Source organism: Colius striatus, chromosome 1 (genome assembly GCF_028858725.1).
Source record: "Colius striatus isolate bColStr4 chromosome 1, bColStr4.1.hap1, whole genome shotgun sequence".
Classification (NCBI taxonomy): domain Eukaryota; kingdom Metazoa; phylum Chordata; class Aves; order Coliiformes; family Coliidae; genus Colius; species Colius striatus.
The window spans coordinates 116,191,019-116,251,966 of NC_084759.1; the positions used below are offsets into that span (position 1 = coordinate 116,191,019).

A 60,948-nucleotide genomic window follows, 5' to 3' on the forward strand; every position below is an offset into this window, starting at 1 on the left:
CAACTATGGCCAGGTGGAAGCAAGGCTCTTGAATCTGGTCCCAGCAAAAGACCCCAGCCTCACCAGCCTCTGCCAACAACATGGATGATGCACACAACCTAGGCCACAAAGATGTGGCACAGCAAAGAAAACATCTCTGAGTGCAGCTGGAAATTTTCACGGCCAAGTCTGGGGAAAGAAATAGCAGTTCCAAGGCAAATGCTGGCCTACACATCGACAGGCAGGATGTAAAGCAATTCAGTGTGGCTATTCTAGATAAAGGCCCACAAACAGGGTGATCAAGAAGGTAAGCTGCAGGCTGTGTCCAACCTACAGCATGAATGAACAAAAAGGCACGAGGGCTGTGGGACTGCATGAGGTCTGGGACTTGCACGTGGAGGAAAGAAGCAGGCAGTTGACATTTCAGCAATGGACTATGACCAGAGGAATTTAAAGAAGAGGATGAGATGATACAATAGGTTCATTCTAGGCACATCAGCAAGGTTTGGCTATTTCTAAGCTCTGGCCACCTTTCCTTTTTCTTCTAGACTTTCTAAGTTCCAATTTGCCTTCTCCACAGCCAACACTTTAGTAGTAGCAAACACAAAAGGAAATGTGTTGTTGGTGCTCAAAAAGGAGTTTAAACTAATGGGATTTGCACACGTGGGAAAACAGGCAGGGGAGAAGACTGCTGCAATGGCAAGACTGGGAACAGATTTGGGAACAGCAACACAGAGTATGACAGAGAGAGTGGTAATGAAAAGCAAATGCTATAACAAGGTGGGAAATCTGAGCTCCACAGAGGTGAAGTGCTCAAAGTCATCAGGAGAGGCAGGATCTGACACTTTGAGCATGGGCATAGTTTTCCAAGGAGGAGACTGGACAGTAGACTGGGAAAAGCAAGTACCAGAGATAGACATGGTGGACTGAATACAAAAGGATAAAGATTCTTGGGAGCTACCCAAGAAAAAAGGCACCAAGGAGCCATCACCATCACCCTTGAACGGAAAAGTGGGTCATAAAATGAAGTCTGGCAGCAAAATGAAGTTGCAAAGTGTATCCCACCAAAAGTAACTGGGACACCAGTAGAAAAAGACCCAAACCAGCAGCAAAGCAAGATAGGTGAGGACATCGGAGCATGCATGAACACAGAAGAGAGAAGGAGCAAAAAAGGTCTACCAACAAATTTCAGTCCTGAAAAGACAGGTGTGACAAGTGCAAAGGAACAAGGCAGCAAGGAGCTGGACAAACACAGGATAAACCAAGAGGGCTGCAGTAAGACCATATAGGCTCACAGGAAAGTATGGGGATGAGGCTCCACAGTATCAATGCAAGACATAGGGAGATAGGGAAGGAGGGACAGAGAGAGATGAGAAAGCAGACAGAGCAAGCTGAAAGCAAAGCTAATGGATTTAACATAAGCACAAGGAGTCTCCATCAGTACAGCAACACTAATTAAGAGGATGTGGCACCAAGATATGATGGCAGCAAATAATTAAAGGTTGGTAAGAGGCAGTAATTTAAGACTAATAAGAGGCAGTAATTTATCAGAAGCCAGCAAGAGTAAAGAGTCCAGGAGCAATAAATTCAACAATGGAGTAAAAATAAACAGGCAGAGCAAGAACTAGAGCCACCAGCATGACAGCAAGGGCAATGCCGCAGCAATGTATAAACTCTGTACACAAATGGAAAGCAGCTGATGGAGGCCCAGATGGAGATGCTAGGCCTCCTCCTTTTTATGCAAATCTTCCCCAAATACCCATCTGCAACAGAAGGCCTCTGGGAAGCTATCATGCTAACAACCAGGGAAGACCCATCATTTTGAAGCAGGGCCTCTACTGCACTTGTCCCTGAATCTAGCTTCTCAACTAAGAACTCTTTGGGACAGATGCAAGGTTGATGGGAGGGGGCATTTTCAGGAGACTGCAGCCACCAGTGGATCCCTGAAGGAAGGTACCATTGCTGGGCTTGAGGAGCACAGTTATCACAAAGAGGGAGCAAAAAGGGCTTAATGGTTGCAGTCCCAGCAGTGACAAGCAGGCACCTCCCTGGAGAGAAAAGAACCATCCTCTGAAAGGAGAGACAGAAGCCCAGGCATCAACTGGAGAGCAAGAGGAGTCGTCTGCCTTCCTTACAGTCCTTGCTGGATCTTTCCAGCACCTTCCTAGAAAGCACATAAATCTTAGCCTTGCTTTTGGTGCTCCAGCCCAGATGAACAGGAGACAACTGTCATTGTCCCTGCAGCAAAGGTATTCACTCATGCTCAAGGACTAAAGCCAGATGTGTGCACCCACCCCATTGCTCTCTGCATCCAAGCTTGAAAATCCAGAGCTCGGGATGCTGGTCAGGTGCCCAGCAACAACACGGCAGTGGTCAGGTTTGCTCCAACGCTCCCTCCCATCAGCTGTCCCCAGGCTCAGCCAAGGCCACCGCAGCCCAGCCTGTGCTTACGGCTGGGGACGCCTGGCATAGAAAGAAAGGGCTTCTATGAAATCAAGAGAAGCACCTTGAGACACTGATGCAGAGAGCGTGGGAAAGCAGCTAACGACATTCATGTTCATCAGGAGACAGATAAAACCACCACAATAATAAAATTTCATTATGACAGCTAAGGAAGAAGAAACAAAAATTCTTTGTTTACTGTGTCTGTAATAAAGTACAAAGGTATCTGTCTTTGCACTACTGGTTGCACAGGCAGGTTTCAGCCTTGGGTGAGGGCTAGGAGTCGCTTAGGCACTGTATGTCATTTCCCAGGTGGCAGATCAGTGCTTTGCAGAATTATCTCAGCCCTCTGTGCCACAAAGTGCACAGAAAACACCTTTCCTGGGGTCTTTCTCATTACAGGAAGAGAGAGAAGGGGCTGAAAGATTTACTAGTTCACAGAGACTTACAGATTGATGAATTTATCGAGAGAAATATGGAGGACATTAGGGACCTCACCTATGGCTGAAGACTGTGCTTGATCCTTACTAGACATGGGAGAGTCTGCGTTGGCGTTCATTCTCAGGACCGAAAAACATCAGAAACCTGACTTTTATCCCCATAGAGCTTTGGTTTTGACTACAGGTTTTTACCAGTGCATTCAATTTGCAAATCCAAGGGAACTGTATGGGAAAAGTTTCTATTTTTAACAAAAGAAAGTAAAAACTTCTCAAGTAATGAAATACTCCTGGATAAAAAGATTAATCTTCTTGAAAGAGTTTTACCTCCTTATGTACTCCCACACAATACATTTTACATACTTACATTTTGCATGCACATATACATACAGTTCTCCTACAGAGAACAAAAATAAATTGATCCATATTATAAACTCACTCTACATATGCATGTTTTTTATTCAGAGACATGTGTGAGAAAGTTTGAGAAAATGGAAAACCATACCAGCCTGTGACTAGGGCCAAGGGCAAGGACAGAGATGAATAAAAGCTGGTGTATTTTAGGTAGTGAAGCAGCCTCTGCTATCTGCTCACTTTTAAAGACACTCTTTCCCCTTCCCTTATTATTTTTGTTAATAAACGTCTGTCTATCTTGATCACCAGAACAGCTAACTCAATGGCACAGTTACCTCCCGGTGAGTTGTCCATCCCATCCTTGTCCCAGTAGGAAGATCTATCTTGTATAACTTGACCAGAGTACTCATAGTGATATCTTAAGCGCCGTTAAAAGCTCATACTAGTAAGACAGATGCTTGTTTCTTGGTTTGAAACATCTCCCTTCTTTTGTAAGATATCCATTAATGATTAAGCATGCTTCATTAACAGCTTTTGAAAATGTCTTTGTACAATTTCACCTCACTTAAAAAAGGCTGTGATAGTTTTACCTCAAATGTTCACAAAAGGCAATGAGACACTATTCTAACTTATAGCGTCCTCATTGCAGTCATAGCATCCTTGATTTACTCTAGCATATTTTTCCCTAGTCTGGGTCTGCTTTTTCTCTTCCTGTTCCAGCAATCATGGCTAAGAAAGATGAACTTCTTCAGGGAGAAAGTCCGCAGCTCATTTTTGAGGTATTGTCCAACGGTTGATCTAAACAGTCTGGCAATCCTAGCAGTGAGCAAAAGCAGTATTGCAGACAGGGTCATGAACCAAACAATTTACAAAAGGATCACAAATGAAATACACCTCAGTCACTGCTCACTGTGTCATTCAACAAATTTAGCAAGAGCAGACAACTAGAAGGATAAGTGGCAGCCTGCACTGCTTTTGGATGAAGCTCCTGCAGTTTTTCAAGTATCTTCCAACAAGCTTCTTTCCTTTTCTCTCCCTCTGGTTTCTTACCTAGCTGATGAGATTAGTGATTGTTACTGGCCTTTGAAGCCACCTGGAAATCTACTGATAAATAATAACAGTATGCTATTATATTGATGGTTTTCCCCAAATTGCTCCTAAAACACTTCCCCTCAAAATGCATGCAGGCTGTCACTGGTGACACATTTCTTATTGCTACACAGGATTCCCAGCTGCAGTGCAAACGACAAGGTCATAGGTAGCACCATAAGCATCTCTCCAGACCTTTCATTGCTGTGACCTCACACTTCCAATTTTTCCTACAGAAACCCCAAATTTATTGTCATCACTTACTGAGCTCTCCCAATATCTGAACAGAGCTACAAGCTTTCACTGAACCTATGTGAAAGCATCTCTGCACTCCATCCACGTGAAGACATTTCATTCATCTCTTTGCAGTCTGACTTGTAGCCCTGACAAATTTACAGAAGCAATGGGCTCAGTGCATAGATGAGCTGTTCTCAGTGGAGTGAAAGTCCTTGGACAAGGATCCGTGGTCTGCCTAAGGATAAGAACAAGATACCTGCTCAGCTCCACAGGGCTTATTGGTTAGCCTTTAACAACTGTGTTTATGTAGTCCCAGTCCTCTTTCATGGCAAGCCTGAGTTTGAAACTTACAGAGCAGCTCTGGGCCTTCCCAGAAAGGGCTCAAGAGCCACATGAGCAATGGTTGAAGGCCATCCCAAGGAACCGTGGGCTGAAATGAAGCAAGTTTTAGCTCTCTCCCAGGATGAGTTGATAGAAAGAGCTCAGCACTGTTAAAAGGATCTTTTATTTGGTGCCTGAAAACCAGCCAACACTGACACAGTATTTGGTACCATGACCTACTGTGGTACCAAAAGGTCACCAATACCTGAACAGAGCTACCAGCTTTCACTAAACATATGTGAAAGCATCTCCTCTACATCCATGTGAAGACATTTCATTCAGACTCTTTGTAGTCTGACTTGAAGTCAAGTTTACAGAAGCAATGAACAATTTCTTTCAATTTTGTGCTCCCCTTCCTAAATCTAAAGGCTATCTTAGCCTTCTTTCCCTCAGGCTCTCCAACTAGCAAAGGAGAAGGGAGACATTTCACCAGAAAATAAGCCACATGCAAAGTGAAGGCTGGTTAGTGTAGAAATCACTTTCTAAAACAGCCTAAATTGCATTTTCAGAGCCAAGAGTTAAGGTTTATCTTGTAAAACAAAGACTTGAGTCAGCCTCTTAATCATGAGAGCTGCAAACAAATACACACTAAACAAACACAACCCAAGACACAGCAAGACCAAGATAGGCGCCCGAGAGAGAAACCAATGTCTAAATCCAACTATTTGAAAAGAGACAACCTCTGGTGTAGCATCTCTGCACTAGTGAAGTTCCCAGTTTCATTGGTCATGTGCTGATTTTTTTTTGCTAATGGTGATCAGATCTAAGAAATATTAAATACTGGTCTGTTAACCAGAAACACTCAGGAAATTTTGCCAGGAAACAGAGATGCCTTTATGGGCTTTGTGTATAGATGAGCATTCTCATCGAACAGTAAGGCCACACGTCAGGAACAATTTGATTTAGAGGTTAGCTCTGCCTCATTTAGAGGCAGAGATATCAGCAGTCCACCCCTTAAGCAAACTGAACCTTTCTCTTAATTAAAACTCTAAAACTAAACACAAACCAAACTCTTTCTCAATTTAGAGTTCCATCTTGCAAAATAAATTCAAAGATGCTAAGAGAGGCTTCCTCTCAAAATAGCTAAATGCTGCCAGGAAAGACCTCACTGCACATCTGGAGGAAATTGGGAAAGGAGCTGGGATGCTGTTTGAAAGGTGTCCTGATGTCTGAAGGTGCATCTTACCTTTCTAAATCCAGGCAGAAGCCAGTGCCTGCTCCAAAAATACTGGCCCTTGTCCTAATCTTGAAAAGTGAAAGGTAGCACTATTGGAAGCTGAATGACACTTAACCAACCTGATGAGAAATCAGTTGTATGTCTCTCCCAAAATATTAGTATCCCACACCAAGACCACTACCAGACATTCAAGAAAAGTAATAGAATCTGGTGTGAATGTGCTGAAAGACCAGGTCAATTTTTGGTAGATACTTAATTGCAGTAACCTACTCTTTATCTTCCCGTATTCATTGCACTTCAATCATTCTCAACTCTTCCCTTATGCAGGAGAACCTATCTATTTCTAAAAGAAAGGCAACCAGATAAGCAAACTGTCAGGCAAGAAGAACAAGCAGTTCACGTCATATCTTTGCAGTTGATTCTACCACACCCAGCCTCTCTAAGAATGCCCTTCCTGGCTATGTTTTCTTCTTCTGATAAAAAATACAAAATGAGCAACAAATGTGGCAAACACACTTTTTCCATCCCCGGAAGCAGAATGAATTTCTTCATGGAATCATGGGATGCCACCTTCCACAACTTCAGCCAGGTGGATAGCCCACAAAAATTGAAAAGCAACCTTTTCCTGAGGTTTGGCTTACTTAGAAAAACAAATCAAAAACATCCGGGGGGGGGGGGGAAACTAAAACCAACTGAAAACATCTCCATGTGTCTTAATATCTCTACTCAGACCCTAGCCAGAGTCTCTTCCAACTAGAGAATTAAATAGTGCACCTGTATCCACGTCAGTAAAAGCCATCCGGCACTTTCCCAGAACTGTAAAAGTTTTCAGATAAACACTACTAGCCTGCTAAATATTTTGTGTCATTTGCCCTTCAGTAAAACAGATTGTTCCTAATAACTAGTTATATCATGTGGGATGCACCAGAAGTTTCCAATATCACAGGAGAGAAAAATGAGGCAGTTATACTCAGAGTAGGGATACTTTTTTGTGAAATTGCCTACTGAGCTCTTGAGACAATGAAATTAAGCTCCAGGCAGATAGCTTCAAGCATTTCAGTCTCCCCTTAGGAATTTTCTAACTTGGCAGGCCTGGAGTGCCCCTTCCAGAAGAGCACAAGTGATGCTGAAAGCACCACACCACTTGCTAAATGCCTCTCACCAGCAGCCTCTACTTCATGTTCACACATTGTCTGAACGCATGCTTATGCTCTGCCACCCTTACAAGCTCAAAAAGTACTTTATCCCTTTGTGAGATGACTCAGTCAACACCACCCCAGAAAGGAGTGCCAGGTAGTCTGATAGGGCTGATCTGAAGCTCCAGAATCTCATCAGCAATTCCTCTTCCTGTGTAATCATCTCATAAAGAAGATGGAAATGAAGCAGAAATAGTACTATTATGCTCATTAAAAAAAATAAATAAAAATACAAGGTCATTTGCAGTGAGAGGTGCAGATGACAACATATTCAACACAAACCTGGCCCAACAAGCTGTTCACATAAAGAGGTGCCATTTCATCTTTGCATATCCTAATTAGAAATTCAATTCCATTTGCTGTCTCCATTACCATTTCCCACCCTTACCTGCTAAACAACATGCAGCTTCCTCCCTCTATCACCTTATCTCAGCACAAAAAGCCATCTCTGAGACTTCCAGGGATGAGTTTTTGAACAGAGCAGGAGCAAAGCAAACAATCCACGAACACTCCCCTGAAGCACTCAGGTGACTCAAAGACAGTTTTCCTATGTTTTCTTCTCATGAAGGGTGCAACTAGTATCAGTGGAGCCAGACTGAAACCATGAACTACTAAAAGCCTAATAGTAATGATTTGATTAAAGGGTATAATCTAGTCTGGTCTCAGGTCTGCAAGTGTCCCTTAGCAAGGCTCCAGGGAAGAGCCAAGAGCCGGGCAAGCCTGCAGTATATTACTCCACCCTTCCACACAGAGAGGACTGCCTCGCATGGTTAATCTCTTCAGTAACTCTTCAAAAAAAACCTATTTCACTGTTCAGGTGATGGAGCTGTGGCACAGGCTGCCCAGAGGGGTTGTGGAGTCTCCTTCCTTGGAGGTCTTCAAGACCCGCCTGGACATGTTCCTATGTGACCTGATCTAGGTGAACCTGCTTCTGCAGGGATGTTGGACTAGATGATCTCTAAAGGTCCCTTCCAACCCTACCATTCTGATTCTATGCACCCACGCCTTTCCTGTACCAACAGATGTCCTGTTTCTACCACGTTCTTCCACTGTCTCAAGGAATTGGATCCTGTTGTCTGTTGTGTACTTGGCACTTCCATTAATAGCCGCCAGCACTCATGCTGGAAGAGACAATGAGCAGCTCATCCCGATCCAGTTTCTCTGGCCTGACGTGACACTGCAGGCCTGTCATTCCTGCTGTCAGACATGGCTTTTGCAGCTGAAGAGCCCTTATTTGCTCTGTTGTTCCCTGGAAGGAAGATCCTCCACACCCCTGGGATTATTCCAATCTTAAAGTGCTTTCGTCTGAAGGAGCACCCTAATCACACACAGCATTAAGGCAGGAGAGGACAAGAGGTTGATAGAGTAGCATAGGAAGCACTCTAGTTTTTCAGTTCCTTTCCCAATTCTAATGCTTCATCTGCTTTTCTTGACTGGTGCCATCTCGCCAGCTCAGGGCTCAGCAAGGATGGTCCCTAATAACAGTTATTCCTCCTAAAAGGTCACAGCCAGCTCAGAAACCATGTTTTTATTTGTGAAAAAAGAAGAGTCTTTTTTCCATCTGTATAGCCTCACTTGCTCATGAAGACTTGCACCTGTGCTATGACCACTGCTTGTGTCCGAGCTGTAAGGATTTAGGACCAAGGAAGTCAGGGAGAAAACAAGACATTGTCAGAACTGCTATCATTCTTCCAAGTATACAGGGCTAGGTGTTCAGGTAACAACTTGCAATTTGGACAACTCTTTGGGACGCATCTACTAAACACACAAACAACGCAACTGCATGGTGTATGACCCAGAACACCCAAGCATCAGCTTCAAAGCCTGCATCAAAGAGAAAGCATAAACAGCAGGATGAAAGACTTAATTTCACACTTAACAAATGGACCTGCACCAGTCTCACAGTATTGCCATGCTAAAAACAGTTTTATTTCAAGCTTGATGCCATCATTATTTGTATAAGATAGTAACCAGCAGAATTTAATCAGCTTGTTTATTCAAACACAAGTTACATGAGACCCTTCAAGAAATACATTGCAACTAGGCCTCCACACATCAGTTTTTCACTTAGCTTGTCTACAAGACATACTTTGTCAAAACAGCGCAGATTAATTAAAACAGTTATGGCAGAGAATTGCATGTGACAGAAAAACAGTTTAACAGCAAAGACCATACAGAGAATATATTACTGGATAATAGCTCGGCACAGATCATTCAGGAAATTATAGGAGGAAGTTTCTTCCAACAGAACACAAGTATTCAGCCTCATTGGTAAGTATTTTGCATTAATACCCATAATTATTAAAAAATAGAAAAACATTAACTTAAATTTTACTTGGCTAGCCACTATACCTATAAGGTAAAACCATAAATGGACTAACTCTGCTTAGGAAGTGAAAAACGCTAAGTCTCTAGAATTAACTAGAGCCCAATTCAGCAAACTAATGCTGCATGTGCTAAAGTCCTACTGACACTAGTGGGGCTTACACATGTTGAAGTATTATAATGAACAGAAATTTTTCAGCATGCATCAACAGTTAAGTACATGCTAAATACTTTCACTGAATGGGGATCATATTCTTTGAAGTACAAAGTTATGTACACACTATAGAAGTCACAATCTTTCTCCCTCAATCTCTTGTCGCACCAAAAGAAAAACCTCCACGGAGTACAAGGAAAAACTGCTGCAGTCCCCTGAAGAAGCACAGCTTTTCATATTTTATTAACAACTCAAACATCATACACAAATAAGTACTAGGGACAACCTATCCTAATTGTACTCTTGGTCTTCAGTCTTTCAAAAGAACCACATTTACCCGACTGGCAACAGTATGGTATTATAACTTGAAATAAAATTTGCAAGTTCAACATCAAGGAACTTGTTTCTTCAGTTCATTCCACAAGCAATCAATAGATTCTCAGAACTATACAGCTGTACAATGTGAATGACTATACACAATCCTGCCCAAGATACTGGAAGAAAGCTACCAAATTACATAAATAAATGTTCAACTTGAAAAACATTTTTCTTTCCTTTTGCACTAATATTTATTAAAAACACAACAAAAAATTGCTGCAGTGTTGACATGTATCCGCCCTCTCTATATAAAAAGATTTCCTGTAGAATTGTCCTTGTCCAGAAGTTATCTGTATGGCTGTTTAAATAAAACCACTCTTGCTGTAGCTATGAAATCCAGATATCCTGGCAAATATTCCACGTACTTGGGAATGAAACATTCCCATCTGGTCAGAGGAATTTGATTGTTAGGTTTGGTTTTTACTTTTACTCTTATATAACCCACTATATGATAGTGAACAAAACACTTTTGTTTCATGGAAACAACTAACATCTGCCCACACCAGGCAAATGGTCTATTTACAGATACATTAGGACTGCCTGACTGACAGTGAGTGTGAGTTGCTGAACTCCAAGAAACATGGAGCTTAAAATGGCGACATTCTCTGCTGAATCGCCTTCCCTTTTAGGATACGTCTTATCTGAAGAAAAGAAAAAGACAAAACCATTAGTATTCATCATCCTAAAGTGAGTCATTACACTAAAAACTAAAACAACAAACTAGAGCCAGTCTTGCATTCCTGCTTTGTCTTAGCCTATGTTGAGTTCAGGTACACCAGGACTGATCCAATTTTGCGGTAGTTAAGCCAATGAAAGGCAAGAGAATTACTCAGTTTCTTAATAGCTTCTTTGGTCAAGACCTCTCTCGTCACATATTTGTATAGCTACCAGGAAAAGAGGATTTTCTTTATTATTCAGGCCTAAGAACTGCCATTACTAATTACTACAAGAAAAACAAAAGATCTCAGACCATATTGAGATGAACAAGAGAAAGGACATGACCTCCAGCATCTTGGAAGGCTAGAAAGAAAGCAGCCTATCTTGACAGGAAAGAACTTTTGAGATGGAAAAAATAAAAGCTACAAGTAAAATCTATAATTTCCTGTCTTTGTATGTGCTGCCTGATCCTGACATTAAAACCAGAGATCCCCGAATAAAACAGCATTTGCCAAATCTTTTCCTTAAAAGCTACAATTCAAAAATCCCCAAACAAAAACTTTCAAAGAGGAATAAGGCTTTTGCATAGGTGGGGAGAGACAGGAGCAGAGGAGAGGGTTGTTTGGTTTGTTTTTTTCACCTGTTCTCCTACAAGGCCATCAGGAACCAGGTGAACGGGTTGCTCATTCTCCAAGTTCCTGGCACTTGGATCAGCTCCCTTTCTCATCAGCAGGCGCACAGCATCCAACTGACTCACCCGATACTGCAGGCTGGCAGCCACATGGAGGGCCGTGTTGCCATTGTAAGCCTGGGGAATGCAAAAGTCATTCTACTGAGACAAGGCAGGGGCCCAAGTCACCAAGACACTCATGGTGCCACACACCTGCACATCCCAGATTCTACCTGCATTCTGCAAAAGTCACCGTACCTTTGCGTTAATGAAAGACAGACAGTTGGGCAGCTCCAAGAAGAGACGAATGAGCTCCAGGTTTGCTTCTTCTGCTGCCAAGTGTAAGGCTGAGCGACCACTTTTACGATCCTATCAAAAAAGAGACACTGTTAAGTCTTCCTCACAGGTGCCTCACCTATCCAAGGTGCACATGCTGACAAAATTTAAGAGCAGAATGTTGAGCAAACATATTCGCATTGAAAGCCAACCTGAATATATTTTAAGATAAGTATCTAATGAACAGTGGACCAGATCTCATTTGGCAGTAAGATTACAGAGCTAAAATACCAAATGTTACATCAAGCAATGGTCTGGCACAGTTGAGACCTAAACTGGACAGGTAAGCAGTTTAGCTAACATTTGCTGTTCAAGAACAAGGTATCATCAGCATCCTATCGCTATGGATATCCCAGAGTGCTTTAAACATATTCTCACTTTTAAGACATAACCAAGTGCAGACAGGATAGCATCATTCAAATCAGAAATTAGACTGTCACCTCCCTCTTTCCACAGGGTTCATTTGCATTGGTAATACTTTGCTCTGAATAAGTGCAACATTCTTATTCCACTTGGGTAAATTAAGATGTAGGGAAGCTTTCAAATTAGTCTACTTCCCTTTGTAATAAAGCTGAAATGTAGTGTGGGAGAAAGGGACATGCTCTGCACTCTGGCACTTCAGACAAGGCCATTTTATTTACCTTTGCTTCAACAGAGGCTCCCATTTGTATCAGAATCTTGATGGTTTCTACCAGGCTCTTGTTTCTCAGCAGAAGCTCCTGGACCTCAGGGGAGTGAGGTGGCTGACTGTTTTGCAGTTCATGCAGCACAGCATTATGGGCCAGAACTGCACAGTGCAATGCTGTCAAACCTTATGACAAAAAAAAAATCATTAATGATCAAAGGCAATACAGAAGTATTGACCATCTGCTTGTTGCAAAGTATGGATAAAGAAGCTTCCAGCTCTGTCAAGCCCAGCAACAGTTCCGTATTTGTAAATGATGGTGACTGCTCGTGAGTGGCTCGAGTTTGAGATTATCTATCACCACAGCAGTAGAAGTAGCAAACTACTGCGAGCTCTCAGCCAGTAGATTATGAAAAAATCAGTTTCTAATACATTTGTTTTACAAAATGTACATTAGAAAGAGCTGTTGTATAGAAGAGGTTCAACTAAAATGGTGCTCTAATGTCAGAGAATCTGGCTTCTTTACCCACCAATGTATCACTGACACTCAAGTATTTTAAGCTATAGTCAATTAATATCTACACTCTCTGTGCCAAACATAGCAACCGCTTGTAAGAGGAAGGAGGTCCCAACAGGCACAGACTAACCACGTTTTTATCTGATAGATACACCAATTGTAATGTAATTTCAACTGTAATTTAAGCTTCAACCTGGCAAAGACATGCTACATTTTATTGCTTCTCACCCAGAATAACATTCACATCATCAGCTATAAAACATCGTAACATCCAGTAACTCTGTAAATAATAAACTCTTAACTGCTCACCATCATAGTTTGTTGCCTCAAGGTCCACATACTGATTGCTCCCCATGGCTCCCTTTTGGATTGCCTACAAAAGTGAGAACAGGTATGCATTTAAGGTCTTATCCAAACCACATATCGCTTCCTCAAGCTTGTGTACAGTCTTAACGCAACAAAGTTGCAATAAACAACAGCATTAAGAAGAGATTCATTGTTTTCATAGACTACAGGATTCCACCAAATTACTCTCAAACATTGGTGAGAACCTTGATGTGAAATTCAGTCTCTAAGGCATTACTGTAGAGCCTCTGAGATGTATTCGCAAGCCTCCACAAAGATAAAGGGAAGACTGGTGTTTTCAGAGTTTCCCAAGACAACTAATATGAAGTGTAAGCATTAATGGTCAGAGGCAGAGCTACACCTGCCTGGTTCTTACCTGAAGGACCTGGGCATGCCCCTTCTCAGCACAAACATGCAACGGTGTTCTACCCCAGCAGTCTGTGGTGTTGACTTGAGCCCCCAAGCTAACCAAGTCCTGCACAATAAGGTGCTGATTGGCAGCCACAGCAACCTGGAAAGCACTCTGCCAACATCAAGAAGAAAATTTAAGCTACTAGTCATCTGATCTCTTAACAGGAAAGAGCAACTAAAACAAACAAGCGAAAAAAAAAACCCTAGCTACCTGGTATTATTTAAGCAGTGATTATGAATACCAGGAAGCCAGGACAAATGAAGCGGAGCATGTAGTTTTCCCAGCTCAAGGTGATCTCAAGAAGTATTAATAGCTCAAGGTTAATATTAGTATGCAGGCTAAATATCAGGGTTAATAATAAATAAGCACTTCACCACATCTTCAAGCTCCAGACATACAGAAGCACTCAGGTGCACAAAGCAGGTGCAGAGACTTTCATGACCCTCACCTGGCCATTGTGCTCTTTAATATCCAGCATGTGCAGGGCGGCCATCTTCCTTGCAAGAACATAGGAGAGTGCTCTTCGGCCCTGGGCAACAGCAATGTGGAGGAAGCTGTGGGAAGGAGGGGAAACAGAGTTACACCACCATACAAATTAAGGCTCCAGACACTACAGATCTAAACATCAGGGAGGGGTATCACACTGCCAGCTCCAGACCACCTCTGCATGATAGGTATCTTCTTTCCAGGGCAATTTAAAGCATCTAAATTAGAATCTTTTTCTTTTCATTTACTAGATAAAAGTCTAACACTAAGTACCTGAAATTACAACAGTACAAACACCTGTCTACTCAGTTTGCTGCAACTCTGGGCATCACAGCCCATCATCAAGACCACACGTTTCTCTTGATGAGTGAAACTACAGCACTAATGACACAAGCACTGCTAACAAACTGCTTCCATTACAACCCCATGGTCCACCAAAACCCAGACACGATCATTCCCCAACCTTCCACATCAGAAATACAAGAAACAGCACTCACGTGTCTCCATCCGAGTCTTTTGCAAGGAACTGGTCTTGAGAGATGTTAGCCAGCTTGTTTTCCTCCTGCTCCACTTGCCATTGAAAAAATGACTTGCCTAGCTGTGTTGTGCTTCTGGCAATGTTTTGGTCAGGTAGAGAGACATTCAACGTAGCCACAGAGACACTGCGCTCCAGACTACCATAGATGTTACCAGAAAGCAAGCTGAAATTGGGAGTGTGGGAGATGACATCAGCCTGTGGAGGGGCACTGCCCAGCGGCTGGAGGGGAGTGGAGATGCCCTCCGAGCCTTCCGAGTCGTTCAAGAGCGAGGAGAAGCTCTGCGATGGACAGTACTGGAGTTCATGGCTCTCAAAGGTGTTCTGCTGATAGGCAGGAGACTGGTCATTGGCAGCAAAGGGTCTGTACTCCAGGGAGGCATCCGAAGGATAGCTCTGTGACAAATCTTGGTTCTGGGATGGAGGGAACTGGTAATGCGGCGGCGGGTCGAGCATATGGTGGGAGGTGTGATCCTGGAATGCCTGGTACTTCTGGGATGGGGAGAAAGTCTGCGTGCCTGGGCTGTCCTGGTACTGCTCACCAGGTGAGCTGTGACTGGAGACAGGGTGCAACCAGCTAACCTGCACTGTGTTCAGAGACACAGGGCTTGACTCGTTCTTGATGTTTATAATATTCTGAAGCAGATCAGAACTGCTGTCATGCTTTGAGTCGTTTTTATGAGTCTCCTCCATGTTATCCATAGAGGTTGGTGTCTGGGGTGGTGTCTGTCCAGAAAAAAGAAAACAAATAAGGAAAGTCAAAACAAGGCCCAGAAGGTTACAAGCGTAGCTGTATCTCATAGCTCCTGATCACACAGTCAACCGAAAAATAAAGGCACGGGAAAAAAAAAGTCAAGCAAGCCTACCAGGAGGTGTGGGTGAACATTAGCTTGGCGCTTGAAAGAAGGTCCATCGGAAAGATGCTCAGGAGCCTTTCTTTTGCCACTGTGACCTAGGATGCTCTTCAGATCTGCTGGAAAGAAAATAAAATTAGATTCAATTTGGAGGTTACTCTTGCAATTCACTTGGAAAATTTTACAGCAGGGTATTTTTGAAAAGGGGGCTTTACCTGTGTATTGGTCGTAGTTCACCAATCCTCCTTGTGCCTTTTGAGAAAAATTCAGATTGCTTCATTATTGTAATGTTATTTCAAGGAAAAAAAACCCCAAACCAAGAAGAAAGTGGCAGCAACTTGCTTCTATAAACACAGAATATACCTTAGAATAATTCTAGTACATGATTTTCTAACCCTAATTTAATTGCTTTTAATTAAGGTTAGAAAATTGAAAGATATTTATAGAGCTTAAATGAAAACTGACATTTCTTCTTAAGGCTTTTTCACCTACTTGTTAATGATATCATGAAACTCCAGAAAATCTAGTGAAAGACACTGACACTGAGTTCTGAGGATTTTCTTTTTAAACATAAATAAGCTGTCCAATTTTATACTTTCAATACGACAAAATCTGCCATGTGAAAATGTTCCCGTGCCAACTTCAATCTGGGAAGCTCAAAAACCCCCAACTCAGATCTTTTCTAAAACAACTAGAAAACCCCTTCCACCTTCCCACAATTCCCTGTATTTTTTTCCATTTTCCTCTTTTCAGACTGGAGGGGGTCTGCCTTTACCCTTGTGCACTCTGCGCAGAGGAACATAACAGCTTAAGAAGCAATTCTCTTCCGAGAAGATTCCCCGGCTCTTCCAATGAATGACCTCATTCGAGTCAAAAGGGAGTTTCTGTGGTTTCACAACACAAATGCATCTTTATCCAAACTCCCCTTTAGAATATAAAGCTCAGTAAGAATGTTTTTAAGTGTCTCCTTCTCTTGCAGTAAGCCCTCTCACTTAGTTCTGTTCTTCCATTACGTATCGAAAAGGAAAAACACTGACTCCAGCCACATCAGATAAAAGCAGTGGGTTCCTTTCCAGCTTTATTGCGTGCCTTTTTTTTTTTTTTGCCAGCTTCAGTAACCATTAAAAGCAATTATGTCAGTGCTGAAAAATGCTGGTTACCTTGCTCTCCTCCGTGGCAGAGCCCGAAGACATCTGTTTGCTGCTCCTGAAGTGCATCAGGAGCTCCTTCACCGAGTTCTTCACACGGACCCCCTGGAAAGGTCCTCTGTGCTGCTTTCCCCCCGCCATGTGCTGTTCAACTGTTGAGACACGAAAACAGGAGACGAATTTAAGCCGCTAGCTCCGTTTTCACGTTAAAACAAAAAGAAAAAAATAACAGAAGCGGCAGCGCTGCTATCGCAGAGAACAAACGGCCTAACCCGCCAGCGCAAACGGGAAGAGCCGAGGCGACGCGCCCTCCCCCCGCGCCGTCTCCGAGGCGTGCGGCTCCCTCCACTGCCTCCGCGCCCGGACGCCCCCCGCCCGCTCCCGCCGCCCTGGAAACACCCCGGCGCTGGGCGCACTCCCGCTTTTCACCGCTTCGGGGGCCTTTAAGCCCAAAAGAGTGCGCGACCGGCTTCACTCTCGGATGGGGACAGGGTTGCGGGAATCGCGGCTCCGCGCCCTCTCCCGGGCCCAGGGGGCCGGGACCGCCGCCGGGGCTACGCCGTACCTTGCAGCGCGGGGCGGGCGCCGCCCCGGGGGTCCCTCCGGCCGCCGCCGCGGCTGCTCACCGAGAGGTCCGAGTCCGAGCCCGGCGAGCCCGGGGCGGAGTGCGCCGGCGAGCAGCTGCCCTCACTGGAGTGGGGTGAGGCCCCGTAGAAGTAGGCGAGATTGATGGGGCTGCTGAGAGCTCCGCCGTCGACGCCATCGGGCGCCGCGTCCCGGCTGCTCTCCACGATCATGGCGGTGCCGCGGGGCGGCGGCGGGCGGCGGCGGAGTGCGGCGGGACGCGAAACGGGCGCGGGCAGGGGCACTGCCAGGGCTGAGCGGGCGGGCGGCGAGGCTGCGATTGGGAGGCGGCCGCCCCGGCGGCGGCACTTATAGCGACTCCGCCCCCCCGCCGGGGCAGGGCCGCGCTTCCCGTAAGGGCGGGGGACGGCCGCGGTCGCGCCGGGGTGGGGCGAGACAGGGGGCGGGGATCGGCACCCGCCTCCCTCTGCCCCTCCCGCGGCCCCCCCGGCTCCCGGGAGCGCGGCGCGGGGCACCGGCACCGACAGCAGGTCCAACACCCACCCGCTCCCCTGGCACGGGCACCGGGCAGCGCCGCTGCGGGCCCGCCGGGGGATGGGGATTGGGGGAATGGAGATGATCGAGGTGGAGTTGGGGAGTGATGGTGATGATGATGATGATGAAGGGGATGGATGCCACCTAACACTCTGCCCTCCCAAGTTTACCCTGGAGGCCTCCCGCGGTTTTTGCAGTCCCCACTCCTCGCTCGAAACGCACGCGGCCCCAGATTTCCACCCTCTTGTGCAGCCGCGATCATCACCCTCAGCCTCTCGCCGCTGCTGCTGCAGACCCGCGGGCCCGTGCGCGCGGAGGCCCTCATCCCCTCACCCCAAGCCCGGCCGGTCTCGGCTCCGGGGACATGGATTTTGGAAGGTCGGGGTTGTGGTTTGGTTGGTTTTTTTTGGTCACGTGCATCAAGCGGGTAAGCATCCAGAAAGAAGGGGAACCTGAGCGGTTACTCACAGCAGAGATGAATCATCAGCTTCCTCTGTTATCGGAGCGTGTAGCAGGCAGGGGGCAGGCACAGGAGTTATTTTGGGTTTAGGTTGCACCATACTGCGGTGGCAAAGCCTCTCTGTCGAGGCCAGCAAGGAGAAGCGGGTAAGCAATACGATGCTGAAAGGAAAAGCGGACGAAACTGCCAGCGATTGCTGTTAACAATGCTACTTGATTTACAGGGCAGGCTTGTCAGGTTTCTGCTTTTCAAACAAACATTTATGCTTTTCTTATTGACACTGAAGTCACCATATTCTAAAACACAAGAGTGAGCTTTTGCCCGTGAGGTCGCGATTAGGATGTTTTTAGCACTGTGGCTACCGCCCAAAAATAGGTAATAAAACAACACGGTATTTCTAAAGTATATTATGCAAATTGGGATTATTATCTATGTTTTAATTGTCTTTAAAAAAAAAAACATGGGACAAGTGCAACGTGAAGTGATATTAATCAGCCCATGAGAAGGCAGGAGGGAATTGCTTCAGGTTATTCTTATATTTCTTCCGCTGTCAGGTGAAGGAATTAACTAGTCAGTTTCCCACTCCAAAGGCTGTTGTCTTACACCATAGATTGACTTTACTCAGTCACGGTAAAATTTGCAAGCGTAACCCATAAAATTAAATCAGGTGCCAAGTGGTGTCAGAAACAGCACAATCTAATAAAGGTTAAAACTCACTTGCTCCCTAATTGGCAGCTCTCATCTCCCAAGGACACCTTCTCCCTCATTTTATGAACCTCTTTACGCAAGTAAGGGTTTGTGAAAACGGGCTGCATGTTTTAAACACATAAGGAGATGGTTCTCTGTTGTTCTTCAAGCCTTAGATCTTGGTTACAATACCTTAGCCTTAGGTAGATGCTTTTAAGTATTTCCTCATTGAGAAGCACTCACTGCTCAGAGCTCCTTTAGCCCCCAAATCCTCTTTGCATGCTCGGTGGCTCATGGGAGAACCCACGACCCAGCTTTCTGAAAGTGGATCTGACTGAACGACCTTTGCAATCTCGTCCTTGCCAGGTAGCCTGGAAACCCAGTCCTTTTATTCTAGCCAGGAGCGTTTCCAACTACTGTATCAAATGGATCTTGTCTTTCAACAAGCAAATGGTAACGTGAATCTTAGAGGTTTATAATGGAGAAAATTAGATTTGGCATCATAGTTGTCTGCATTTCCCTTAAAAAAATGTCAAGAGTAAAAGTGGATTTTAGAACAAAAGTGAATTTATCTCATTGTAGTCCTACTGAGTAATGGAGGGTTCCTAAACCACACATAGGCAGGGACAGACAGTGCCTTTATTCTCGCTATTTGGTAACTATTTTGGAATAGATCTAGGTTAGTCTCTATGTATGAATAAAAACTAATCTGGAAAACAATTTAGTGAGGTTTTTGTCCTAAAGAGAGCATGGAATTTCTTTTTCTCTTCTTCCAAAGTTTCTGCTCTCCTGAAGGCTGAATTGCTGACTTACTCTCCTTTTACCATGCAAAATCCACTTTGGGCAACACTCTGATACCTCAACTCAAACTTGTTTTGTCAGCAGCATCTTATTTATCAGGCCTTTTGGCACAAATCTACTCCCATCCAAAACAGATTAAGACAAATCTAATTCCACCAAGCTCTGTAACAAAAGGCTCTTTCAAAAAGACACACACACCCATGGATTGCACAAGATGAGCTGGCTTCCAGCAGCCTCTTGCTCTCAAAGTGCTTCCATGCAGGTTACTGGTAAATTATTGCTACATCTACAAATTGTAATTATTAACGCTGCAGACCTTAAGCCTCTGTTTTTTTGGCCCAAACACTATGTAACATGTGTGGTGACCCAAACTGCATGAGACGTCTTCAGCCTATGAAAGTTTCTCCTGGGCAGAGTGGCTACCAAAAGTGCTTGTCATCTCTTCTCCTGATGGGAAGGGAAGCCTGGCATAGCCCATACAGACAGCAACAGACTGGGGAAAAGGAGGGGTTAAGGAGATCACTGCAGTGCTCTGGCATCCAGGTGGTTTCAGCCTGCTTTGTCTTTGCTGTACTTCAGTGCAACCCATCAAGCTCTGGAGCTGGAGAAGGCTGCGAGGTGAGCATGGAGGAGAAGTCTGCCTCAGGTCCTCCAGCCGCTGCCTTCCCAGGTTTTTATTGCACCACCTCTATTTACTAGGGTGTATCAATAATGCCAACTAGCGGCCAGTATTAGCCACATTTGTCCTGAAGCCTCTCACGTATACATCTGGAAATAGTGAGATGTGCTTATCTTGGTATCTCACACCTCTACAAAAATATGAAACAAAATGCATTTGTTTCTGAAAACTCTGTTCTTTCCTTCATTCCAGTACCCAGCCTGGACAAGTGTTGTGGAATTAAAACTAATCAGCCTTGGTTTAGATGATACTAATAAACTTGATCACTGCAACAGCTTTAATCACTGCTTTTGAGTGTGTGATTTGTGTGCACCCCTGTGTTACTTTGAAAAGATCTGAAAATCCATTTAAGAACAACAAAAAAAAACAACCCAGTAACAAATCTGTTGTCTAAAAGCCTGCACTCACTGGGTAGGGGTCTCATTGCAAAAGTCAGAGAGGTTGAAAGCCAACACTTTAGACTTTCACCACTAACAAAACATCTAGGCTAATCAAAGCCATGCATCTCCCTTTTGCTATCCTAATCCCAGCCAGCGCAGAGAAAAGATAACACTGGACTTCCTGTGCTGGGCTTCCCTCTGCATTAGATCTCCAGTAACTGTGTTACTGTGTTAGATGGAAACAGCTGAGCCACTGCCCTAAGTCAAAGCAAAAATCAAGAAACCTGTTCAGTGTTTGGGGATTTCTCAGTTAAAACAGATTTCCATGTTTGCAATACTGTTTTTAATTGTAGCCATGAGATTTTGTTTCACACCTGGGCCCTCATTCTGAGAACAGCATTTCAGCAATGGTAGCACAAATTCATACTGAGGGAGACATTTTTCTGCCCAGTTTTCAGCTGCCTCTGACATGAGCTTTGCAGTCAGAGCTGTGATGCCATGAGATAGGGGACTTCTGGGTTGTGCAGGGGGGCAGCAGCAAGGCAGATGAAAGGAAACGTCCAGCAGAACTGCCTGTGATCAGACGTCAATGCCCACATACAGCACAAAGGCACTGAGAGGGTATCAGGCAGACAGGTTGAGGACTGTCAGCTCAGAAAAATCTGGGCTGCAAAGTTCAGGCAGATATTTGTGTGTGCTTGCAAAGAGGTCTTCCTAACATCCTATAGCTTTGTGTGTAAGCGATCACTGTTAATCTAATCCCAAATGTAACTAGTCTCCACCTCTGGATGGTCAAGTGATGTGCCCTCACAGTATACCCTCATGTCCTGGTTCCAGGATTGGTAACAATGCTCTTATGTGAACTCAATTCTGGGATCTCTAGTGAGAGAAACTTGCTCCTTTGGGTGAAGCCTGGGCATGGTTTGCTCCAGGGCTGCTCCCTACAGATAGCATGAGCAAGACTGTACCGGTTTTCTTTCCTAGAAAGCATCCTACCTCCTCTTCTCCTTTAGATATCATCCTTGAAGATATTACTCCAAGTCACACATGCAACAGTTGGGAAAAAAAAAACCCACAAACAAAAAAACAGACAGACAGAAGATGCCTCCTGGGGAGGCCACGTAAGGCTCAGAAGAGAACAAGGCTGAGAAAGGGTTATTCCACTCAAGGATGTGGCCAGTGGGCTATAAGGAAAGGGCTGGCCTCTACAGCAGCCCTGTGCCTGCACTGCTCTGCCCCTGGGACACATGTTGGGGTGAATGCTACAGGGGATGTATGCTTTAAATAAATAAACACACAAATGAATCAAGCCCAGAAAGTGGAGCTTTCCCTGTAGAGCAGCACATAGTCACTCTGCCTGGCACATAGTCCCTCTTAGCTGCAAGTGAGGAACACACCTCTGAGCAGCTATCTGAGCAGCCCACAGTTCAGCGAGCATGGGAGTAGAATAAACATCTCTCTTCTCTCCATCTCCTAAGCAGCAGCACTGGACAAGAGTCAGCCTCCTAGGTAAATTATTTAGCCTGGAGAAGAGAAGGCTGAAAGGAGACATGATCACTCTCAGGAGTTTGTAGTGTGGTGGGGGTCGGTCTCTTCTCTCCAGTAACAAATGATAGGACAAGAGGAAATGCGCTCAAGTTGTGCATATGGAGGTTTAGCCTGGAGATTAGGAAAAACTTTTCACCAAGAGCCCTGGAACAGGCTGCCCAGGGTGGTGATGAAATCACTGTCCCTGGAGGTGTTTAAAACATGTGTAGACAAAGTGCTGAGGGACATGGTTTAGTGGTGGGCTTGTCAGTGTTAGGTCAGTGTTTAGACTTGATCTTAAAGGTCTTTTCCAACAAAAATGATTCTGTGATTCTGTGACTGTGATTCTATGAAAGTGGCAAAGCATGAACTACTATTAACAAGAACTTGGTTTTGCAACATGTTTCTGGAGCAGTGTAACCTTGGTAGTACTTCTTAAACTGGAAATAAAAATCACAGTTTACAATCCAGTTGCTTAATGCAAGTGTATTGATGTCAAATGCCCCTTATTCCCCAATGAGTGTAATTAGCCTCCTGCTCTCAGACTGTAAGCTGAGGTGTGTGAACTCCGCTGGCATGCCTCTGTACCCTTGCAGCATCACCATACAGCATGCAAACCCCAAGCCATCCAGCATAATGCCATGCTTGCTTTTAAAGCAGCACCGAGGAAAAACAGAGGTAAAAGCTGAGTAACCATTCCACTCCTAGAGACTATTTCAGGATCAATACTTGTGTTTGCTTTAACGGTTTAGGAGAGCACACGTCAGCAGGCTGGAAATGGTCCATGACAGGGTATTGCTCTAAAAGTCAGTACAGAAGAGCCAATGTTTCTTCCCTGTTTGCTATACTTGTATTACTACATTTTTCCTAGACATTGGTTTCCAAGACTGACATTCTGGGATTAGCTTGAACTTCAAAAGGGGGTATTCTTCATATTAAAGGAAAACTCAGACTATTTATTTAACATACATCTTTTAGGACTTGCTCCTTTGATCCAAAGAATGGTCACAATTCTACTTTTTTTTTCCTCCCAAGCTGTTTGATATTTTAAAAAAAAAAAATCAAAACAAAACAAACAAACAAGAATAGCAGGCTGCTCTTAAGTAGACCCTTTCACTCTGTGTGTATAAAGTAGTGGAAATTAGTACAGAGGAAAAGAAACCCCAAACCCAGCAAGTGTTGCAAAGCAGATTTTTGTACAAGTAAACAGTTTCCCTGTAGGTACACCTTGTGTTTGTGGACATTCCTCTCACTGTACTCACTGCCCTGGTTAGTCATGTTTTCTCATAAGCTTACATCTCTCATGAGTTTGTTAGTGCCTGAAGTAGGAATGTGTGGCTAAGAAAGACACGTACCACTGATGTCACAGCCTGTAAACAAGGAACAGAACCCGTTTCCCCATAGCAAAGGGCAACATCATATGTGACCTGTAAAGGATAATATGTGTGCATAGAAAAGGTAAATAGTGGGTGTTCTTGTCTCAAAACATTTTGCTTTTTAGACTAGTCCAGTTTAGAAAGGGAGTTAGTGCAGCTTCTCTGTGCTGTTAGGGAGTTTCAGTGAAAATCTGAAAGGGTCAGCATCGGTTTTCCTTGTAACTCATGCTGAAGAACCTTTTCCTTGGGATTCAGGCAATCAACCTGAGCCAAAACCTGTCTTTCTGATCCCACATTCATTTTATTTTCTACTGTGAGATGCAGGAGCCCATGCACAGAAGGTGAATTAAAGTCTGCTGGACTTTGATTTTAGTCTTCCTACCTTTCACAAACAAGGACTACTTCACCTGCAAACCAAAACCATTTCTTAGCATGGATTGCAGAGCTGTCCCAATGCCGCATGATCACTCCACTCTTTAGGACAGGAATAGAAGGAAAAACTGCTTTATCTCGGTGAGATTTTAACCTAGAAAAACAGGGTTTTTTAAAAACTACAGTCTACCCAGGATCCTGCTTTCCTAATCTATCCATTTCTGTGTAGTAACGGGTAACCTATCTAAGGTCAAGGTTGCCATGCATCCAAGCTTTCCAAACACATGTTTCTCTGCTCAAAAATGATGTCCAGGCAGAATTTGAAGATTTACTCGCTTCTTGAATATGGTAAACCAGACACATCTACTGGTTACGAGATTTAACTGGGTTGACCAGTCCAGAAATTCCAGGCATTGTATCAGCACACACACAGATGCCATGGTTACATGGCAGGATCAACACCTGCAGGAAGCCTCAGCACTGATTTGCACAATCCTACACAGCCTTCAAGCATGCCATCAGCTCAAGAGAGCAGATCAGTGTGCAGGAAAGCCCAGACAGAAACCAGACAACCACAGTAAAGCACACTTGTACCATACTAACACTGCAAAGATTGTTGAAGGGAATGCCCTTGTCTTATGTCTGGATGTTATTTCACTGTGTTTTCCAGTTTATAGAGTTTAAATGCCTGCAGTTAGACTTCCATTCACCAAAGAAATCCCAGCTTTCAAAACACATGGCTGTCTGACCTTGGGAAAGTCCTGAAACTCAGTTGTAGAGCTGTACTCAATTAGTCACACAAAAATTCAATCAACAGGAAATTTTCTCATTTAAAAAAGCACCTAAACCGAGACAGTCAAATACAATTTTAGTATGGTGGTGAAAGCGTTAGGTTGCTTCCAATCAATGGTACAAAAACTTTCCTGGTGTTTGGAATTAATTGCATATACTGGGGCAGGTTTCATATTCACAGTTAAATGTGTGCTGGGACAACCGGGATGACATCGCTCTGTCTACAGGTCAGAATCTGCTGCCACAGAAGTCTTAACTACAGATGTCCTATGTTTACGTAAAGGATATTAATATCATGGAAATGATACTAATACCATGTTCCTTCTTTCTCTTACAGACTTAACAGCCAATTGCCACACATTGAGAAAGAAATCCATGAGAGTAATGACAGATTTACAGTGATATGTAAATTGTGCACGAGTTAGCATAAAACATCAAGAAAGCTGGAAATAAACTCTTTGATTTGGTGAGGCATGGTGCAAAGCTCTGTTCCCAGGAGCTGGCTCCCTCCACCAGTTCTTTAGCTGGGAAAAGGCACTAGCAGAAGCCAGACACATCCTGTCTGACAGGACACTGCTCTTCACAGAAGCTAGGATGTTTAAGTTTCCTTTTAATTTCCTGCCAATTTCTTAAGAAGAAAGCAAGAGTAAAGTGTAAAGTTTTTACCTTGAACGTTTTGTCTCTGGAGCTTGTGACTGAGAACCTGAAAAGTCACATGATGGTTTCTCAGCTGCTCCATTAGGATTGAGTTTTGCTGCCTCAAAAGCCTGGGGCTAGAAGCCAAGTCAGGTTAGGCTGTCTGGGCTGCAGTAGGAGGCAGAGCTGAAGCGAGTGGTGGTGCTGTGCCTGCCACACCACTGCTTTGGGCAGCACAGGGGTGGGAAGGGAAGCTTCCCAGAGCCTAGGAGAGCTGCTGGAAGCCCATTTCTAGCAGTTGATGATGACGATGACGATGATGGTATCCCAACTGCCACCTCCAAGGTGGCAGTGGGGCTCTGGTGTAAGCAGGGCAGGTTGCAGGGCTGAAGGCTGCTTGGCTGCCCCAGGCAGCCCAGCACTCAGCTGATGCCTGGCACACAGAGGCAGAGGACATTTCCTTCCCACACGCACCCTCCTCCTATCTGTGGCTATTGAATTCAATGGGTAACGTGAGTTGTTGTAAAAACAGACAATAAAAGGTCTAACTAGCAAAAAAAAAATCAGTATCAATATGATACTGAAATATCATTTGGAGAAGTATGGCCTTCTTCCCAACATCCCTAGCTAATATTGGTCCCTGACCAATGATCACCCAGCCTGGCTGAAGAAGTGCCCTTTCTCTGCAAACCACATTGTCTCAACTGAAAATATCCAACTGCCATCTGAAGTACTTGTAAGCTACTCATCCCCAGCCCTACATAAGTCTCTGATGACACCATAGTACAAACATGCCGCCAGATTTTTGGGGCTCTAAAATCCAGAGTGCATTTCATTCTCTGCAAGAAGCTTAGTTCTCATCTGCCTTCCCTGCCTGCCAAATACCGGCACAGGTAATGAACTGGTGTGCTGCATAATCAGCCTCATGTGGTAAGCCAGAGAAACCCTCACCAGGTGATGAAAAGAAGCTTATGGTTTGGTTTAATAAACCCTTTGGCATAACAAATTTTAAAGTGAAGTTTAAGTTCATTAAACTCACATCTTCATTCCCACAGATTTTTTTGCTAAATTACAAGACAGTAGGTGTAGATCCATATATTTTATATTGGTTTCCCTGAGTTGTCTCACACTGTACCATGGCAGTTTACTCCTGTCAAAGCTCACAGAGTTGTATGCCGTTGATGCTCTACTATTTCAAACTTATTGATGCTTGGCCAGGAAAGAAATCAAGATCATACAAAACACCCACTTCCACTAACAATGATACTCTATTTGGTGCTCTCAGAGCTTAGCTTCCTTTCCATCCATCCATCCATCCATCCATCCTCTGGAAAGCTACTACATCCTTCCCTGAAAAAAAGGAAGATTGTTGCAGGGAGCATTGTACAAACAACAAAGCTATTTAGGGATACTTTGCCCATAGATCACTGTAGGCTTTCAAAAATCCCATCATTCATTGTGGTTTCTTCACCTTTGGTTATTGCCTGTTCCCTTCCCAAAAGCCAGCCATCCTTCCTTACCCAACCCCAAAACACTCGCAGACAATTATAAACATGCAGTTATAAAACACGCGCAAGCCACTTTCAAGGGTATTAGAAGTGAAAATAATAACAAGAAGCCAATATTGCTCCTATCGATTACAAGTTTTAAGCAACAAAGCAAATAAAATCATAATAGTGTACCTTCATGTCGGAGTGTTGAAGTTAGAATTAGCTCTATGGAAAATAAGCCAGTTCTTTGCACCCTACTGGCAATTGATGGTTCCTTATGGCCACGTCTGTGTGAATGACTGAAAAGTTCCTCTGAGGTTTAACAATGTGAAACAAAGAAGTAGAAGCAAGGAAATTGGTTTGGGTTTTTTTTTTTTTCTCTTCTCTCACAAAAGTCCTGCTTATTCTGTTTTTCTGGTCACAGAAAAAAAAAAAATACCCTAACCACCACCACCTGAAGTTTATCTTAAGTTTATTGCAGCTCCAAAGTACCCAAGTGCTCTTTTTATTGCAGCGTATCACGCACCACTTATCTTTCAGCCCTGGTTAACTGAGGAGCAGAGGGGGTGTTATGACATGTGAGAGGAAGCTGCAGGGTGGAGGAGGAGGGTGGTGTGAGCATGGCTCCCTGGACTTTTTCTACATGGTGGAATTTCCCAGGCAGGGTAAGCCCTGGTGGGGACATTCCCCTGCCAAAGAGGCTGGCAGGAAACCCCAGGCTGGCGTAATGCTGCCAAAAAAGGGTCTTGAGATTTGCTACAAGAACAATGAAAGAGAGTTGTACAAGAAAGTGATGAAGAGAAACGTGCAGTGTACAACATGGCAAGGTTTCTTGCCTGACAGAGTCAGGTTCCCCTCTTTGCCCTCTTTGTCTGAATGGCTGCCTGTATGGCCACAAGCAGTCAAGCTGCATCTAGTAGCCCTTTTCTGTCCTGGCACTAACAGGGACAAGCAAGTGCCTCTGTAGCAAAAGAAAAAAAAAAAAAAGAGCTTCAGCTTTTGGGAAGTGAAGCAGAGCAAACACCTCTCCTTGCTAACTGCTTGGATTTCAGTTAGATTTTGCCTTCAGAAAGGTTGGGATGAGCTTTCCAGAGACTAGTGTCAGCGTGAAAGCTGCATGCAGTCAGAAGCCTGATTAAAAGGAGGATGAAGGCTGTAAAAAATAAAAGTACTCCTTTATGTCATAGATGTATCAGATATAAAATAGTTACCTTCTCCAGTAGACACAATAACCTTCACCATGGAAGACGTTCCTAGGATTTTCCTAGAAGGTGAGACAATCCATATGAATCATACTCCCATTTCTTCTCCTTTCAGCTGCAGCACAGGCCAGGATTTACCATGCTTGTCAGACATAGCAAGCAAGGACAGGACACTCAAATCTTCTCAGAGCAGAGACTGTGGCTTCAGTGCCTTCTGTTACCCCTGGTGAAGCACAGTTAATGCATACGGTTCTCAGCGGCTGGCATCAAGGCAAAAGCACTGAACTACTTATTCCCCTGCTCGTTGCATCCCCAGTGCCTCCTGCATCGGAACATAGATGTTAAAAACAAGTTAAGAAAAACCCCTCAGACTTCACCTCCACCCGAGCCCTGACTCAGCAAGCTGCAGGAGAGTGGAAGAAGAAAACGTTTCCTTCCCAAAGGTGATCATTTTGAAACCTTTCCCCTGCAGGCAGGAAACACTGTGTGGGCTCTATCTTCCTGTTCGTAGATGTATTGTATCAGTGGAACATGTTCAACTGATAATCTTGATGGGTTCAATACTTTCCTTTGAAGTAAGGCAGTTTGTTCCAGCCAGGACTGGTATTTGATTGTTTGCTCACTGAAGACCCACGGTCTATAAACATGCCTGAGGTCAGCCCTCTCCCAGGCACCACTGTCTGCGGAAACAGACAATCCCTGCTGCAAAGAAAAGGAAAACCCAAATATGACAAGAAACAAACAGATCCACAGAAGGGTAGAGTAACAATGTCATGGCCAAACAGATGATGTGTGTCAGGTCAGGATGAAAAGTCATGACTTCAGTCAGAAATCAAATATCTACTTGTAGAAGTATTTGTTGCACAGAACAGGGACAATGGGACATCAGGAAGAAATTTGTTCATGTGAAGAACCTATGTTTCAAACAGTAGATATGAAATTATTGCTATTGGAAGATACACACATAGTGGGCACGTTTTACAGCAACATAAAGGAAGTGTAGTATCTGATCATTACTGGAGCTCTTGATTTTTTTGCATTAGGTTTTTAAGACTTTTTCCATAAAGTAACTTTGTCTACTTTTACTTTTCGAAGCAAAGGCAAAAATGAGACACAGTAGAAGCAAATAATGATAATACAAATACATAGGGCAAAAATGATAAAGGTGGAGCAGAAATAAATGATTATAAGGAAGAAACATCTTAAAGACAGAAATAGCTGCCTTGCCAGCGGCAAGTGACAATTCCCTCAGAGCAATTGATTCAGGCAGAGAAAGGGTGCAGGCAGGACTGGAAAGCATGACTCATGCATCCCAGGGAAAACTAGAGGGTAGGAAGAAGTGGAAAGAACAGCACTCAGCATGATGAGGCAAGGGAAGGGAAACATTGTGGTTCTTTCACTGCAGGTACTTTTTCCATGCCTCTCACCTGCTGAGCTCCAACAGGCTTGTCCCACCTGGAACTCTTTGGAGTGGGCTGCCATTCCATGGCAGAGCAATAGTACTTATCATATAACTAGTCCCGATCATTGCAAACAACCTGCAGCAGCGTCCCCTATCAAGCTGAACCCAAAAATAACAGGTTTGGAGAGAGGGCCCAAGCATATGGGCACTGGATGAAAAACACTTGTCTATTTTCAGAGCTGGGGAGGGAAGGGAGAGAGTAACAAGTGATGGAGCAGGACAAAATGTTTAATGGATGGCTGAACAAGAGAACACTGACTGCCACAACATGTTCTTGCTGTCAGACCACACAATCTGCTAAATATTCTGCACCATGGGAAGAACTGATGTGAGATGGATGGTTCTATCGCAGTAAAGTTCATTCCTCTAGATTCTTTTGTGAATTAGGGAAAAAAAACTCCCACACATGTTTAAGAGACTATTTACTGAAAGAAAATTGTCCTCTGAAAGACGGTCTTAAGCCAAGCTCAGGGTTATCAACATGTGTCAACTGAATTCCCCTTTAAAATGAACTCCAAGAGCTTCATCTCATGATGTTCATGCTGTTTGTTTTCAAAATGCAACTACTCAGAAGTTAGAAAACAAACCACCACCAAAACTATTCCATTGCAGTTTATGTTTTTCATTTAGCAGTCATCCCAGGCCCTTTTTCAGTGCCTTAAGCCCTCTTCTGGCCACATTCATTAAGGATTCACTAATGTGTTAAACCCACACCAGCTGACACAGTTAGGATGTGGGGGAGGGCCTGGTCATGCTTTCACTTAGATTTAGTGATGTGCTCACTCTCCTTCTGGGGCTCACACAAAACTCACATGCTCTTAATCCTCTAGCATCCTCCCACAAAATCCCTCTCCCATTACAGGCAGAGAAACTCCTGTGCAGTTCACCACAATGGACTCACAGAACAAATTGGCTTATTACATCCCAAAAGGCTATTTAATATGCCTATGAGAGTCTAGTAACACCAACAGTGAAGGAGGACACAGTAATTTGCACAGAATTTTAGGGAGTCACTCACCATACATGAGCTAGGTTACCTTACATGAGAGTTCAGTTCTGGGTGGCAACCATCCTGGTGAATTAATGTTTTAGGAAAGACTCAAAGATCCAGATTCAGGGACATAATATAATATCTCCCTGATTTCAAATGCATTGGTCTTGCATTGTTAATTGGTCTTGCACTGTAAATAGGACAGCTAATATTGCAATACCTTGCTGACTGTGAATGTAGCGCTAAAGCATGGGATGAACACAAAAAGTCCTGTTCCAACCAGATCAGAAACCATGTGATCTCAGTTCTTGGCCAGCCCTGGCAAGCCTCCTGTTCCCCTGTCTAGTGGCACGAGGCTCAAGCCTCCTCCCTGCCAAGCACTTGTGCCATCTCAGGAGAGTTACACGCCTTATGTGAGTCACCGCACGCTCTGAAGAGCACACAATGCATGATTAAAGCCTGCCTGTGCACTCCTCGTTATTCTGGTTATAAACAGTTTGGGTTTGTTTTTAAAAGTTCCCCATTTATGATATTTTTCACATCTACAAACATGTGAAAACCCAATATACATGGCTTCAAACAAACTGTAAGCAGAAGGTTTGGAAGAGTGCCTTATGTATGATTGGTATGACATTGCTGTTGGAAAGGCAGGGAAGAAAAGGTGAGTGAGCAGCCTAGGGGGGAAAAAATGTTCCTCTTTTGACACATGAGGAGAAATACATGTATGTATATTTCAGTGTGCTGTATCAGAGAAGTGACTCTGTTCCACACAACTGATATTGCCATTGGAAATCTCCTTGTGATCAAACCTCCAACTTTCTTTCTCTCCACAGTGTCACAGAGGAAGACCTTTGAACACTGTCCTTCCTCTGTCCCATCCTACCCTTTTTCCTCCCCCTCTCTTTCCTGCTACTGCTCACTACCATTTCCCTTTTATACATGCTGTGGCCTGACCTCACACCACACTGAAAAGCAGTTTGTCCTTTGCAGCTTCTCTCCTCGATTTTTGGCTAAGAAAAGGTTGACATAAGTGGAACACAATACAAGTACACTTCACTTTCAGTTTCCAGAGCAAAATGCTGGGAATAAGGTATTTACTGTTGCCCTTTTACCTAGTATCTGTCAGGTGGCATTGATGGGTGCAGGCTGGGGCATAATCTCAGCTCTGTTTTGCAGGAATGTAAGAGCAGCACCCTAGATCACACCCCTGTCCCTTGCCCTCTACCCTACCTCATTCATGAAAGTGGGAACAGAAAACCAGAGCAAACATTTAGCAACATTGCCTCAGTTTACTCTCTTCTAGTTTCCAGAAATTTGTAGGTCAGGGATTTTCCTCAGTCAAACAGGCTATTTTTGGCCATTAATATAGGAAAGCAGTACCCAGGGTGATGCACTTCTTTCCCAGCTGTGAATCCTGGCTGAAACTTAACTCCAAGGCAACCCTGTAGCTGTCCCCCAGTTCATTCACTCTGGCTCTCCAGACAATCCAGAGGCTGCCCAGTCTGTGCTGTACAGCCACTCTTTCCCCATGACCCTGCAAACACAGGTCTTGGACTCACACGGCAGTAGCCACACAGCCAGGCAGTGCAGGATGCCATATAGTCCTTGAGCACACTGACTTGACTTGGGGACTGATGTCTCCTCAATTTTTCTTCCATTGCTTAAAGGAAAAACTGTTCACAAGCTAGACAAGCAGTAATCACACTGCATCTCCTCTGGTCCTCACACTGCTTGCACTCTCCTCCAAATAAACATCATCGGGTGGGGAGAAAAATAATTTTTTTAAGTGATTTTAACATATAAACCACAATGTGAAACTTCTAACCAATGCACAGCACAGAAATCTAATAGGTAAAACTAAGGGAACTACTATGCAACGATAAAGATAGTTGCATATTATGTGGGGTTACAGCAAACAAGGTAAACTGACACGAACTCAGACTAAGTAAACTTGCCCTCCTTACTAGGAACCTTTTATTCATTGAGCTTTTTGGCTATTTAAATTGTTTTTGATCATATCAGGAAATAAAAGACATTAAAGCCTTTGTTGTAAGCACTTCAATAATATACATAAAATAAAAAATACCAAAACACTTTAAAAACAAGGCTTCTCTCTAACACATAGAGTACTTTGCTGCTACTAACAGGTAGCAAGAGCCCTCCAACTAATCTAAATAATCTGGACTTAACAAGTGCTTTATAAATTAAATATGCATTTGTGATTTTGTTGTTGTTTGTGAAGTTTTTGCTGTTACTTCCATTGTCATGAACGGAATAATGTTTTAACCCACACTTCTGCAACCAAAACAAAGCAAAACTTCACCCTTTCCAGGAGACAACTTCAAACCTTAGGTTTTGTCACATAAAAAGTCGTACAGACCCTTTCAGCAAGCAAAGTTCCCATTTTTAAATGTCTGCCTTTAGCAAGTAAAATGCAGAAAAGTGGTAATTTGAATCTCATTCAAGCAGATTAAATTAGAAGCAATTGAAAACCTGAAATTAGAGAAGCTTCTGCTTTTTATCCTCTCTTTTCATCAACTATTCAACTCACATTCTTACCAAATTTCTAGAACAAAGAAATCAGCCAAACATGGTATTTTATGTGAAACAGATTCTTAAAAGATCTGGTGCAGAAAATCACCGCATAGCTTTCTAACCCGTAAAATGGGGGTTACTTATTTTGTAAACAAATTGCTCTGAAATCTTCTGATAAACTCGTAAACATACAGCCTTTTTCACTGGGATTTGAGTGAGCTGGACTTTGAATGAAGAAATGTAAAAAGAAAAGAAAATCTGTATTGAAAGGTTAATAATACAGCGCAGGACAAGAATGAAAATATAAAAAAATAATGCCATATCTTTAAGTGACGAAGATGGAAAGAAAAGGAAGGGGGGGGCTTTGTAAAATCTCATGAAACAAATGTTTTCATGTCAAAGAAGATACTTAACTGACAACTGAGAAATTCCTTTACAATCCTGTTTCATATTGAGCAACTTCAAAAATAATCAACCTCTTAACCCTATTAGAATCCATTTAGAAGCTTAAAGGTTTAAAGACACCAATTTAAAAATACTTTATTGCTTCTATGTTTCCATATACAGTACATACACAACTGGTGTAACTGGTAACAAGACAAGAATAGAAATTGAAAATTATTCACAGTTCAATTGAATGACATACAAAAGCAAAGTGTCCCGTCTCCATCTGAAAACAGGAGTAAATCCTCAGTTTATCTCTTTCTCTTCCCTGTCTATTCCAGAGCCCAAATAAATGAGATATTGGTCCTCATTCCAAATCAATTGGCAATTTCCCTCAAGTTCATTACCTAAAATGTTCTGGTTCTACCAGAAGGTGATTGGACACCTTCAAGACCCGCCTGGACATGTGGCCAAATTTCCTATGCGGCCTGATCTAGGTGAACCTGCTTCTGCAGGGGGGTTGGACTAGATGATCTCTAAAGGTCCCTTCCAACCCCTTCCATTCTATGATTCTATGTCATCTTTGCTGATAGTAGTCCTGTTCTATTTCCCTCCATTGTCAAAACATTAAAAAAATATGTTCTTCTCTATCTATTATTGGCAGCTGACAGCGATATGATGTTGCTGTTGAAGAGCAGTAATGACCACTACAACATTCAGAGAAAAAACATGCAGCAGCAATACTTTCACACATGGTATGGCTTTATGAGGAAACCCAAATGATTAGTCCACAAATTAAGTAGTTTCCTTCAAAGAAAAAGTTTGAAGTCTTATTTTCATTAACATTATTTGGATAGATTTGTTCTTCAGGATGAAAGTCTTATACTCTATCTATTTTTAAAAACATACCTGGGAAAGATGAAAGGTCATTTTGCATTGTGATGGTTTACCTTCCCAGACCTGAATTGGTGTGGTCTCTTTTTAGCAGAGGATAAATTTCCATTAACATATTAAAGTGAAAAATAGTTACTTTAAGCTGAAGTATGGACAGATACTACGTGAGGCAGTTGTCAGTAGGAATTGGCAAATTGGACCTCCTTAATTCTGATTTGAAAAGCTAAGAATACAATGCTATTTCAGTGTATATGACACCTCCAGTCATTTTTAAACATTTTAAAATTACTAAGTGTATAGATGGATGCTACTGATAATTTTTACATGCTAAAAGCACTTATGTTTGTTTTTAAAACAGTTCTCAGTTGTCCTTTAAAATGAACAAAACAAAAAATACTGTTTCTGTAGTTGGTAGCATTAGAACGCTTGGGGTTCCAGCAATAAGAGTACAAACCTTCCTAACAAAGCAGCAAACGTGGCAAAGAGTGAAACACTAATAACATGAAGACATTTCAGTTATTCTACTTTGTTCTACAACCTACTAATTTGCCTCACAAATCTTCTCAGTTTGCTCACAGAGACTCAACTTTCATATTTTCCCCAGTCACAACGAGCTGTTTCAGAAGCAACTCCACTACCGTTTTGACACATTTCTCAGTAGAGCCACCCGTAAAGACAACCTTTGGCCTGAGTGGGACAAGAAGAAAGATAACAACATGGAACACTTGGCTGATGTTTAATTCTTGATGGTCAGAGGTTCAATTTAATGAAAATTTTGTTTTCGATCCACTACTTAGTTAAAACTATGGATGGGTTCAGTGAAATTAGCAGCAGCAAATGCCATGCCAAGAGGTCCATCAAGAGCCACCAGCTTTCACAGCAGGGAAACAGCAAATATTTCCCAAGTGTCTGTGTGAACGGCAGCCCTGAGTGTGCTTGGCTTTTGGGGGCAATTCCTCTGACCTTTTACATTGGCAGCAGCAAAGCTCATGAACAAATTATAAAACTGTCAAAACATGAGAACGGGCATCACTATGTGGCCTTGACACTAGTGTGTGCCAGTTGTTGGCACCCACTGCCAAACATCATCAAGCACACTTTCTGGCTTCTCCCTGCTGACACAGTGCATGAACAATGTACAAGAGTCATTTTACCAGATGTCCAGCTTTGCAGGAGCATAACGGAACACCTTTATCTTACAGGGAAGGGAAACAATTTCATTAGTAGATGCTTCCAGCTTCAAGTAGGGGAGTCTGCAACTTGAATTTGCAGGAAGTACCTGAGACAGTATCTTCACTGAGGTCATTACAATCACATTTATCCATTACAGACAAATCAAGAAGTAGACAGTGTATCAAAGCTCAGAAGAGATTCAGTAGTACAGGAAACTAAAGTACTGGCTATTGGTACTATTTAGCAGCAATCTGTAAATACCAATGGTGCCTAGCTAGTGTGCTCTATTAAATTTTAGCAGATTTTTAATAACTTAATACTATAGATATTTTGATTGTGCTTCCTTGACTGATATTGGTGATTTTGGTACACTCTTTCATATCTCTAATCAGTTCTTTGAAATAAGGACAGACACTATGCTTCTCAGACACACAACTAGAAGGGATGTCCCTCAAATTCTGAAACATTGAGAGAAAGACTGCTCCCAAAGTATTTCCCAGGTTTCACAAACCATTCTGAGCAGCAAGACTCTGGCAACAGAATCAGCGTCATATGGATTCAATTAAGCATATAGTGCAGACAACTAGTAAAGCTAATAACCCACATACTTTCTTATTTGATCCTGTCCATTTAATTTAAGGTGCTCTGTAATAATCTCAGATATGAATTACATGGTTGAAAGGAGTCAACCTCGTAGGCCTGAACAGTCAACTCTTCTTTACTATCCTTCACAGCTATCCACAGTTAAGGCCAACCCGCTTATACTGCATGCAAGTACAACAGGCAGAGCTCTTCCATGCCATCCAGCATAACTCAATAGCTCTGACAAGAGCAACTCTCCTCTGGCTATAACAAAAGGTGACACAGGGATATCCACTTGTGCTAAGTTTGCAGAGGGCACACATAAGATAAAAATGCATCTATTTGATTCCTAACAATGACTTCATTTGGGTGCAAGTTGTGTGGCAAGTAATGAGCTAAAGACATCTCCCAAGCATCCACAAAGTGCACAGCAATTCCTGAGAACATTTTCCTCATGACAGAGTCAAGCTGAAAGGAATACCAGTCACTGTTAAAGAGGCTCACTTCTGGCCCAAGCTCCTGAACATTCGCGGTTCTGATGATGATTAAAGTCTTGGGGCTGCGATCCAGCAGTTGAATAACTGATCTCCGAATGTTCCTCAGCCTCCGGATATACACTTCCACAGGAAAAGTGCTGAAGTGGGACCAGATAGTTATGGCTACCACGGTGTTTCTCCCACCCACTATGCCATTCAGTTCATTAGCAATGTAGCGCAGCTCGCTGCTGAAGACTGTTGAAAAGCGAATGGGTGGCCCATGACAGCGGAACTTCAGCAGGATGTTGTGCTTCAGGTCCACAGACATGAAAGGCCCCACATTCTTAGGACTCTCCAGGTTAAATTCCACTAGATCTGAAAACCCAAGGGCAAGCATTAGTGAAAGACAGCATAAGAAATTAAAACTATCAACAAGGTGCTAGGATCACAGGGCAAATGTAATAGCCGAGAAGGAAATCTGAACATAAATCCAAGAACCCTAAAATGGCAGAGAAGATGAACATCATAAGTGTGCTAGTGCATATCTCACAGTTTTAATGAGTATTGAAAGCTGCAAGACAGCACATTTCAACTTCACAAGCCTATGAACTCCTTTTCCAAGTTTCCCAAACTATTTTCTTCTCTCTCTTGCAAAAAACATGAAACTTTCTGAATAGACTCCTTCAGTCATTGTTGCCCTATGAGTCCAGTGTTCAGGGGAACTCTTCTGGAAACTGTAGGACTCCATTAAAGTTAAAGATAGCTTTAACTTGTAAGTATTAAGAAATCTCAAAGACTCTCTTCCAACACAATTTAACCGCTTTGGGGTAAGGGAGGAACATCTAACTGGCTACTGAAAATCTGTTATTCAAGTTAAAATAAGGAAAATATAAGATAGGGCCCAAAACCAATCAGCAGTACTGGAAGTCATTCGCTACTTCATTCCAAAGTGACTTGTGCTACAGGGATGCTGCAAGACCTTACATAGGCACCCTGAGTGATTTCTGTCATGACCCCTGGGTGGCCATCTTAACCCACAGCCCTATCAGCTGCCAGATGGGTTTCAACTGTGACAAACCTTTTACAAAGACAACTTTGCAGATGCCTTGTGGCACCATTTCCAAGGCCTACATATTTCTAGTGTCTCCTCAAACACCTGACTAAGTGCCTTTCTGCCAGGACTTCCAATAATGTTTCATCTTTCCTCTTCCTTTGTTTTGTCATTGTTATTCAGTAAGATGAACTCTGAGATGTGAGAAACAAAGATCTGCAAAGATCTTTAAGGACAAAACCAAATTAAAAACAAATAAATAACCTGGAACAAATGCCGTTAGATATTCAAACCACTGTCTTATTGTAGAGTCTCCAAACAAGTGGATTACTTTTCCTTGTAAGCACTTAGTTATATCATCTGACTTGTTAAAATGATGGATCCAGTGTGTCCTTGACCTCCATTGGTCTTCATAATAATAACCAGAAGGAGAAACAGTAGGATCTTCAGCTCTGTCCATACTGCTTGAATCTGGAAGAGAAAAACTATTTGAATCAACATACAATAAAAGCAACCTCCATAACCTTTATGGACATACAGCCAGTGGTGTATGAGCACCTTCACTAGTTGAGAGAGTATGATGTACTGCATGGACTACAAAGCTCAATGCACCACACTTTTGTAAACCCAAGTATTTCAACCCCTTGGTTTAACTTGGTTTAAATTAAATGGCATCTCTGACAAAAATTTATAAAGTAAGTATCTGACATCTTTCACACTTAGAAAACAGTATTCAATCGTGGATGGCAGCAAAAGGTACAGAGGAGCACAGGCAGAAAGCACAGCACACCACCTTCCAGCCTGGGCGGGACCGCTGAATGCCCGCACCTCTCCGCTGTCGTTACTCGGAGCCCTCTGTGCCGAAGCGCACTGCTCCCCTCTAGCGACCAGTCTATCGCCCAACACCCTTGCTCCAACCACAAGTGCTGGATTGAAGTCTACATCATAAGGACCCTCAAATGAGGAAATGATAGAATTAACGCTATGACCAAGAACTGCATACGTGCCCTTTGAATGTATTAACTGTCCCTACTCCCATGGATTTCATACCTTCTGTTGCATAGCCCCTACTCGTTTTACTGCCTGGCATAGGCAGGCTCCAGAGAGTAACACCTAATTGTACTACTCCAGGGAAGCTCTGTTCGGCAAGACACCTATTTTAACTTGCAAGCAAGCCCAGAGATTACAGGAAGAGAAGCTGCAATCTCATGCTTACATCAGTCAAATATTGCCACATTTGTCTTAGTGTCCAACGTGACACCAATGTACTGAACTTCCATGACGTCATTACAGGTTCCTCTTTTCCCACATGTCAGTTCAAATACCTAAACAGAAAAAATAGAGAGCTGTTCCCTGGCATAAACACCAGCTGCATGAAGCAGCCATGTCCAGCTGTTTAAACACTTTTACCTACCTTTGTGGGGAGACTACCTTTGAAGAACAGTCCCTGCTCTAGTCTAACATGCAGCTGTCTGGGAAAGCACATGTTGTCACGGCCAAAATCATGCCAAGGAGCATTCTAGCTATGTGAAGGTACAGGCAGTGGAATTCCAGGGCCAGAAGCATCCTCTGGGAGTGTAGTGGGTCTGGGATGGTAGTGATTTTCCACAGCAGCTCCTGCAGTGCTGTGCTTACTGTTGATATCAATATTATGACTACTGCTCACACAGCATCAGGGCTGTCCCTCCAGCATTCCTTCCCCCACCTTCACCAATAGCTGTGGGTGGGCATGATCTTGGGAGGGACTATGGCCAGGACAGCTGATCCAGGCTGACCAAGGAGATATTCCATACCATATGACGTCAGCTCAGTAATATAAACTGGGGGAGAGGAGCAGGAAGGGGAGGCGAGATTCATTTCTGGCCTTCCCAAAGCAACCGCTACGCGTACTGCAGCCCTGCTTCTCGGGAGGTGGCCGGACATCGCTGCTGATGGGAAGTAGAGAGTAACAGCTTATCTGCTTCTGCTTTGCTTCCCGCGCGCGCGGCTTTGCTGCTTATTTATTAAATTGCTTTTATCTCAACCCACGAGACTCCCATCTTATTTTCTCCCCTTCCCTGGCTTGCTGAGGAGGTGGGGGATAAAGCGGTGTGGTGGGCACCCAGCATCCAGCCAGGCTCAAACTACCACAGGGAGACACTTCATTATAACGCAAGTGTAAATTCTATAAACATTGAAAAATACCAGATGCTTAAGCATCATCTTTAAACACCCATTCCTAACAGGTATTCTTTGGTCTCACTGTTTCTATGCAACATTCTCTGTCTTGCATTAGTAGATGTTAACCTCCTCAGACCTCACAGGGACACTTAACTATTTTTTTTTGTATAACACAAGGACTATGATCACAAGTACCACCAAAAAAAAACACCTAAAAATTATCTTTGGATGGTTCTTTAAATCAGGGAACAGGGACAAGGAAGGAAGAGGAAAAAAAATCATAGAATCATAGAATGGTAGGGTTGAAGGGACCTTTAGAGATCATCTAGTCCAACTCCCCTGCAGAAGCAGGTTCACCTAGATCAGGTCACATAGGAACATGTCCAGGTGGGTCTTGAAGACCTCCAAGGAAGGAGACTCCACAACTCCCCTGGGCAGCCTGTGCCACGGCTCCGTCACTCTCACGGTGAAATAGTTTTTTCTTATGTTTAAGTGGAACTTTTTGTGTTCCAGCTTCATCCCATTACCCCTCGTCCTGTTGCTATCTACTATAGAAAAGAGGGATGTCCCAACCTTCTGACACTCGCCCTTTAGATATTTATAAATGTTAATAAGATCTCCCCTCAATCTCCTCTTCTCCAGACTAAACAGCCCCAGTTCCCACAGCCTTTCCTCGTATGAAAGATGTTCCAGTCCCCTCATCATCTTGGTGGTCCTGCGCTGGACTCTCTCCAGAACTTCCCTGTCCCTCTTGAGCTGAGGAGCCCAGAACTGGACACAGGACTCCAGATGAGGCCTCACCAGGGCAGAGTAGAGGGGGAGAAGAACCTCCCTCAACCTGCTGGTCACACTCTTCTTGATGCATCCCAGGATGCCATTGGCCTTCTTGGCCACGAGGGCACATTGCTGGCTCATATTTAGTTTATTATCAATCAGGACTCCCAGGTTTCTCTCTGCAGAGCTGCTCTTCAGCAGTTCGACCCCCAGCCTGTACTGGTGCGTGGGGTTGTTCCTTCTCAGTTGCAGGACTCTGCACTTGTCCTTGTTGAACCTCATGAGGTTCATCTCTGCCCAAGTCTCAAGCTGGTTGAGATCCCGCTGAATGGCAGCACAGCCTTCTGGGGAATCAGCCAGTCCTCCAGTTTGGTGTCATCAGCAGCAAACTTGCTGAGGGTACACTCTGTCCCCTCATCCAGGTCGTTGATGAAAATATTGAACAAGACTGGCCCCACAACTGATCCCTGTGGAACTCCACTGGCCACAGCCCTCCAACTCAACTCTGTGCCATTGATCACCACCCTCTGGGCTCTGTCATTCAGCCAGCTCTCGATCCACCTCACTGTCCACTCATCCAAGCCACACTGTCTGAGCTTTCTGATGAGGATGTTGTGGGAGACAGTGTCAAAAGCCTTGCTGAAGTCAAGGTAGATGACATCCGTTGCTCTCCCCTCATCTAGCCAGCCGGTTATGCACTCATAGAAGGATATCAGGTTAGTCAAACAGGATTTCCCCTTGGTGAAGCCATGTTGACTCCCCCTGATAACCATCTTATCATATGTTCAGTGGTAACATTCAGGATGAGTTGTTCCATCACTTTTCCAGGGATGGAGGTGAGGCTGGCCGGCCTGTAGTTTCCTGGGTCATCCTTCCTGCCCTTTTTGAAGACTGGTGTGACATTGGCCTTTCTCCAGTCCTCAGGCACCTCACCTGTCCTCCATGATTGTTCAAAAATGATAGAGAGAGGCTTAGCAATCACATCAGCCAGCTCTCTCAGCACTCTAGGATGCATCCCATCAGGACCCATTGACTTATGAGCCTTAAGCTTGGCCAACAAGTCTAACCTCTTCCTCTTCCACCCAGGGCGAGTCCTCTGCTGTCCTGGCCATCATGTTATCCTTGCCAGACTGGGCTTCCCAAGGGTCAGCCTTGGCCATAAAGACTGAGGCAAAGAAGGCATTCAGTACTTCGGCCTTCTCTGCATCCTCAGACACCAGAGCACCCTCAGCATTTAGCAGCGGGCTCACATTCCCCCTGGCCATCCTTCTGCTGCTGATGTACTTGAAAAATGCCTTATTGCTGTCCTTAACTTCCCTGGCTAAATTTAATTCTAGAAGGGTTCTAGCTTTCCTAGTTGCATCCCTGCATGCTCTGGCAGTGTTCCTATACTCTTCCCAAGAAGCCAGCCCCTGTTTACACCTCTCATAGGTGGCCAACTAGTAATATTGAGTCGTCCAATTTCCATTTTCTTCCCTTAAACATATGGCATGATTTTTTTATATTTTCATTCTTGTCCTGAGCTGTATTATTAACCTTTCAATACAGATTTTCTTTTCTTTTTACATTTCTTCATTCAAAGTCCAGCTCACTCAAATCCCAGTGAAAAAGGCTGTATGTTTAGGAGTTTATCAGAAGATTTCAGAGCAATTTGTTTACAAAATAAGTAATCCCCATTTTATGGGTTAGACTGCACGGTTACATGGTGATTTTCTGCACCAAATCTTTTAAGAATCTGTTTCACATAAAATACCATGTTTGGCTGATTTCTTTGTTCTAGAAATTTGGTAAGAATGTGAGTTGAATAGCTGATGAAAAGAGAGGATAAAAAGCAGAAGCTCCTCTAATTTCAGGTTTTCAATTGCTTCTAATTTCATCTGCTTGATGAGATTCAAATTACCACTTTTCTGCATTTTACTTGCTAAAGGCAGACATTTAAAATGGGAACTTTGCTTGCTGAAAGGGTCTGTACGACTTTTTATGTACTACAGGTGAAGATGTGTATATGACAAAACCTAAGGTTTGAAGTTGTCTCCTGGAAAGGGTGAGGTTTTGCTTTGTTTTGGTTGCAGAAGTGTGGGTTAAAACATTGTTCCGTTCATGACAATGGAAGGAAAAAAAACCCTTATATGATCAGGTAATTAAAGACTAATTCATAATGTGAATTCACAAGTTCAGTTTGTTTGTTTCTCAAGTTTTGATGTAAAAACATTTCCATTTTTTACTCTCTCTCTGTCTATATATATATATATGTATATATAAATGGTATCAGGACTTCTTGGTACCTCTTGCTACACCTAACATTGGCATGTCAAACCTGTATATAGTATAGTAGTTTTGCTCTTGTCATGGTTTGACACGACAGCCATTTCTGGTAAGGAAAGAGGGGCTGTAAAGATGGCTCCTGTAAGCAGTTGCTCAAAACTCTCCCCAGCTCTGAGCCAGACCCACTTCTGGGGCTGAGCCAATTAGACACCTCCATGATTACTTTTTAAGAAGAAGCCAGAAGAGAAGGGTGCTTCCTGTTTTTTCCTTCTTCTGTCCCTTCTTCTTCTCCAAAGCTCCCCTTCTTCTTCAGAAAGCTATTACTTTTGGATTTCATAGAAAAAAGTAAAAGCTCCAATCTGAACAGTTATAAATCATGAATAGAAATAGGAGTTTGTATTTCAGAAAAATATACTTTTAAAATTGATTTGATTTATGTTTACCTTCAAACAGAAAGGTATGTGCAAAAACAACAATGGCAGAACAATGAATTTAAGTGCGCCATCAATCCTAACAAATCTATACATCCACAATCATTATACCAATGTATTATTTATTCAGAGACAGTTCTTAGAAAGAATTTCCTTGGGGATTACTGTGCTACTCCTATCAATCCTTTCTAAGCTAGCATTAATATTCAGGAAATGCAAGCAGGCTTTGATCATCTGTAACTCCTGAAAGAAGGACAGTATAATCAAATTTCAAATTTGCAGCAGGTCTGCAAAGAAATATATGTAAGATAAGAAAAGGTAACAAAAGTCATGTCATTGAAAGGATCTAGAAGGGAAAAAAAAAGGGGGCAGGGGGAAGGAGGATGAAAAGTGCTGCCAGCCTAAGAGCAGTATTCTGGGTTTTTTTGTGAATGGCAAAACTAAAAGCAGGAAATGCTTTAGGCTGTTCTCTGTTGAAATTTTATTGCTCAGATCAGGAACTCTAAAGTCTCCTATACCCTTATAAAAAAAAGAAACATATCTGAGTAGCTTTCCATTAAGAAGTCCTCTGTATATAACATTTCATGGAGGATTTTTAGAGGCATAAAAGGCATGCTCATGGATACAAATGAGACAAAACCTGGAGAAAACTATCACTTCGTTCTGTTTTTAGATGGAGTGCAGAACAATTAAGTTCTGGTCCACAACTGTAGGTTCTGGCATTCTGTGGTAACAAAAATGATAGTAACATCTACGCACCAAAATGTGTTAAGACAAAATTCTTAACGAAGAAAGAAATTAGGAAACAGCACAGAGCTGGTTTTGCTACATTAACATGAGAATTTGGTGAGCAGTTACCACAAGACATTGTGTATCACTGAGTAAATGTTAGAAAAAATATATAAGTTTATGTAATTTTGTTCTAGTGCTGAACTTGTATTACAGTTAACACTGAAAACTTTTATCTTCTCAATACTAATTTAAAAGTTAAAATTTAGAATTTCTATTCCATGCTACAAAACCAGACATTTATTGCCTCGTGATTGTTGCTCTTTTGATACATTTTATTACGAACTACAAACAGGGATCTTACAAAGTTCACTTTACCTGTAAATGCCTTGGGCTTTACAATCACTGAATCGGGTCCACTGGAGAGTATTGGTCTTTTGATATTCACATCACTTGAACAGGAAAAGAAAAGTTTGTAAAATTTTACTGTAAGAATTGAAGGTCACATCTATTTTTTTTAATCCCCTTCAAATATGTTCATAGTACTCATGCTAATAATTTTTTACTATAAGTTTACCTCCTATAGCTGAATTAATTCCGTATTAATCTCCTGAAGACCATTATCACTATTCTGAATCGGAATTTGAAATTTCATAGCTCTAGGACACAAATCTTGTGCACATTTTTACTGTCACAAACTTTGATAAGGCTATCAAGCTCTCAGAAGTCGGCAAGAAGCTTTGAGAGATTTACCACAGAGGTGGGAAGTTCCCAGGTTGTGGTACATGTATCACTGCCAGAAGAAAAAACACTGAGGTGCAGCAGCAGCTCCCAGCCCTGCCAGCTCTCTTTAGGTGTTTATCACAGAACATATCTTCACAGCACGTACCGGAGCTTGGGGCCGGCCAGCACCATCGCCACCTGCAGGTCTAATTCTAGACTAGGCTGGTAGTGGTGTGCCCAGCTTCTGGGGGACACAGTCAGCATCCAGCCAAATTCAGAGATCTCCAGCAACAAGATCTTCCAGTAGGACAGCAAATCGCTGAATATAGAAACAAAGCTCATCCTCTTAAGCTCTAAGACATCTCAGAAGCACTTGTTTGTGGTTATCAATTTTGTGTTGGATATGTATTACCACAGACAGCTGGGACAGATGCAGAGATTTGATTTTAAGCTCTTCCTCTGTTTTTTTGCTACTATTTTGAAAAGAATCACTATCTAATGGGTTTTTTTCCATTTAAGAAATACATTACTGGATTTTTTTATTAGCCATTTCAGTCAGGGATCTCTGAGCTGAACAAAACAAACTCGTTTCACTTGTTTTAGCAAAAAAAAAAATCCCGCTCCCATTTGCAAACTTAACCAAACAATATCAGCCATATTTTAAAGGTAACATGCCAGAGGCACAGAAAGGCAACAAACTTTATAAGGAATAGCCAAAATCTGGTTCCACTGATATTTATCTTTGATTTCCGGCCTTCAGTTACAAACATGCACACACCCTTTCTTAGCTAAACTATTTGGAGCTGCTACTCTGAAGCCCTTCCCAATTAAGGACCCAAGTGCACACCCTTCTGAAACACTTTCCTTCAATGCTTTTTTTGGAGAGCAAGGCAGTTGCCTACAACTACAATTCTGACACTACACAGTAGCTAACTTTGTCAAATTTCAGATGAGGGTATATACAGAAGCAGTTCATTCACATCCATGCACTAAGAGATGGGTTGGGTTTATTTTTAAATGCTGAACACAAAAGAAAAAGACGACTGGAACTACTTTAGTTTGACACTTCATGTAATTTGCACAGATCATTTCCGCTTGCACAGGTATTGCTCAGCAATCTGTTCTACCAGGTGTTTTCTTCATGACTTAATTATAACTAATGAGTAATTTTAAGTAAGTCATAATTCATGACTTACTTTAAACTACTCCTGAGATTTTAAAGTTATACTGAGCAACAAAGAATACAATACATTCCATGGAAGATAACTTTCGCCTAGGATAAAAGCAAATGCATTTTGTATAAAAATAAGCCTAAAACTTGGAACATTTACACAAGCGGTTCACATTTCAGCCAAAATTACATCTCGAAGTGTTGTTATTGCCATTGCAAGCATAGGTGTATGTAGTAGTTTTGCCTGGCCCAGCTTTTTGGTAGCAGGGTGTATACAGGGGTGGCTTCTTTAAACAAACAGCTGCCAGAAGCTTCCACTGTAGCTGACAGGGCTAATGCCAGTCAGTTCTAAGACAGGCCTGCTGCTGACCAAGGCCTGGCCAACTAGTAACTGAGGTAATGCCTCTGTGAATAACAGATTTGAGAAGTTGCTTCACGGAGGCAAAATGGTAGCGGCAGCAGCAGAAGGGAGTGAGAATGTAAGAACATCTCTGCAGACACCAAGGTCAGTGGAGAAGGAGAGGGAGGAGGTGCTCAGGCACTGGAAGAAAGACTCCCCCGTGACCTGTGGTGGGGACCATGGTAAGGCAGATGTGCCCCTGCAGTCTATGGAGGCCACCAGGGAGCAGCGATCCACTCACAGCCCGTGGAGGACCCCACACTGGAGCAGGTGGATGCCTGAAGGGGGGCTGTGACTCTGTGGGAAGCTCACCCCGGAGCAAGTTCCTGGCAGGACCTGAGAACCCATGGGGAGAGAGTAGCCCACACCAGAGAAGGTTTGCTGTCAGGACTTGTGATCCTGTGAGGGATCTACCGTGTTCTTGCATAACTGCATGGAGGGGAGTCATTACTTGACTGAGTATCTGTAAATTCAACAACATACATACCTTTGGAAAAAGAGGCTTTCCTCTTGCGTCAGAAGACCTTTTTGATATCCACCCTTGGCATGGCTGATTCGGCTGGCACAAGACAATTTTCGAGGCTTATAACAGAACCATGGCTCACCTGTGTAGAGATCTGTGAAGTTACACACTGGGAGATCTCCAGGCAAACAAACATTGCACTCAGTAGTTTCCGAGTACCTCCCAGACTTGAACGAGCTTTTGAAATAGACCCTGTCTGGCCTTTCTTCTCGTAAACGCAGGAGGACCCGGATTGCTTCGCTTGGATGGACAAGTGACACAGAAACTTTGACCTCTCCTGGCCAAAGCAACGTAAAGAAGACTTTGTAAAGGCCATTATGACAATCTACAATCCTTCCTGTTGCTCCAGCTTTCAGCAGAGGAGAGTGAATTCGTGCCTGTAGATAGTCTCCACCGTACTGTTTGGGTTTTCCTTGGAAATCCTTCATCCGAACAAGTACCTCTAGCTGATCACCCACCTTGAAGGAGCTGCTGGGTTTCACAATCACAAAGTCACTATGTGCAGGATCAGTGCTTTCTACAAAGGCGATTTTGCCATCAGGGGGTTTTGGCCACTGTATTGCAGCAAGCAGTGATTCTTGTTCCGCTTGTTCTCTTCTGGACAAAGTCTGCTGCTTATAACCACAGTAAGGCTTCCTGGTAGTTTTGGTTGTCTGTGATAGAGAATGCTGGACATGATTTTCTGTTATCCAATTTGATCCCAAAAGTGTGTCATCATCCAGGTGCTGGGGAGGAAAAACATTACTTGAAATTCTGCTATTAGGTGAAACACTATAACAGCTTGTTTGTCTTTCGGAAATTATTCCAAGAACTAGTCTTTGCTTTACAGAGCTTTGAAGCTGACCAAATGAAGTAACTTTACTAGATAACACAAATCTATCACTTTGACCTTGGGCTTTCTAAAGAAACAGGGTGGGCAACCTGTGGTTACCCTGCTCTGGCAAAGAGGCTTTTACATAAACCAGGCCAAATTTTTCTGTGGCAATAAGTTGGCTACCAATGTACTCTGTAAATTGTAAATAATGTTTAATTTTCTTACTATAGTAACATTTCATTGTCTTCAAGCACAATGAGGTCTAATAGCTACCCAATAGAATGCAAAGAAATAGAGTTTTTGCAGGTTACACTGCAGATGAAGCAGATGCACCCCCTGCAGAAACCTCCTAGAAAAGTCTGTTGTATGTAGCAGCTGTTGTAATTTATCTGGTCACATTCACATTGTTTCTTATCTCTGAAATGTAGGTTCCCCTCCTCTGTAATAAACAGATTGAAAGAAATGGAAGAAAAGAAAGGAATCACAGAACCACAGAACCTTAAGGGTTGGAAGGGACCTCGAAAGATCATCTAGTAAAACCCCCCTGTCAGAGCAGGACCACTTAGAGTAGTCACATAGGAACTCATCTAGGTAGGTTTTGAATGTCTGCAGAGAAAGAGACTCCACAACCCATCTGGGCAGCATGTTCCGGTGCCCCATCACCCTCACAGGGAAGTTTTTCCTTACGTTTCTTTGGAATCTCTTATGCTTCAGCTTGTACCTGTTGCCCTTTGTCCCATCACTGGACATCACTGAGAAGAGCCTGGCTCCATCCTCTTGACATCCACCCTTTACATATTTGTAAACATTAATGAGGTCACCCCTCAGTGTCCTCTTCTCCAAGCTGAAGAGCCTCAGCTCCCTCAGCCTTCCATCAGAAGGGAGATGCTCCACTCCCTTAATCACCTTGGTGGCCCTGCACTGAACTCTCTCCAGCAGCTCCCTGTCCTTGAACTGAGGGGCCCAGAACTGGACACAATATTCCAGATGTGGTCTTACAAGGGCAGAGTAGAGGGGGAGGAGAATCTCTCTTGACCTACTGCCCACAGTCCTTCTAATACACTCCAGAATGCCATTTGCCTTCTTGGCCACGAGGGCACATTGCTGGCTTATGGTCATCTCGCTGTCCACCAAGACTCCCAGGTCCTTTTCCCCCACACTACTCTCCAAGGGTTCTTTCCCCAAGCTATACTGGTACATGGGGCTACTCTTTCCCAGATGCAAGATCTACACTTGCCTGTGTTGAATTTCATTAGATTTCTCCCCACTTAACCCTCCAGCCTGTCCAGGTCTCACTGAATGCTTCAGGGGCAATGAACTGATGAGCAAGTAAAATAGTCTAGGACAGGCTAGGATGAAACAGGGGGGGGAAAAAAGTATTTGTTTAAGATTTTAAAACCCATACACAGCTTCTTCTAGAGTGAAATGAAACACAAGCAAAGCATCCCCTAATCCACATAATAGGTTAAAAATTAAAATGCTTAAATATAATGGCAGATTAAGAAAAGAGGCTTCTGCTGTGACTTGAGATCAGTGTCCAAAACTATTTTTATGCAAAGGACTGCAAAGATAACATCTTTGCCATGACATCATGAAATTTTGCAGGTTTGCACTAATAAGTACTTACTTATCAGACTTATAACTTATCCATATCAGTATTTCATAAAGAAACAAAATCATTTTTTCAAGCAAAGATTAAAATTCTACAATGTACCATTCATATGGCATCAGAGAATGTGCCAGTTTAGATTTGAAAGACTGCTAAAAAACTAAAACTATGCTATTAGATTTTTTTTAAAAGATCATCGTACTTACCAATGTTCTAGTGTTTTATGTTTACTTCCTCCATAATTAACTCCTTAGCAATGTACTAAAATTACCAGCACTTACATCAAAGCTTTGTTTATTATTATAAACCCTTCTCAGTCATTGAAATATCAGCTAGACTACATGTACATACTGAGTAGTTCCCCCTGCCTCTCTTCTATGCTTTACTTGAACCTGGCAGCAAATTAAAGTCACTTGAACAATACAGAGATTGAACATACTTTTTTTAGAAGAAAGGTAAACCTAACAAGCAATAGAAAGGCACAAGCTTTTGAAGCCTGTTGCATAAGAAGCTGGTTTTGCTCAGCTTAAGAGGATAATGACCGTACTAGGACTTAGAATGGATACACAGAATATTCTCAGTTTGATGATCATCTTAACTATAAAACCTGAAATGGTAAATTGCTACATTTTAACTATAAAATATAAAATGACAGATATCCACAGATGCACAAAATGTTATTATCACAACAGAGGCTTTTGCTTCTGTTTTACATTTCCACCCAGGATTTAACAAATTTTCCCTGAAGGCCATCTGAGGCAATTTACAATTATTTCTATTTTCCATCACAGCAGGCAAAAATGCAAATGTACCACTCCACATTACTTTTATTAATCCAGTAAATTTCAGGCAAAGCTGAGAATGAATCTCAGGCACAGTTCTACTTTAAATTTTGCCTACATGCATTCTTGAATTAAGCCAAGTTTCTATTTTTGGATACCTTCACAACTTCTTCCTTTCACTTGATCATGAATATACATAAGACAGGAAACACTGCATAGAAATATTTTCAGCAGTTAGCTATATATTTTGATGCATCTAACAAGCCAGTAACCATGTCTCATTCAGTGAAAATATTTAAGCATTTTCCTAAGGAGAAGGGGAGAGGGATAATACCTGCATTTGATTAATTCTTGTTTTCAGTGTAAGCTTTCAAGAGAAAGTTTCAGTTGGTTCTTCAGTGGTTGGTACTGCGGGGGGGGGGGGCAGCATGGGAAAAAACAATGCTTTCAAATTAAGAAGAGAGATGGCTATCTAAGAAAGTATTGTGAAACAGACATATTGTTTTTAACCTTCGATATATTTCCTCGGGTTTTTTTAACCCAGTCTTTCTGTCAGATATACACAGATGTCATTTATGTCCTAGTTAGCTTTTCTGAAGTCTTTCCAAGGGCACATCTGTATCTTTCAGTGGAAGAAGATGCAGGTGCTATCAAACCAACAAACTCGTATGTTCAGAAAACAGAGCAGAGAACACAGTGGATGCCTCTAAAGCAGTCCACCTACATAGTCCTTTCAGCAAAGCACAAGGCCAAAGCTCTCCACCTGCAGGCAGATGAGATCCTGGACAAGCATTGCCACTTGAGCTCCATCATCTCCAGGTTATGACACATTGAGCAGAATAGTTCATACCATAAATATGTCCTCAGTCAATCTGCAAGAGCAGGGGAGTGGCTAAGAATCTCTGTGAAGGTAAAACCAGAGCCTCTTCAGCATCCTGAAGAATGACTATTCCTTCTATAACATTCTTGTTCATTTTTAAAGCCCTCTCCCAAGCACAAACAGGACCATTATTACAGAATTATAAGCTTACTTGTGAAAGTAAATTACACCCTGTGTGCTACTCACAGAAGACAATACTACAGAAATTCATTTTCCCAGTTAAGGCAGAGAAAGCCTTGTAGTCAATTAATATTTTGAAGACCCTTGACTGGAATACAAAAGCTTTGCAAACCATCTTCCTTTATTAAGTAATTCACAGGCTCATCTCCAAACAACTGCTTAAGTTCTCCTACCCCTATGGATACACATGGCTTGACCTTAGGCAGACTAATAGCTTAGTCCATCTCCACTCTATTTTCCTACCCCATTGGCATTTCCCAATCTCTCTGGCCTACAACGTTCAGAAATCACACATGCAGAATCGTGGGCTCTCTACCTAGTAGCTGAAACAAGAGTTTCTTTAAGTAGGCCAGGTAAGAGCATTTCCCAAGAGTCCTCTTCCTTTATTACACAGTGTTCTGGTTTAGCAAGGAGCAGCTTTTGGCTTAGTAACAGAGGGAGCGGGTTGCAGTGAAGACCCGGTAAAGAGTTTGCGGACTCTCCCCCGGCTCCTGGGCTCACACCCACCTCCGGCCCGCCTGGGCCAATCTGGTGCCTCTGCGATCACTATTTAGGGGACGGGAATTTGAAATGCGAGGCAGGAGGTGTAAGAGTGATACAAGATGGAGGCGACCACGCGGACCCTTCAGCCAGAGAAGGAGGAAGGAAGGAGAAGCAATAGACCAGAGACCCTTCTGCAAGCCGTGGCAAGAATGCCTTCTGCAACCTATGGAGACTCATGGCAGGGCTGAGAGTTACCAGCAGTTCCACGTGAGTGAGCCCGGACGGGCGAGGGACTGTGTGGGGAGACGGCCATGGCCCAGGCCGTGTTGGAGAGCCTGCAGGCCGCAGAGCAGCCCCACACGAGAGGCAGAGAGGAGCTGCAGCCTTTGGAATGGGTGCACGTCGGAGCAGCCCGTGCAGGGCTGCCGTGTGTGTGAGTTACCCCACGGACTTGCAGGGAGCACTGGCGTGGAGTCCATCCGTCCTGAGGAGGGACAGACGGCAGAAGCTATCGGGAACAGACTGACTGAAACCCCCACTGCCTGCCCCCCCGAACCGTTCAGGGGGGGACAGGGTAAAAACACCAGGATCAGGGCTCTGAGCCCGGGAAGAGGGGAGGTGTGGCAAGAAGGTGTTCTTAAAAAGGCTGGTTGGACTTTTCATTGATGTATTACTCTGTGTTGTTTCGTTTTGGTTATGTTTTGGGTTTTTGGGGGTATGTTTTAGTTGCTGTTGCATTAAGTTATTTTTTCTGTTTTCTTCCCCAAACCCAGTGGCCTGGTCTGTTTTGTCTTGAACCTTAAGCGGCAATTAAGCTCTCCCTGCCCTTGAGCAATTCTCAGCCTCTTCGGTACTCGAGGCTAATCGTGGTCTTTGTTCCCTGATGGGCCTAAACCACGACACATAGATTCTTCTAGTTTTTAATATAGTCTCCACACTGAATAACACTTGCCCAGCTTTGCTTATTTCCATGTTTACTTCACTCAAGGTGTCTTGATTTTGACTGCAATTCCCAAGGGGTTTTGTTTGTTTGTTTATCAGGTTTGACTGGGTTTTGATTGTTTGTTTGGAGTGTATTTTTGTTGGTTTTTTTGTTTGGTTTTCTTTTTCAATTATTATTTTTTATTTGCAGCATTCTGAAGTTAACCAGAAACCAAAAGTGACCACAAAGTAGTTCAATGGACGTCTGCCAAGTAACACAAGCTGGACAGAATATATTACGTGTCAATTAAGCACAAACAAATGCACAAGCTGTTCCTGGTGCTTAAGAGATGTCATAAAATGAGGAAAAAAAAAAAGCTGTAATTTCAAGAGAGTTAATGAAAGTTTCAGCTCAATTGCTGAGCTTTTAGCATTCTCACTGCTGACTAAGGAAAAAAATAGATATAATATATAGCCCCATGCAGGACAGCACACTCTCAGAGATACTCTAGAAGGGTCACAGATTACTTGATTAGACCTGAACACTTGTCCTCACTTAAACACAATGTTGGTGGCTGATAAAAAACGTTGAGTACAGTGGTTTTAACTCTTAGCTTGGCCTAGTAAATTCAGAACAATTGCTGTAAACTGGCATATATCACTAACATCAGAGCAGGAAACACCACAGGTGATTCCCAGGTGACAGTCATGGGGCAGGAGGAAAATTCTAGTTTGGCCAATAGAGAGTCATAATTTACATAGCAGATAATATTTTTAAATGAACAAACATCAATTACTGAAAGGTCAATCACTTTATTTTCACTAATTTTACATTTCAGGTACTTCACTCCTATTTGCTGTCTAAGATAGGCATGAGATCAGTTCACTGTTTTTACTGTCTCACAGCACTGAGTGGATGCTAAATTACTTTAAACGTCAAAGCCAATCCTAAAAAGCCATCATCCAATGGACAATTGTTCCAGCAATAATCCAAATAAGATAATACAGTTAATTTTTTGTAGGTACCTGCAACTTAGCATCATAAACAAAAAGAACACTTTGTTACATAGTTCTTCTGTTCAGTTGCAGCTGTTTGATTCCATGCACCATTCCTTCACCCTTGCAAGAAACTTCCCCTCTCCCCATACACTCCTTTTCTAAGTGCTTTTAAAGAAAAGAATGCTCATAACCAATTCTGAAGTGGTTCTGCCACTCTAAAGAGAATTAGTACAAATATACAAACTCTCCTGTATCCTAAAGGCGTGATGCTACTCCTCAGCAACAACATGATTCTCTGCAGGAAATAATTGAACATTTTATGTGTTGTGTTGTGTTTGCAAAATAAAGTAATGAAATCAAAATACATTCCTTCTGGCACTGTAATGCAGTGGTCATCTGTGCATCTCAAGGGAGGGGTTCCTTCATACTAAAAAGCAATTTAAACAGCTTAATTTGGGGTTTTGGAGGGTTTAGTTGTCTGTTTGTTGGGGTTTTTTTGTTTGGTTTGGTTTTCTTACACACAAGGTAGGAAATTTTAATTATTGACATAGGTAGGACTGTTCAGAGGGTATCATCAGCACATTAAGAATCCAAAGGGGAAGACTGCAACATGAAAAAGTATAAAACCCTGAAGAGCAAAAGCAGGGAGGCTAGCTGGGATGTAGATGATAATTGCCTTAGCTCTTTAAGCTTTAGCCAGCTAAATTTAATCAGATGATTTGGGGATGAGAAGCATGTCTGATGCACTTACAAATATATTTTCAACAATAAGCCCTCCTTCCAGAGCCTGAACAGATTTAGTTACAGACTTTTTCTGGTTTTGATCTCTGACCAAAAAGAATCAGCATAGATACGTATACTAGATTGCCTGGAAAGTTATGCCAAAGACAGAGACAAACACCAGAAAAAAGTGAAGACAACAAAAGGAGTTAGAATTTCATGTTATGGCATAAAGATTTAAGAGGAGCACAATACCTCAATGAGTTTGGAATATAAGATATGTAAAGGTCAAAGCCACCACATAGATACTTATCATGAATAGTGGCAAGAAAAAGCACAAAGTGAACACCCATACTGTGTTTTTCATTTCACTCTCAATGCTCTTCTAGATCTCTCTTCTCTAAAAAATGTAATTTAAAAAAAGGAAGAAAAAAAATAAAGCTAATTAAAGACTCAAAATATCAAGATAGCAGTGCTTCATGTGCTAACCTAGGCTAAAAAATACCACAGAAAGACACAAAAGAAAAATTACCTTCTATGTTACACAAAAAATGATCATGCAACCTCAAACCAAAGGTCCATCAAGCATAGTATTTTGATTTCCAGTAGTCTCCAACAGCAGGTATGTGTGAAAAGAATACAGGTCAAACATGTTGGAATGCTTCCTCCTAAAAACTAAATCAAGTTTCTGGTACTTTATGGCTTAGAGACTTATTAAACACTGGAATTGACATCTTTAAGATTTAGTATCCTCTAATGGATTTTTCTTTTGAATATATGCTTTTAGCAGCTACATAGTCTCACGGCAAGGACCTCTGCAGCTTTGCCACAATCCATAAAAAACATCCCTGCTTCCTCTGAATGCAGCATCTGCAGTTTTTATTCAACATCTCCATTAGTACTGAAATTGATAAACATTCATTCTTCAGTTACTGATCTCCTACCACTTGTGATTTTAGACCTCCCAAACATCTTGCTTGCCCATATCCGAACCTCTTGCAATTCAGCTATACCTTTTGGAGGCTAAGAGGGTGATCTTATAGCCCCCGTTTTGGATCACTTCATCTGAGCATCACTAGCCAGGAGAATTAAAAAAGACTCTGCAAGCAGGATATAACTTAACAGCATAAAGCAATTACCTGTTGGCTCCCATGCATAAAAGATAGCTATAATTTAATGAGGTATTAGGCTAAGTATTATTAGGCTCCTCCACCAAATGCTGCAGTGGACAGTCTGGCCAGGCAGGCAGCCAATGGGCAGGGTCAGTCTCCAAGGCTCCCTGGAATGGATCCTCAGTGATTTTTATCTTTCTCGACTTTAGACTGGGCTTACTGACTAATGAGGTTTGAAAGTATTTCTGCACCAACAGGGCACGTAAAATAAAGAAATCTGCAAGTCAGACATAGCAGAGAGAAAATGGGAAAGGCAAAGAAAAGTTGCAACAGTGTACTGTTGCACTCCTGTAGTACACTCCTGTGTACTCCTGTGTTGCACTCCTGTGTACACTCCTGTAGGCTGGAGATTGACTAGCCAGCTGTGGTGGAAAAGACCTAGGGACTCCAGCAGACAGTAAACTGAGCATGTGTCAACAGCATAACAGTGTGGCAATGAATTAACAACAGCATAAACAGCTGATGGAGCAAAGTGATATTTACCTTCAACTTGACCTTGGTGAAGACACATCTAGAACACTGTGTCTGGATTTTGGACACCCTATACCAGAGTCAAACTGGAGAGATCAGCCAAGAACCCCTGAGATGTTTAAAGAACTAGGGTATATGATAGGAAGGAGACACTAAGGGAACCAGACCTTTTTCTTCTTTTGGTTTTTTTTGAAGTCTGGAGGAGGCTGAGAGGAGATCCAACTACAGTCCTTCATTACCTGAAGTGGAGCTCCAGAGGACATCAAATCAGAAGCCCACACTAAAAGGACAAGAGGAAACTTCCAACTGCACATAACGGCAACATTTCTCCCTATGAGAGGGGTGCAGTACTGCAACAGGCTGCCTAGGCAGGCACTGAAATCTGACTGTCCTTGAAGGCTGTCAAAACTCAACTTGACAATACCCTACACAATCCAAGCTAGCTTTGAAGCTAGCCCTTGGAAGAGGGTGTTGAATTAACACCTCCAGACATCCCTTCCAGTATGAGTTCCCTGTGATTCCAATTTGTAGCTAAATGCTGTTGGTCACAATTCTAACCTTACACTCAAAGATGACTGATGTTGCTGAAGGCCTCTTGGAGAATAAACAAGCTCCACTTACCTCTAACTGAAAAAAATTATGGACCAGCACCACAATAGCCAGCGCTGCCACAAGCAGGCAGAAGATCTGCAATCTGAACGAGTCACGCCACATTGTCCATTCATGTCTCTCCCTCCCATGTTAGGCGCTGCCATGACTTCACCACAAACATGAATGTCATTTCGGCTCAGTAATGCACAAGTGAATTCAGCTGATTTCCACGTCATTCCTGCAAATGTATTTACAAAAATTGTATTAAGTCTTCAAAATATTATTACAAGTAAAGTCGAGTTGAACACTGAAAGCATCTAAATGGTGGAAGTTTGCACGGCAACAACTGGTGCAGTGGAAATGTTAAGACAGATTTTTATGGCACTAATTACAACAGTACTACCTATGATGTTACTTAATTCTCTTGGGTGTGTCAAGGTAAAACTTTATCATAAAACCTTACCATAAAACCGTTCTTATCTGTATTTGATGCCTAAAAAAACCAAACAAAGAGTGCAAGGTTTCTTTCTGGCAACTAAAAACCACATTCTCTTTATTCATTAGACCACACTGTCATCACCTAGCCATCATCATGAGGCCAAGACATGGAGCAGAAACTTGTATGTTTAGGTATCTTTACCTTATCAGAGATTCCAATAAGTTGTTATTAAAGATTAAATTCTGAAGCAAGTCTAGATAAGCAAGACAAAAGACACTTTCTTCAGTTTTCTGCTGGGGAGAGGGGGTAAAAAATACTGTAACATCTGTCAGCTAATCAGGAGATATCTAATAGAGTTGAACACACTAAAAACAAACTTCAGAAATCTTCTGGAACATTAGACTACATACTTCCTGGTGGTTTGTTGGGTTTTTGTCATTCCTTTTACGTCATGTACTATTTTGCAGGTAAAAAAAGAAAACTTCTGGGAAAAATGCAAGGTGTTGGGTTTTGGTTTTAATGTTTGTACTTTTTAAAAACAAATAAAATACAGTAATAACAACATTTTAAATAAAATTTGAAATACATCATTTCTTTCGAGTTGCTTGATCCATTATAAAAATCATAGATCTTTAAAAAATTTTCACAGCTCAATGCTTATTCAGTTTGACTCCTCCATCTTCCTTCTTTTTCAGAGGGACAATTTTGAAGCAAGTAAAAAAAGGGTATCGTTCTCACAGAAGGAGAAGTTCTAAACTTGGAAACAGATAACAGATGGCAAGGAGAAACAGTCAAAAGACACCAGTCTCTTCAAACCTAATATTCTCAAAGCAGTGTTACTCGTACAACCATCCATCAAGTGCAACAACATAACCAAATGTATGTAAAATTTCCTATAAATAGTATAACTGAGAAGTTATACCATTTATTAAGACTATACAAAGAATGCTGTGCAAATTTAAACCAAATATGATACATTAAATATCGAAATCAGCTAATTAAATCATTAATTAAACACAGTCTAAAAAACAGAAATATATCACTGGTATAACTAGGACAGTCTCAAAATAGACTGCACATGAAATTGCTTTACAAGGATTATAGGGATTACAACATCCAGTGTTTTGCTGAGACTTTCTGAATTATGAATAAGCATTGAAAGAGCAAGAGGTCCATTAAAATAGAAACATCAAACTGATAAAATCCAACAAAAATGCAGATCTATTGGAATAGTTCTGCATTAATATGAAGTTTGTATAAAATATCAACTCAGTCTTTAAACAGTAACTGATAATTAATATACCTAAATACATTAAAATGTTAAAGTCATATATGACCATCTGAGGAACTGTAACAAATACACTACAGATAACAGAGTTTTGCAATTATGTTGTTGAGAATTAACTTCAAATCACTGAAAAGCATGAGATGCTGAAAATTCACAGAACGTGATTTCATATGCCTAAAAGCCCACAAAGGCTTTTTTTAAAATTTTCTGTATTTCTATAAACATCGTGTGTTCTAAAACATTCAAATACACAGATTTAGAGCTTTATTTATACTAAAGGCCTTAATATACTTCCAATTTAATAATCCTTGAATAATTGAACTACTTTTTTTATATCTACTTGAAGCACGGAAATACACCAAAAAGCCTTACATTCTTACCCTATTCTTGGAGCATCCTCTGAAGCCATCCTTGCAGAAAGCCAAAAATAACCTTGGAAATAATACAGAAAAAGAATGAAGTAAGTATATGTATTTATAAACACACAAATGTTTCCTAATAAAATCTCACATATCGGTGGCTCACATGCAGTGACACAAAATAACATGTCAGTTAAGACTCCTTACCCGTAATTTTTTTTTTCTACAATTCCCCAGGGACTTAAAAAAAAAAAAAAGTAATTTTATTTTGTTAACGTTACTCCTTCGAATTTTCTGCTATTTCTTATCAAGTGTTACTCCTCTCACATTTGTTCTGTGTTGTTACACACCCTCTTTTCCCCAAGGTTAAAAAAATTTTATATATATATATATATATAGATATATATATATAAATCCAGCTCAGTGACATTTTTATGAACAGTTGTCAACTTCTCTCACGCTCAATTACCGGATCCGGTTTTGGGTTGGGGTTTTTTTCAAGTCATTACATACTGTCTGCTCTCTATCTCAATACTTCTCTAAAACAGCAGCGTTACAAAAGCACGTATTAGTGCAACTACTCCAAACAACTGTCACGCAACCCGCTACGGCAGACGAGCCGATAACTCTGGCGATGCCAAAATCATCTCGTTGAGGCACAAAGGTCCCCGCGCTAGACGCTCGCGTTGCCGCAATCACAGGAGATCAGATCTGCTACTGTTTTCTCCAGTCCTGCTCCCCGAAGCGCGGGGCTGACTAGTCGGCTGACATCCAGAGGTCAGCCCGGATCCTTCACGGGATCTCAGCTTTGCTGCGGCTCCCTGCAGCCGTCCTGGGATAGGAAAACAAGCCGGCTGCCCCAGCGCTGCCCAGCTCCGCGCCTCGGGAACACGCATTCACAAGTAATGGACGAGAGGGCGAAAACAAATAAGCAGCAAAGCAACAGGAAGTATAGGTGCCGGCGACGTAAATCGGGAAGCTGTATTTTACTGCTTTGAAGGTACTTTTTATCGCACCCTTACGACCCGCATCACATCCCCCTTCGCCTGGGGCTCGGCCTCCTGCTGCCCTGGCAGCTCTCCCACCTGGGGCTCTCCCAAGGCTACCGGCCCAAGCCCGCAGCTCCTGCCCCGGCAGAAAGCACCTTCAACCGCCGCCGCGATAAAACCCGAGCGCCTGCGAGGGCGCGTGGGCCCAGCAGCGGCACGCGGCCAGAGGGATTGCAGCAGGACAGCCGCCGAGCCCGACCCTCTCCTCAGCCGAGCATCCGCCCCCGCCGCGGCGCCCCAGGCCGCCAGGCCTCCCCACAGTAGCCCCGGCGCCGCTGCCGCCCCGGCTTCCCCCGCCAGACCTTCCTCCCAACCCTGCCTGGCCCTGCGCACCGCAGCCGCAGAGCCCCGCCGCCGGCACCCCACACCTCACCGCAGCCCCGGGCCAGGCGGCGGCCTCGCCCCCACCCGCGGGCGACTCGTTGTATATCCATCGGCCCCACAGCCCCTCCTTCCTCCCCGCCCCCGACACGAACGGCAGCCGTCATCGCACCGCCCCTCGGCTCGGCCCCTCGCCCCCGGCCTCCTCCAGCGGCAGTGGCGTTGCAAGCGTGTCCCGCCAGGGCCTGGAAAGCGAGTGCAGGGCCGCTAGCGCAGGACCCGTCCCCGGCGGGGAAAGCCCTTGGCAGAAGCTGGCGGCGTTAGGCAGCGCTGGCTGCACTCAACTGCACCGAAAATAGTGATCATCAGGGGAAGGAGAGCCGTAAAACCGCGCGCACGCAGTTCTTGGCATCCTCTTTGCTGAGAAGGGCACGAAAACGTGATGATACCGGAGAGGCGGTGTCTTGAAGAGCAAGAAGGTTGTGAAGGAGATAGAGGCTGCCCCGGGGCACCAGAATCGGACAAAAGTAGCTGCATGAGAGGCAGGACTTCAAAATGCTTAAGGAAATGCAGACAGACAGGGTTGCATTTAGCACCCTGCGCCAGAGCTGTGCAGCAGCTGCATCGGGTAACCAGGCATCTGCAACGGGATTTGCCATCACTTGTAAACATTGCATAAATGTGAGAGTGCCTCTTTCCAGAACAGGCACCTGCTAGCAGTTTGCATGAGTACAGGTTAAAGGCTCAGTCTTGTTTTTACTAAGGAATACCTGGCTTCCTTAAAACCAGGAGAAGGAGAGAAGGTGAAGTATTACTGTGAGCATTAGACTTTAGCCGTCATAAGTATTAAATACCTAATACCCCTACCCCCCTCAGCCGTAGTTGAGTCAT

General features: G+C 43.0%; 2 protein-coding genes across 11 annotated transcripts; both read right to left on the reverse strand.

Annotated features, from left to right (window-relative positions):
* Positions 1-9,271: 9,271 nt before the first annotated feature.
* NFKBIZ (NFKB inhibitor zeta) lies at positions 9,272-28,493 on the reverse strand. Of its 6 annotated transcripts, none has more exons than XM_062003885.1 (12): positions 17,300-17,617; positions 16,747-16,886; positions 15,802-15,838; positions 15,599-15,702; positions 14,695-15,458; positions 14,160-14,265; positions 13,676-13,822; positions 13,264-13,327; positions 12,454-12,623; positions 11,735-11,845; positions 11,447-11,614; positions 9,272-10,790 (listed from the first exon to the last, which is right to left on the reverse strand). In XM_062003885.1, exons 1-12 carry the CDS (start codon positions 17,529-17,531, stop codon positions 10,737-10,739), a joined length of 2,097 nt encoding a protein of 698 aa, XP_061859869.1. In that variant the 5' UTR covers positions 17,532-17,617; the 3' UTR covers positions 9,272-10,736. The 6 variants fall into 6 exon arrangements, with proteins under 6 accessions (XP_061859869.1, XP_061859861.1, XP_061859877.1 ...); XM_062003877.1 differs by having other exon boundaries at positions 15,599-15,705; XM_062003893.1 differs by lacking the exon at positions 17,300-17,617 and adding an exon at positions 28,265-28,493 and having other exon boundaries at positions 9,272-11,614; positions 15,599-15,705.
* A 5,298-nt stretch (positions 28,494-33,791) lies between these two features.
* On the reverse strand, positions 33,792-60,175 carry NXPE3 (neurexophilin and PC-esterase domain family member 3). Of its 5 annotated transcripts, none has more exons than XM_062003911.1 (7): positions 60,110-60,175; positions 58,709-58,760; positions 56,632-56,839; positions 46,944-47,704; positions 44,541-44,614; positions 38,068-38,274; positions 33,792-37,127 (listed from the first exon to the last, which is right to left on the reverse strand). In XM_062003911.1, exons 3-7 carry the CDS (start codon positions 56,722-56,724, stop codon positions 36,577-36,579), a joined length of 1,686 nt encoding a protein of 561 aa, XP_061859895.1. In that variant the 5' UTR covers positions 56,725-56,839; positions 58,709-58,760; positions 60,110-60,175; the 3' UTR covers positions 33,792-36,576. The 5 variants fall into 5 exon arrangements, with proteins under 5 accessions (XP_061859895.1, XP_061859903.1, XP_061859909.1 ...); XM_062003919.1 differs by having other exon boundaries at positions 60,105-60,168; XM_062003925.1 differs by having other exon boundaries at positions 60,070-60,149.
* Between the last annotated feature and the right edge of the window lie 773 nt (positions 60,176-60,948).

Bases quoted from the DNA above. Each gene is read 5' to 3' on its own strand.
- NXPE3 (XM_062003911.1), bottom strand. From the start codon at position 56,724: ATGTGGCGTGACTCGTTCAGATTGCAGATCTTCTGCCTGCTTGTGGCA. The intron at 44,615-46,943 runs GTATGTATGTTG...TTCCTGTTCAAG, and splicing joins GAAAGCCTCTTTTTCCAAAG to TGATGTGAATATCAAAAGAC. The intron at 37,128-38,067 runs GTTATTTATTTG...TTGGGTTTTCAG, and splicing joins TCTAACGGCATTTGTTCCAG to ATCTAGTGGAATTTAACCTG.
- NFKBIZ (XM_062003863.1), bottom strand. From the start codon at position 17,531: ATGATCGTGGAGAGCAGCCGGGACGCGGCGCCCGATGGCGTCGACGGC. The intron at 13,328-13,675 runs GTAAGAACCAGG...TCACTTTTGTAG, and splicing joins GGCATGCCCAGGTCCTTCAG to GCAATCCAAAAGGGAGCCAT. The intron at 12,624-13,263 runs GTGAGCAGTTAA...TTTTGTCATAAG, and splicing joins TGAGGCAACAAACTATGATG to GTTTGACAGCATTGCACTGT.